The sequence below is a fragment of the Desmodus rotundus genome, chromosome 10, assembly GCF_022682495.2.
Source record: "Desmodus rotundus isolate HL8 chromosome 10, HLdesRot8A.1, whole genome shotgun sequence".
Taxonomy (NCBI): Eukaryota; Metazoa; Chordata; class Mammalia; order Chiroptera; family Phyllostomidae; genus Desmodus; species Desmodus rotundus.
In genome coordinates, this window is record NC_071396.1 from 39907667 (window position 1) to 39977047 (window position 69381).

The 69381-nt window shown below is 57.3% G+C and overlaps 1 protein-coding gene across 9 annotated transcripts; it reads right to left on the reverse strand.

Moving 5' to 3' along the window:
* Window positions 1-1132: 1132 nt before the first annotated feature.
* On the reverse strand, window positions 1133-39731 carry FLT4 (fms related receptor tyrosine kinase 4). Of its 9 annotated transcripts, none has more exons than XM_053913007.1 (30): window positions 39623-39731; window positions 26221-26317; window positions 25359-25612; window positions 25058-25170; window positions 24795-24957; window positions 24472-24611; window positions 24013-24181; window positions 23586-23703; window positions 21134-21288; window positions 20889-21051; window positions 19626-19749; window positions 18482-18590; window positions 17221-17583; window positions 16926-17072; window positions 16697-16828; window positions 16436-16542; window positions 16031-16166; window positions 15479-15583; window positions 15022-15135; window positions 14770-14858; window positions 14496-14646; window positions 14006-14100; window positions 13505-13627; window positions 13222-13333; window positions 12109-12208; window positions 11700-11805; window positions 11074-11228; window positions 10065-10185; window positions 7123-7208; window positions 1133-2946 (listed from the first exon to the last, which is right to left on the reverse strand). In XM_053913007.1, the coding sequence occupies exons 1-30, from the start codon at window positions 39687-39689 to the stop codon at window positions 2745-2747; spliced, it is 4116 nt and encodes a 1371-aa protein (XP_053768982.1). In that variant the 5' UTR covers window positions 39690-39731; the 3' UTR covers window positions 1133-2744. The 9 variants fall into 9 exon arrangements, with proteins under 9 accessions (XP_053768982.1, XP_053768980.1, XP_053768979.1 ...); XM_053913005.1 differs by having other exon boundaries at window positions 1133-2943; window positions 19626-19752; XM_053913004.1 differs by having other exon boundaries at window positions 1133-2943; window positions 14965-15135; window positions 19626-19752.
* Window positions 39732-69381: the final 29650 nt, after the last annotated feature.

Genomic DNA, 69381 nt, shown 5'->3' on the forward strand with positions numbered 1-69381 from the left:
TCAGGGGATGCTCAAATGTGCCTTTGGCCCCTCTGAAGGACTGGAATCTTGTGTCTCCAGCAGAAGAGGGGTGTGGGTGGGCACCCCCTGGAGAGCTTGGGCTGTCATGCCAACGCCCACGCCACGGGAAGGCAGCTAAAGTCAGCCCGTGTCAGTGCAGACTTCAGTTGCCCAAACCCAACGGGAGGGCGGTGTTTTCCGTGCTCACGCTTTCATTTGTTACAGAAGTAGAGACAACAGACCCGCCACCTCTTCTCACTAGAGTTGAAAATGGGGCTTGAGCAGCGGGCGTCACACCAGGGGTGGGGAGGTGGGGAGGTGCAGGCTCCTAGCAGGCCCTAGGCCCCAGAGCAATGGGAGAGGCCTGGGTGGGGCAGGCACAGGGCCGGGCCGCAGGGTGGCCTCTGGCTCCTGACCTTGGCTGGGCTTCTTTTGCCCGTGGGACTGTGCTGACAGCCCTGCCGGTGCCCCGTGCACCTGGCTCCAGCAGGGGCCCTGTCCATGGGTCATTGCCGGCTTTCCCTCCTGAGCCCCTGGGACTGCAGCTGGGTCAGCCCTTCCCAGGAAGCATTCATTCAAAGGCCGCACGCAGGTGGCCAGTGTCAGGCGCCAGCCCTCACCAGTGAGGGGAGGAAACGCAGAGATGACACCCCCGCCACACTCTGCTGCCTGGAGCTCAGCTCCCTGGGTGGGGATGGAGCCTGGGGTCCCAGCTCAGCCCTGGCCTTGGGGCCCCGGGAGGTGACCCTGGGCTTGCACGGTACTCCTCTGGGCATCCCGAGTGATCACAGACACCCGCTTCGCGTGGGGAGAGTGGGGAGCTGGTCGCAGTGACCCCGCCTGGGCTGTGCTCCCAGACCCATTGCCTACAAAGTGCCCTGTCCCTTTAGACGGAAAGCAGATAGGGGAGCACCGTTGTAAGCGCTTCAAATGCAGGATAGGTGCTCCCTGGTGTCCTGGCGCCCTCTGCTGGTGGCTTTGGGGAGAGGGGTGTCCTGGCTCTGCGGCTTCGGAGGCCCTTTCCTTTGGTGGCCTGTCCGGTGGTCTCGTGGGGCCGACATGCTGAAATCGAAGCTTCAAAGAGAGCTGGGACTTAACTGAGAACCCACTCACTGTAACTCAAAGACTGGCATCACATTTATTATTATCTTTTGTTAAATATTTCGGAGCTTTCCGGAGCACGTGGCGTCCGTACAAGGGCGTGGGAGGTTTTCTTCCCCAAGCACGTGTCTGTGCGTGCGGCAGGTGCACAGGGAGGGGCCTGGCTGGCCACGCCCTGCGCCCAGTCCCGCGTGTGGCTCCTCTACCTGAGACCCAAGTCTGGCAGTCCGGTGACATCAAGGAGCAGGCCCAGTGGGGAAGTGAGGGTCAGTCCCATGGGCGGTGTGCGTGTCCTAGGAAACAATACACAACTGGGGGGGGTCTGTGGGTGGGCCCCTGCTCGCTGCACGGTGCTTGTCCTGCAAGCGACTCGCGTGCTGGGGTCGGTGCCAGCCTCTGTGGAGCTAACTGGGAGGCCAGTCTTTCTCCTTCGGAGGGTGCAGGGGGCTGGACAGTGTGAGCTGGGGTGGGGGGTTGAGCAGAATGGCTCCAGCCTCCAGAGGATCCTTGGCTGCTCCTTCGGGATGACAGAGGCTTGACCGGCGGGCCAACGATGTCAGGCAGAGACCGGGGGCAGAAGACAGGGTCCCCTGGAGGCCATATGAACACCGCTGATTGCCTGGTGGCGTGGAGCAGCGCTGGGGGTCCTCGGGGCCAGCCTGGAAGCCTCCTCGGTGGGACCCTGGTGCTCACCTCTCAGAAGGACCTTCACAGCATGGGGGGTGCTGGGTGGCAGGCCCAGGACCCAGAGGGAAGAACTGAGTGATTTTTCAAATGGGGCTGCTTTAGACCATCTCTATCTGCTCCTGCTTCGGGCCCTGGGCCAGGTGGGCAGGCCCTTCTCCAGAGGCGGCCGTGGCTGCGGCTGCTGTGACAGCACCAGCTGGGGACCAGGAGTGAGAATCATCTAGATTCAGAATGAACTGCCCTGGGTTTCCTCCAGATGGAAGTTTTGAAAAGCACATTCTTCACAGCAGCCCAGTTTCTCAAGTTCTGATGAAAATAACCCATAGAATTGTCTTCACCCGCAGGGAGGGTGCATTGTGACTGAGCTGCTTGCGGGCTCAGCACAGGACCCCCCAATATACACACAGTTCTTCACTGGTGCTTTGAGATGGGACCTGGCATCCTCGCTTCAGCCCTGCAGGGGCAAGCGAAGAAGGGCCTTGCCCAGGGCACAGAAGGGCTGCTGGGAGACGTGGCCTTTGGGGAGGGGCTGGGAGGCCACAGCTCAAGACTAGCTTCACCCTCATAGTCTGTGACTGTCAGACCCTCCAGTTCCCCATCAGAAATGGGGATCACGCAACCCCTCCCCCCCAGTGAGGGCGAGGCAATCAAAGGGGCATTCTCTTGGGTGTGCCTGGCCCAGGGCTGGGCCCCATGGACGTCCAGGTAAAGGGACTCTGATAGGAAGGGGAGAAGGGTCTGGGGGGTCCATGCGGAAGACCTGGGCAGGTGTGGCCGTGGGGTTCTGGGAGCCCTGGAGCCTGGGCTTTGCTCTCGATAGCTAGGAAAGGGTAGGCAGGGACGTGGAGACGCCACCCAGCAAAACCAAAGGAGAAGCGCGCTCAGCCCGGGCCTCCAGCCCTCTGCTGCCCCACTGGGCCTGCGCTGTGGGCACCTAGGGCCTTGCCAGAGCCTTCTTAGTCGCTGCTGTCTGCGGAGAAGGGCGCGGGGGCCAATGGGCTGCAGTCGCCCTCCCGGGGCGGCCCCGCCAGCTCCCCGCACTCGCTGTCATAGAACACCTGGCCTCCCTGTGCCCCCCGGTCGGGCCGCCGCCGCCGCCCCTGGGGGTCAGGGTGTGCCCTGGTCACGTCCACATTCCAGCCGGCTCCTTTACAGCTGCTGAGACAGGGAAGATGGTGTCAGCAGGAAATGGGGGAATTAGGGACTGAACCTGGGCAGGTCCAATCGGAATCACCAGAGACACACCTGAGTTTTAGTGAGTGCGAAGCCTACGGAAATACACACAGGTGTCACACAGCCGGCGGGGCTGGTGTGACTGTTGGCAAACACCGGGGCTTTCTCCATCCTGGGCCTGGGGCTGGGACAACGGAGGATGCCCAAGCTCAACCCCCCAAACCTGCTTCTCACCCTGCCTTGCCATCTCCATGAGGAGCATCAGCGCTGGCTCCATGGCTCAGGCATCCCGGCATCCTTGCTTCCTCCCGCCACCGCCACTCCCACCCACGCCATCCAGCAGTCCTGCCCACTCTGACCTCCAAGTGCATCCCCGCCCCTCGCTCCAGGCCTGGCCCGTTGCTGTGCGGTGTGTGCCAGCCTCCAGCCCACCCTCCCCTCTCGCTCTTCTCAGCCTCTACTCCATGCCTCAGAGATCCTTGCCACTGCAAGACCTCCTTCTCCTCACAGCAGACCTGTGAGAGCTTCCCGTGGCTCACAGGATGAAACCCAAGCTTCCCACGCTGGCCCAGGGCCCGCAGGGTGCCTCTCCGATGCCCTATGACCCTCGCTCCTTAGCTCTGCTTTCTTTGAATTCTTGGGAAGCGTCGGTTTTGTTTTTGTTTTTGCTTTGCATGGTACTGTTGGAAAACTTGAAGCCGACCTGACTCTTTTTCTTCGTGGGTCAGTCTTTTTGCCCGAATTCCCAGAGTGTTTAAGTCCTGTAGTTCAACTCGGATATGCCTCGGCGTTTACCGCCGGGCCGGCTTCCCAGATGCAGGTCTAGGTCTTCTTTTACTTAGAAGACTTACTTCGAATTACGAGTTTCAAACATTTCAGTCTATTCCACCCTTCGCATGTTCTTCTTCAGAGACTCCAATTGTGTACATGCTGGATCTTTTTCTACTGAATTTCGATATCACTTTCTTTTTAGTTCTTTTTACCTCTTCATTAAACATTTGCATTTCATTTTCTTGACCCTTCTCACGTCCGTGTCTGTGTCCTCCACGGGAAGTCTCACCCCATCCGCGGTCCCCTAGTCGCCCTGGTCGCCACGCGGCAGCCCCCGCGCCGGGCTCGCTCAGCCCGCGTTGGGTGTCTCCCCGCTGCGCGCGCACGCGCCTGCACTTCCCATTCCCGGCGCAGCGCGTGTCTGTCTGCGAGTTTGAGTTTGTTGGAGCCTTTGTCACCGTTTTTTTTTTTTTTTTCCCTCTGCTTCGTGTTTTTGAGTGTTTACATCTACCGGAAGGCTTGTATTCTGTTTGTCTTTTTAGTGCCCACACTACCTCTGCGCGGGCGACGCTTACTGCTCCCTGCGAGGACTGTGCGTGCTGGGGCAGCTCGATCCCTGAGCAGAGGGCTCGGCTCGGGGTGTCCTCAGTCAGGAGTGCCGCGTCAGCCCCGCATCCCATGTGTCCCTGTGAACTCCTTCAACTGGGTCCTACTTTCCAAAGGCTCTGCTCACGTCCCTCATCCTGTCATATTGCCACCAGGGGCGAGCAGGCCGCCTTGCTGGGAGTGCGGGGCCCCTCCTGGCTGCTGCCTTGCTGACCGAACCCAAGCCCAGGGTTTCCAGCCCTTCCTGCCACCTACAGACTCGGGTGACGGGCCCCACTGTGGGCAGGGGAGCTGGCGTCCTGAGTGGCCAGAGGCAGTGGAAATGCGGATGCGTTCCCTCCCCGGGGGTGAGTGCTGACCCGAGAACAGGAAAGGACTGGGAGACAAACGCCCCTCTGAGGCTCACTCTCTGCGTGCCCATCTGCACCCTCCACGGGCCCAGTGCGCGCCCCTGACAAAGACCTGCCGCCCCTCTCTGTGCACCAGTGTGCCGCGTGTCCCTGCCGCCAGGGAAGGAACGGCTCCCTCGGGTGTGTGTCTGTCCTCTGGATTCTTGATGTGATTTTACTTCCACAGGACTCTCATTGTTTGTGATTCTCTCCTTCCTCTACCACCAAGCATCGGAGGCGCACCCTCCCTGGGAAGCTCACTGCCCGTCTGAAGCGGTGCCTGCCCCAGAGAGCGGCTCTTCCTGCTGGGGCTCAGCCCCTCCTGAGCTCCCTGGCCTGGGGCTGCCGTCCTGGGGCTCCATCTCCCCGGGGGGTCCTGCCTGCCTCTTCCTCCCAGTGGTGCAGCGGAGCAATGCTGGCTCTAGCCAGTCTCTCTCTCTCCTTGATTACGTCACAGGCTCTGAGGGCCTTACTCCACGTGTGAGCGTTTAAGTAGCTACCATCCCCTCACCCTCGCACTGAATTACTTTTTTTGAGAGATAAAATAACTGTTTGGCAAAGAAGTATTAGGTAGAAACTATTTCTGTCCATGCAATTGGCAATAACTTCCCCAAACCAGGTCGCTAAGAGAGGTCCCTCAATAGAACCAATGAACACAAAACCAGAAGCCAACACGCCCCATTCAGTTCCCGGGTGTTTGGCCCCACAAGTGCCAGTGTTCACAGTCCTGCAGGCCCTCCCTTCACAGGCTGCTGGGAACATAACCAATGGTTGGTGTTGACCCCAGGAACGGATGCACCTGTTGACAATGGCTCCTGGTGGCTAATTAGGCTCCGATTTGCAGACAGAGCCCAGCAGCTGTTGGTGCACAGGGGCCTCTCAGGCAAACACACCCCAGGGAGAAGCCGGCACTAAGCTGCCTGCCTCTGTGCTGGACCACCCGCCAGCGCTGCGCCCCTGCCGTCTGAGCCAGCCCTTATACAGGAGTTCCTGGAAGTGTTTCACCAGTGGGGCTGAGACTTTGCTCGTCTAACCAGAGCTGTGCAGCGACGCCCCCATCAGCACCTTCAGGGGCCACTCCCAGGCTCCATCCCAACCAAATAGGACTGTGTTTCTTTGGACCAATTAAACCGTGAGGATTTAAAAGTCCTCATTTGCATGAGCATGAACCAATCAGGGACCGGAGCGGGGACTTCTCTCTAGATAAGTCAGCTCCCCTCTGGCTCACAGAACGCTTTGCCTTTCCCCAGAAGGCTGTGGGCTGCTGCTTCCCCCGCTGGGGCTGAAATACTGAAGCCAGCTCAGAAACACTGAAACCAGCTCCCAGGACCAGAGCTGAGCAGCGCAGAGTGGGACAGAGTGGAGCTGTCTAGCCAGAAAGGGGCCTTGTGCCCAGGGCCTCCGCACAGCCCTGCTGTTCCAGGAGGGATGTGCGGCTTCATAACTGAGCTGTAACATCATTGCGCTCTCTCTCAGCCGTGCTGTTTCATAGTTGAGCTGTTTGCACCAAACAGACCCCAAGCTGGGGGTTCCTGTGGGTACTGAATTGGTACCCACGACCATCGGTAGACCTCGGTTAAGTTGTAGAGGTCATCGATCACCTACCAGAAAGGTGGAAAAGGACATCAACTATGCTAATGGCACAAATGAATACCTGTGGTGACAACATATAAACTGACTCAGGAACAGCATAGGTGGAAGCTGAGATGGCTTTGGGCAGCTGGGTCGGGGGCCCAGAGCGGTGTGCGCCCAGCGGGAGGGAGCCCTGTTCTCAACAGCGTCGCAGATGGTGCCAGCGACTCAGCCACGGGCGCGCGCACCGATGAAGTGAACCAGCAGACACTCAACTATTTTATCTGCAGCATTAAAAGTTTAAATATTCAGTATTGGGGGGGCTATCTTGTTGGGCAAGTGGTGGTCACCTTCTAAGCAGGTCACCCTCGGTACAGGATTGCTCTGTAACTGTATTCTTATCAAAACAGAATGCCAGCCGTGTCCAGGTTACATGATCTGCCAGGCTCCAGAGGCCACCGGGCGACGTTCCGGGGGCCCCGGGTGGCGGTGGCCCACCCTGGTTGGGGAGGGCGGTGCACACACACGGGGCACAGATGGAGGGTCACACTCGGTTTTACAAAGAGGTGGTGTCCAAGCATCTGCCAAACGGAAGAGAGGTGTGGGACCAGGCCCAGGTGTGCTGGGTCTGGACGGGGAGGGGCGGGTGCTCCTCTGGGGAGGCTGGGGGCCCAAGGCCTGGTGTCCCAGAGTGCATTGCCTTGAACACACAGAAAGGCAATAGGGAGCCACGAAAAGTCTCGGGTAAGAGAGTGACGAGAACACGCAGCCCCTGGCCAGCTCCTGGACCCCCTGGCAGGGGAGGGGGCGCAGGAAGCCCTACCTGAGCCCGGCTTCTGCTGTGTGCCTGCTCTCCAGCTGCTCAAGCTCCTCAGAAGCCAACACCATGCCGCTGTCTGTCTGGTTGTCCTACGTGGAGAGAGCAAGCCAAGGTTCTGGGTCCCACCAAGGCTGGGCTGCAGGCACTGTTGCCAACCTCACACCTCTTGTGAGCAGGGAACAGGCATCCATTCGCTCCTTGGAGCACACGGCGGAGGGCCGTCACCCTCCACACAGAGAGAAACTGAGGCCTAGGGGCCACGCCTGCTGGCGCTGGGGAGGCAGCAAAAGCTAGACCACCCCATGTGGGGGGGACCTACAAAGCAGCCATGCGTGTAGCAGGCTGTCAGACAGGACAGGGGCCTCAAGGTCTGAACAGCCCTTACTAAATACTACTCTTGCTAAATGTTACAATGTAGCATTGTATTTTTGCAGACCAGCTGTAAACAGGGTGGACTTGAGAGGCACTCAAACCAGATAAATGTAGCCAACTGCAAAGAAGGAATCAAGGTGTAATTGACCAAACAGTGTATAAAAGCTGGAGCTAAGCCTCCCTGAGGGAGGGTTTGGATTTGCCTACTATCTCCATTACTCGTTGCCAAGTAAACTACCTGTGAATACACCTGCGACTACCATGTGTAGTTTCTTGAACAGAGCACCCCAAGAAGCGAACCCGTGAGTTCGGAAGCAGATCTGGTGACTCAGATGGAGCCCTCCTAAAAGGACGCCCTCTCAGCCTGGTGGGGCAGTGGGCAGCGGGCAGCAGCTGTCCGGGGCCCACCTGCCTGCGTCTCTGCGTGATGAGGACCTGCTTGCTCTAGGGGAGACTCCTGCTCAGCGCTGACCACCAGGACGTCCGCCCGGCCACCTCGAGACGAAGCAAAGGGGCACCTGAACCTGCTTATTGCTTCAGAAGGGAGTTGGGAGGACAGCCTCTGGGGCCACTGTAATTAGCGTTCCTATTCCTGTTTTGGGTGCAGGGTGGTGGGAAAGGTAGTTTTAGTTCTGGCGAGGGCTTGGTTTCTGGTTGGTGAGGCGGGCACTGTCTGCAGGACGCAGGACTCCGGGCCGGCCTCAGTCTAACTGTGGAAGGCTGAGGGTCGCCTGCGGGGCAGTCCAGGACATCCCTGGGGGACCATCTCCGGTCCAGCATCTGTTCTGCGGGAGCTGGGTTGTGTTCTTTGTGCCTCGTCTGGCTTACGTGTCCATGTGTCGGCTATGGGAGACTCACACCCAATCCCCAGTGCGGCCCCTGGGTGCGTTCCTTCTTCAGAATTGGGCTGAAAGAGCTCTGTTAATTGGACTTAACGAAATCAAGCACTGACATAAATTAAGAACTATACCCAACGGGTCAACGGTAGGAAACCGCTCCAGGCTGGGAGTCTGCTGTGCATTTGGGAGGCACCGCTTTCTAGTGCAGCTTCTTGGCTTCCTCGGGTTTCAGCCTTTACTGCCCACAGGTAAGCCTCTCCCCTGCACCCGCTCCCCGCCCTGCTTCCACCCAGGCAGGGCACAGTCCGCCGCACCACGCCAGGGCGGGGCTCCTGATGGGAAATGGGAATGGCGCCCGCACGGGTCCTGAACACAGCGAGGCCCCCGTTGGGTGGGCTGTGCCACCATCACGGAGGAGCCTGGTGGTTTCCAGGGGAGGTGACCTGGGACCGGCAGGACAGAGCGGCAAAGGTTTGGCTGTGGGACGCGGGGGCCAGTCTCTGGCTATTGTGTAAAGTCGTGTGCTTGCGCTACACGGAAGAGCTACTGGTTTATCTGTGAACTCTCTGCATGAGACGCCCATTGCTTCTCTTCCTCCGAAGGATAAGGAAGAAAACGACATGCCACATCTCTTCGGAGAGTCTCATTGGCATAGGAGGTGTTCTATTGGCAGGTGTGGTTCCAGAAATTTTACCAAAGGTGTGGTGGCAGAGGCCAAACCTCCTAGGCGTAGGGAAAACGAAATGAAACTAAGATGACCTGATTGGATTGGTGCCGGGAAAAGAGAGAAGAGCCTGCTGTGGTTTAAAAGTGCGTTTGAGTCAGCTCTACTGGGCTTGCAGAACGAAGCAGGCAGGACCAGCTGCGTGTGTGTGCTGGGTACGTGGGGCAAAAGGGTGGGCTTCCCAGCCACACGGTGTGGGAGGAAGATAGAAAAATACAGGAAATTGAATTGCGTTAGGTAAGGTCTTAAAGTGGTGAAACCAAGTGAGTTGTGGGGTCCCTGTCCCTTCACCTGCAGCATGGTTTCGAGGCCACTGACACACTCCCTGGTGCCAGAAAACCCCTCAGACCTCAGCTTCTGCTCTGAGCAGCTGCCCATTAGTGCCCCCCTCTCCCCTCCGCAGCTGTGAGGCGGGTGGGGTGGGGAGAGGGAGCTGAGAGAGCTCGCTCTCTGCACCCATAGGCAGGATAAGGTGCTTCTAAGCTGCGCCCCCCTTGGGGAGTGGTCCCTGCTCAGCCTGGACATGGGCCCTTGTGGCTGCGGGGGTCTGCTGACCGGCAGAGGAATGGGCTGGTGGGGCACCGGCCCTGCCGGGATGCACAGGGGGCAGCCCCGTGCTTCGTCCCAGCAGAGGCAGCCGTGGAGGTTTAGAGACAGAACACTATGCTGCCGAGTGTGGGCCGGGCCAGAGACGGCGGCGGGGAGGCCAGGCCACCCAGAGCCTTCCTCTCAGAGCCTGAGCCAGCCTGTCCAGGCAGCCCGGGCCTGCCCTCTGCCTCCCACATGTCCCGGATGTGGGGGACTGTCTCAGCCCATGGTCTCTTGGACTCCCGAAGCCAGGGGCTGAGAGGCACTGGCACCTGTCACTCTGGGAGAGAGGGCTGGGGCTGTGCAAGGGGAGAGGGTGTGGGCAAGAGCCGCTGAGGGCCACGGCCCTGTGGGAGCACCCAGGCCCCAGGCGTCCCTGCCGTCTGCTTCCCTGAGCTGGGGCACGCACCCCCTCCATTTACCGCGGATGCCTTGTAGGTCGTCGGGGTCATGGGAAATTCTTCGAACGTTTTCATCCTGGAGGGGCCCAGGGTCTGCGGTCCTCTGGCCAGGCTCCCGGGGAAAGCCACACAGTTGTAGTATCTGTGGGGAGCAAACAGAAGGTGCTGCAGAGACTCACCCCGGCCAGCGCCCCTCCTGAAAGCTCGGGCCACCTCTCCCACCCTGTCGCCTCCTGGGCAGGACCCCAGCCGGGGGCTGGAGTGCTGTTCTGGCTCCTCCCTTTCCCACTTCTCTGCAGAGGATGGAACCCGAGGCCACTGTGGGGAGGGTGCAGAGGGGAGTGGAGCCACCAGCCGGGCGAGGTGAGAGACCGGGGAGGCCTCCACCTGGTCGGCACATGCGCACATGTGTGTGGACATCTGTGTGTGTGCTGGTGGAAGGGGCCTGGCAAGAACCAGCGGGCCTTTCCTGTCCCCAGGCCTGGCCCTGTTCCACACAGGGGCAGGTGGGCAGGAGTCTCAGGACCCTCCTCAGCAAGGCCAGCGGGAACATGGAGTACAAACAGCCGCCAAGAGGGACCTCTGGGACGTCTCAGTCCCGGGCTCCGGTTAGTGGGGGCCTGCCCTGATCCCAGGGTCTCTGCCAGTGGCCCTGGGGACTCATCACCCCTTCCTTTTCTCTTCAGGCAAAGTGGAGCTGGGGTGAGCTGGTCCACCCCAGAGGGACACTCCCTCTAAACTGGAGAGTGGGGGCAGAGGCTGGGAGTGCAGGGAAGACAGAGGGCAGAGAGAAGGGCGGAGGGGCCACAGCCAGGGGAAAAGTAGAAGCCAAGGGCCTGCAGGGCCCCGAGGCTGACTGGGGCGGGGGCACTACCATCAAAATCACTCTGCAGTTGGACTTGGCCTATACCGGTCTCTCACGTCCTTGTAGTTCGCTTTTCCCCTGACGACTAATGAGGATAAAAGACACCATGTACAAACCATCCTCTTCCTACCAGGGGAGCCCCTGGGCCCAGGGAGGGCGGCTGACCTGGCGGCCACGCTGTGTCGGAGCGGGCTCGGCCAGCTGCCCTCCTCAGCGGCCTCGGCCCTCACAGCGTGCTGGGCGGTGCCGGATGCCTGCCAGAAGCTGCCTTCCTCCAGGCTCAAGCTGCAGGGCACCGCGTGGTCCTCCTCTTCCTCTTCCTGGGGGCAGGAACGGGAGAGGTGGCAGGGTCAGGGCCACCACGGCCCCCAGCTGCCCGGGCCCTTGGGACTGCTGGCATCCTGGCCCGAGAAGGGCTGCACTCTGAGGGCCCGGAGGCCTCCAGGCTGGAGTGCCTTCCCCAGCGCGCCCAGCCCTGCCACCCAGGAACTAGCACCAGCACCTCCCACCCTCTTCTTGAGGTGCAACTGGGCGCCAATTGCCCGCGGGGCAGGAGGTCTCCCTGCCTTGCTCCAGGTTCCAGAGTGCTGTGGCCCCAGCGCCCCTGGGGAGGGACGCATGGGGCAAGGGCAGGTGCAAAGGAACAGGAGGTGGAGCCATTGGGGGGTGCAGGGGGAGGAACCTATCACTTCTGCCCAGAGCGGGGAACTCCTTGAGGGCCGGGATGGGCTCCGACCACCCCGAGGGCTGGCCAGAGACCTCTGCAGCAGGACGTGGCCGGAGGGGCTCACCTGTGGGCCCCCACCCAGGAGCAGGTCCCCCAGCATTTCCACCAGCTCTGAGAATGCAGGCCGCTCTCTGGGGTCTCCAGACCAGCAGCTCAGCATGATGCGGCGTCTGCAGGGAAAGTGCGGCTGGACTGGGTATGAGGGACCGCACCCGGCACTGGCAGACCCAGCCCCCTCCCCAGCCTCACACCCACTGCGCCTGCCCCCAGGACTCAGGCACCCACTGTCCCTCCTGCCTTGGGGGAGGAGAGGAGGAGAGTGGGAGCCTGTCTGCCAGCCTCCATTCCCATGCCCGCCTGCAGCAACTCTCTGCCGCTGCCCTCTGCCCCCTGCCCCCTACCCGCTGCCTGCACGCCCCCTTCCGCCCCACCTCTCCTGACTCCCAAAGTCTGCTCGGCCAGCAGAGACTCACATGGCAGGAGAGGCCAGTTCTGGGGCCTTCATCCGGGTGCCCTCTTTCAGCTGCTGGCAAAACTCCTCGTTGATCTGCACCCCAGGGTACGGGGAGGCTCCTGGCAGCAGGAAAGGGGGGTGGGGTGGGTGGGTAAGTGGGAAGCAGGTAGCTGCTGCTCCGCCCAGTTTCCCAAATCACTCTGCCCTGGCCGTCACGGTGGGTGCGCATCCTGCAGCTCCTGGCGGGGCCCGTTCTTCGTTTGCTTCCGGCAGGAGCGTGGCACTGCCCTGCCCGCGAGGCTCGCAGTGGGCACTGGTGCTTTACAGCCCTTTCAGCACCAACAGGGCTCCTGGATCACCAGGGTCCGCGGGGCCTCTTGGTCTCCCTCTGCCTGCCCGCAGCAGGCCACGCAGCCAGCCACGCAGCCGGCCACGCAGCAGTGCAAGTCGGGCTGCTCCCACCCTTGTGCGAAGCCCCGCACAGCTCCCCTTACACCGAAACTCCAGGTCCTCGCCCAGCCCCGAATGGCCCAGAGGACCACCTCTCCTCCCTCTCACTGCATCTATTGACTCTGGCCCTGCCCACCTCCTACACTCAGGGACCGTCGTCCTGGCCACTGTCCCCCCAGGTCTCGCCACACCCCTTCACCAGCCCAGCCTCCCGGGCCCCTGGCTCACAGTATGCACCCTCCCTGGGCACCCCGCGCTCTCCCTTCAGTAAGAGCACTCATCCCAGGGTTCGCTGCCTGGTCCCCTCCCTCCAGTGTAGGGGCTTCTTTGTCCTGGTCCCAGTGGGGCCCAGGCTCCCATGCATAAGCAGGTGAGCCCCCAGAGTGAGACCCCGGAGTGAGCCCCCGGAAGCCTGCAGTCCCTTCCCGGCCCCGGAAGCAGCAGTTGTGTCCACAGCAGGGGAGGAAGGGCTCCACGGGGGAAGGGGACTATGGAGGACCTGCTGGGCCTTGCCCGGCTCCCTTCAATGGTGCTAGTGTGGCCCACGTTGGGGGTCGGAGGGGGTCTCAGAATGACCGGGGCTGTGCGCTCCAGGCTGCCCAGCCCCCTGCACCACAGGGCTGGTGGGGCCTGGAGCCTGTGATCCCGCCGGTCCCCACCCTGAGCCCTGCTCTGCACTCACCCAGGGAGAAGATCTCCCAGAGCAGCACCCCAAAGGACCACACGTCGCTCTGTGTGGTGTACACCTTGTCGAAGATGCTCTCGGGCGCCATCCACTTCAGGGGCAGGCGGGCCTGCAGGGGGCAGAGGAAGTGTGGGTCCTGATCCTCGGCTTCTGTCCCCACCGCCCTGCCTCAGATGCTCCGCGGGTCACTTGGGTTTCTGCAGGCCCTCAGACCTTCCCTGTGGACAGCAGGGAGTCCCCCGCACCGCCCCTGGCCAGGAGGCCCGCAGCCTGCACTCACGCTGCCTTTGCGCACGTAGTCGGGGTCCTTGTAGATGTCCCGGGCCAGGCCGAAGTCACAGATCTTTACCACATCGCTTTCTGACAGCAAGATGTTCCGGGCAGCCAGGTCTCTGTGGATGCACTAGGGGCACGAGCCCGTGGAAGGGGCGGTCAGCAAAGGCCCCTGGGGCAGGGTCATGGCCATGGCCATGCCGAGGCCCTGCTCCTTCCGCCCCGGATCTCTGGGCACCCCCAGGACTCGCCGTGTGGGGGCTCGTGGAGGATTTGGGACAGCCGAGGAGGCTGTGCGGTGGGACAGACTCCGACTCCACATCCAGCTCTGACACTGACCGGCTGGAAGTCCTGGGGAGTCATGTCCACCACGTGGGCTGTTTTCTCCCCCAAGCGGGAGAAACACACCTCGACCTCAGGGTCATTGTGGGGGGAGCTGGGACCGCTCACATCATGGCGAGCCGGTGGGTCCCCTTCTCCCCTCTGAAGGGCGGGCCGGGGCAGTCACCTTGCGGGAGGCCAGGAACTCCATGCCCCGGGCCACCTGGAAACTGTAGCAGACTAGGTCCTCCATGGTCAGCGGGCTCAGCCATAGGTCCTCGGCTGCACAAAGGAGCAAGGCGGGCTCAGGGGGGACCCCTCCACGACCCCCAAACTCCATACCACCCAGCCCTCGCTGCATCTCTTCTGGCGCTAGCTAAAAAGCCGCGGGCCCTCTCGCGGCCCCCAGCCTGCACTCTGCCACTTCTCCCAGGGCAGCGAGCACTGCCGCATCACCAGACCCTTGCACCTGCTGTACCTGCTCGTCTGCTCCGCCTCCCCGTCTACAGGGCAAACTCCTGCCCCCGAGGGGTCCTGCTTTCCTAAGGCGAACCCGTTACCCCTCTCCCATGCAAGTCCCGCCAGGAGGGCCCCAGGCCAGCTTATGCCACTGTCCCCCAACCAGGAGGTATCGTGGTGCCTGCTACATCTTGGGCAAGAGGAAGCCAGGCTCTTACCTTCTGGGGCCGGAGGGGCCTGCTCCGCCCTGCCCTTGCCCATCAGCAGCCTCGTAAAGAGCGCCCTTTCACTGCTCCCTGGTTGCCGCCTGTCAGCTCGGGCGCCCGCCACCATGGCGCGGAAGCGCCTCCGCTGCTCGGAGGATTTCTCCTGCGGATACCCAAAGCGGGTCCGAGGGGGGCCTGCCACCTGCAGCAAAGGCATCACCCCAGCCCACCTTGGCACCCCGCCGGCTCACCACAGAGCTCTGGCCCTTGGAGGGTGCCCACTTACCGCATAGGGGCTGAAGGCCTCCCGCTTGGCGCGCAAAAAGTTGGAGAGGTTGCCGTATTTGCAGAACTCCACGATCACCATGAGGGGCCCTGGGGCGGGGCAGGGCAGGAGCTGGCTGTTTGCGGAGCCAGGGCGCGGGGAAGGGCTAGCACAGCAGCAACATCCTGCCCCCCAGCCCTCCTCCGCCCCACGCACCCACAGACGCAGTGCTCCGAGGGCCTTGCCTGCCACGCTGGGCGCCCGCCCCCGTACCGTTTGGCTTGGTGCACGCCCCCAGGAGGTTGACTACATTGAGGTGGTTGCCGATGTGAATTAGGATCTTGAGCTCCGACATCAGCGCGCGGTGCTCGCTAGCTGTGGCGCCCTCTGGAGGGGACACAGGGGCATCGCGTGGTGCCAGGTCCGCCCGCCTCGCCCCAGTCCCAGCGCTCAGCCAAGGCACCTTCAGCGCCCTTGCCAGCGGGGGCGCAGGGTGCCCAGCACTGCCCAACCGCCCCTCCCTGGGGCAGGGTTCAGGTAGGACTGGGAAAGATGACTCAGCCCCGAGCCCCAGGCCGGGCTCTGACTCCCACGGGCTCGCCTGTAGAGCCGTGTGTGAGACCCTGGCTCTGAGCCTCAGTTTCTCTTCCCGCACCACACCGCACCAGCCACCCAGAGCCGCTGCTCCTCACCAGCTCCGCCACCCCTCCCTCCGCTGGCCGACCCACACCTTTCAGCATTTTCACAGCCACAGTGTCACAGCTGCTGCCTTTGTTGATTCCGAAAGCAGAGGCTTCTACCACCTTCCCGAAGGCCCCGTGGCCCAGGACTCTCCCTGTGGGGCAGGGAGCCGAGTCCAGGTGAGCTGCGTGGAGGTGACGGTGGAGAGGGATGGGGAGCAGGGGGCAACCCGTGTGGGGGCCAGGAAGGAAGGCTCAGGAGGGGGAGGAAGGTCAGGAGCCCCTGTGCCAAACAGGAAGAGCCTGGGGAGCAGAGCAGGCAGAGGAGAGGACGGGCAGACAGGAAGCCCTGCATCCTCTCCCGGCAGGTGTGGTGGGTCCGCCCTGCTCCCAGCAGCAGGACATGACCCCGGGGGGCCTGGGAACTGGGAGCCCTGGCTGTGGTTCTGGGGGTGCACTCCCAGATGGACAGGTCAGAACAGAAGGGGGCCAGGCGGGACTTCCTGGCATGAGTTCTGAGCATGGATGGATCTCAGGGCTGCAGCCTGCGGCCTCTGCCAGGTATGACAGGGTGGGTGGGGCACGCTGGGTGCTGGCCTCACCGAGGTGCAGCCGGTCCCGGGGAAACTCCCACTGGCTGGCGTCATAGGACAAGTATTCACACTGCTCCTCCAGGGGCACCTCCCCGGGGTCCATGATGATGGACAGGTAGCCGGTCTTGATGTCCGCGGGGGCTGGCTGGGGGCGGGGGCGGGGACAGCTCGTGGGTCAGGCCGCACCTCCACGGCTTGGGTACAACTCAGCCCAGGGCAGATGGGGCCCTCAGTCAAGGAGAAGACAGCGGGGCAAACCGCCTCTGGTCCCACAAGAGCCCAACACGGAGGGGTCAGGGCGATTCCGGGGAGGTGAGGGTGGGGGTGGGCCAGGCCGGGGACCTCACTCCGTATCTTACGGGCTGGCCCAGGTGGAGAGTGACCCTATGAGGAGCTGGGGAGGGGGGGGCTCACCCTCCTCATGTTACAGAAAATGACGAGGAGGAGGACCCAGAAGAAGACGGCGATGACCCCGGTGCCCACGAGGATCACTATCTCCATGCTGCCTCTATCCTCGGAGCCTGCGTGAGCAGACACGACCGTTGTGTGTAGAGGGGGCAGCAGCCCCTCCGCGCGAGCGCCCCCTTCTGGTGGGCACAACTTCAGGGAGATGGCCACAGGAAGACACCAAGCGAGGGCGGGAGGTGGGAGGAGGGGCGCGAGGGCAGGCCGGACCTTCCACGGCCACGCTGGCAGACGAGTTGACGCAGCCCTTGGCGTTACACACGCTGCACAGGTAGCGACCCGCATCCTCCTCGCGCACGCGCTGGATGCTCAGCTTCTGGTTCGAGTCCGCCAGATCGATTCCTGCAGCAGGCGGGTTACACGTTAGAGTTCAGAGGGGTCTGGGGCCCTGACCTCCGCAGCCTCCACACCCCGCTCTTCGGCGGGCTGCGCCCCCTACCGGACTCTTCCTCCAGCAGCCTCTCGTCTTTGTACCACAAGATGCTGGGCACGTGCGTCCCGGCTACCCGGCATCGCATCTCCAAGGAGTCACTCACGTTCACCAGGAGGTCGGTCAAGTTCTGTGTGAGCCTCGGGGCTTCCAGGGCTGGGGGCAGGAGTCAAAACGGAACTAAGTGGTGTGCAGAAAGCCAGAGGGCCCTGGGAAGGCGCCTCCCGAGAGCAGAAAGCGGGGAGGGGAGGGGTGGGGAGGCTGGTGCAGGTGGGAGCCCCCGCTCCGGCCCCGCCCGCCTCACCCTGCACAGACAGGTACTTCTTGTGGCAGTGCTTGTCCTGGCTGTGCCGGTCCCGCGCCTCGCACACGTAGTCGCCCTCGTGCTCTGGCGCCACGCGGGGGATGGTCAGACTGAGCGTGGTGTGGCGCGCTCCGGGCGCTGCCTCCTCCAGGCTGGCGGCCAGTGGCGTGGCAAACAGGTGCACGTTCTTGCAGTCGAGCATCAGTGGGTTCCCGTGTGCGTCGTGCAGCGTGGACAGGTTGAGGCGGTACCAGCGCAGATGCTCGTAAGTGTAGTTGTCTGCCTGGCAGCTCAGGCGCACCGCCTGGCCCTCCAGGGGCTCTTCCGATGGCTCCGATTCGATGCTGAAGCCGTCGGGGATGGCTGGAGTGGAAGGGAGAACCGCTGCGACTCTGCACCAGCGATAGTGACTCACCTGCCACGGCTTGCTCGTCCTTTCCCATTGGCCTTTACACTCACTCAGCTCTCCACCCAGGGACACCACCCAGGGCCTGCTTCACTCCCTTCGGCGCCCCTCACTGACCACTGGCCGTCACAGAAGTCAGCCCCACCGGCTGCCCTCCCGCCTGCCTCCCCCGGGGCTCTCTTGGACACGCCCCACCCACCCCAGCTGCCGTCCCCACTTCTCCCAGTGAGTGCCTGGTTGCCTGGCTCAGTGGGGGCCCGAGTCCCCATCCTGCCTCGCTGTTGACCACAACCCACCACTGTCTCTCCTTGAAACGTTCTCACCGTTTCCTTAGCTTTCGAGCTCTGATTTCCTGTGGCCTCTCCTTGTCAGGCTCCTGTGGGCTCCTCTCACCACCCCCCCCCCGAGAGTGTTCTCTCTGGCTCCATCTTTCTTCTGGGTCCCCCGCTACAGCCCTAGGCCCAGTCACTTCCCTTCCATCCAGTTCTTAGCTTTCCTGAGGTCACTAACACATTAGAAAATCTGAGGAAAGTATGGACCTTCTCCCAGGGCAGAACACACCAGTGAGCCACCTCTGCAGACCCAGGGCTTGGGAGGGGGCGGGGGGAAGCAGGACAGCGCCCCTGGGGGAGGCCCCTCCGGGGCTGAAGGCAGAGGGGCTACTCCACCCGAGTGGACTCCAGTCCGTATGCCATGGTCTCAAAGTCTACCCCTCTTGCCCAGATCTCTCTCCTGGGTGCCCCACAGTCACCAGACCTAAGTGGGCCCCACCCTGGTCTCCTCCCCTCCCAGGCCTGCTCTCCTCTCGTGCCTGCCCGCTCCCTGACCTCCACCAGGCCCGCCTGAGCCACTCACTGGTCACGTAGAAGTAGATGAGCCGCTCGTCCTGGCCCACCTTGTTGAAGACCACACATTTGTACATGGCGGACACATTGGCGAACTGGATCACCAGCTTGCTCACCGTCTGGGCAGAGCACAGGTTGAGAGTGTGTTTCCTGCCCCAACCCTCCCCTTCGGCAAGGAGGCTGCTGTGCCCACCAGGCGTGGGGGAAACTGAGGCTCTGAACTGGAGGTGACAGAGCTCAGAGGCAGGGCCAGGAATGTAAGGTATAGACGAGGAAGTGAGGCTTCGGGCAGCAGAGGTGGGGGGGGGGGGCAGACAGTGCTCCTTGGAAAACCCAGGGGACAGTATTGTGGACAGCTGGCATCACAGAGGACGGGGTCAGAGGGTGGCAACAGGCAGGGCCAGAGAGAATTCTGGCTGTGGATGGGCTTAGGTTGTGGCCATTTGAGGGGGGACAGGGGCCTGGTGGTGCTGGGTCAGTCCAAGCCAGGGTCAGGAATCGGTCTGTGGCCTAAGACGAGCAGCAGGTCACTGCTCGGGGCCTGTGTGATGAGCCCACCGCCTGTTGTCCCAGAGCCCTGGGAAGTGACAGGGGAAGCTGGGCCCTAGACTTCCAGAAGGACTCTGGCCTGGGGGGTAGGAAGCTTGGAAACAGGGGAGGAGAGAGGGCCCTAAGCCCTGCCTACCACCCCGAGATGCACCCCCCACCCAGCCCACTCTAAGCTGGGCACTTCCTGGCCAGGCCTGGAACAGGAAGAGGCTCTGGAGGTGTGCAGGAAAACAGGAAGTGACTGTAGGAAGTGGGTGCCTTTGTTCAGTCCCCTCCCCCGCCTGGCGTCTTCTAAGCATTGCCCCCAAGGCTGGCCAGGGGCTCAGCAGCCTTTGGTAGAGACCAGGCCAACCCCTGGCCTGGAGCCTGTGGGCTGCTGGAGCCCATGGCCTGGCCAGGCAGCCTTGAACCTTATCTTCCTTGTTTGGGAAGCAGCCGGCCCTCCCCGAACACGCTGTGGAAAGGTGTGTAGGGAGCGCGGCCCACTCATCTGCTCCCTGCAGAGTCCTGCTTGCCTGGTGGGACCCACGCACAGAGGCCTGGACTGGACCCTCCCCTCCCACTCTCCTCCTCTCCCGCCAGGCGGTGGCGTGGCTGGTCCCTACCTTGTTCTTCCCCTCCACAAACTCTGTCCAGGAGTCCAGGCTCTCGATGGGGTTCACAGCGTCCTGTGTGGTCACCTCCCTCCAGTCCCGGCACTGCAGCATGCGGTCCCGCTGCTGCCGCCGGCTGCTGGGGACAAGAATGGACAAGGGCCCGTCAGCCGTGTGGCAGGGAGGGGTCGTGTTGTCAGGCTCAGGGTCCCCACCTCGCGTGTGCCCCTCCTGCAAGGTCCACCCAGACCTCCAGGGGCAACAGTTAACACCCCTGCCCCACTTAGCTCTCTCGCTTCCTCCACTCCCCCCTAGACTTCAGCCCCTGCCTGGGCCAGGTGGGGTCTGGGTCTCCCACTAGAGTCTGGGCCCCCAAGAGCGGTTCTTCTCTGCCCCGAGCAGAGCACAGTGGCCAGGGTGCTGTTGGCTGGTTAAGCATCAGAAGCAAGCAAATTGGGAGGTGCCAGCCGTGACTCACAGCCTTGTGATCTAGAAGAATCTCTTGTGAGCCTTGGACATTGAGGGCTGGCCCAGACCCAAGGCCACCCCTGCTGAGCCCCCCTCACTGACCACATTGGGACCACAGCCCCTCCTTGGTGTCGCTGCCCTGTTTCTTCCCTTGGCTCCCAGCTAACGTCCCTCCCCACCCGTGACCCTCCAACCTGCTCACGATAATCTCTTGCTAAATGACACTCCTGCTCAGCACCCTTCCCTGGCTCCCTAGCGCCTTCCCAAGCACGGCCCACCTCTGCACCTTCCTCTCCTGCGCCCTGCTGCTCCCTGCCTGTCTGTCCTGTTGGTGCCCCCTTCGGCGTAAGGGAGTGGGGCCCAGCAGTCAGGCAGGCTCTGCTGCTTAGAGTGGTGACCTTGGGGAAGTCACGCCCCTCCTCTGTAAGGGTGGCAGTGAGCGCTACCCAGAGGAGCTCATGAGCTTGGTGTGCCGCGCCCACGCTCAGTCCAAGTGTCTGGCCCGTGGCCAGCTCTGCCTGCTTGGCAGGAGACAGGAGGCGTCCTCCTGGACAAGAGGCACCGCCCCAGGGTTCTCTCCGATGACACCAGCATGTGCCGTCCAGGTGGGAGGGCGGGTGTGACTGGCACAGGGAGGGCCTGGGCCTTGCTCGGGTGGATGGTGCCGGGGGGCCGGTGGCAGTGCGGTGGAAACAGGGTTTGGGTTTAGAGCAGAACCCAGGGAGAAGTGAGAGTGGTGAGCGGAGGCCGCGGCCGTGGCTGCGGACGGGCTGGGAAGCAGGGCAAACGGGCTGGGGCCCCACTCACAGGCTGCGCTGGGCGAAGGTCTTGCAGGGCGTCCACGGCCGCCAGTGCCACTGCACGCCGAGAGGAGGGGGCACCCCGTGGGCAGTGCAGGTGAGGGCCTGGCGACTGTGGTGGGAGTAGATGCTCGGGGAAGAGGCCTCCTTCTCGTGGATGCTGGGGGGCACTGGGGGGACGGGCAGGCAGTGGTCAGCCATCCACCTGACCATGCCCACACGCCCACCGCCCGCCCGCCAGCCCGCCCCTACCATTCACCACCAGCTCCAGGCTGATGTTGCGCTTCAGGCCAGCCACGGAGTTCCGCAGGGCGAGAGTGTAGATGCCGGCACTGGCCTCGGTCACCTCCTTGAGCACTAGGGCGTGTGGACTGTGGCGCCCCGGCACAGCCTTCCTGTCCTTGTACCTGGCCCGGGAAGGGAGTTCAGGTGCTTGGCGACCCGCCCAGCCCACCCCGGCACTGGCTCCCTGCCATGCCCCGGCCCCCACAACTGGGAGGTGCTGTGGGGAGGCAGCCCCCCCCCCCGGAGGCTGCGGGGTGCAGGGCAGGGCGCTGACTCTGCTCGGGGGCACAGATCGCCCACAGACTTTGGGGGTGTCTCCTGGCACCAGCGCGACCACGGCAGGCTCAGGAACACGGAGGGTCTGCGACAGCTCTGACAGCCCCACAGGGCGTCCACAGGGAGTGAGTCACCGCACAGTGAGGCCGCCTTCTCTGCGGCCTGCCCGTGGCCAGGGCCAGCCTTCAGCAGCCAGGCTCCGAGGCCCAGGCCGGGAGGGTCCTGCCTGCCTTCTGGACGGGCTCTGCTCTTTCTCACAGGCTGCAGTGGTGAGCGCAGTGAAGGAGGGGAGGTACGCTCCCCGGGGAGCACAGCCTGGACCCTTACCTCGTGGGGAGGACGCTGGCCCTCTCCTGGCTCTGTGCCCCCCTCCCTCCTACATGCGGTCAAGTACCTGCTCAGCAGACAGGCCCGTCCTGGGGCCCAGGGGGGCCCTCGGCCCCGTCTCTGCTGCCTGCTCACTGCACTCAGGTTTCCATATTGACTGTCTGTCTCCCCCATGGAGCGGTCCCCACTCGGGCAGCACCGTCCTGGGTGTGCGAGGCCAGAGAGACACAGGAGAGGCACAGGCCTCAGGCAGAGACCAACAGGGAGCGGGACGCAGGGGCCCCGCTCTCACCTGGGAGGGGCGTGACTCACTAGGGTCACAGGGCAGGGAAGCACCAAAGCCACGCGGCCCCTGGGCTCTGGTGCAGAGTTCTGAGTCTGCCGCCCACGGCACCTGTGACCCTGGCAAAGCCCCTCACTGCCTCATCTGAAAACGGGATGGGAGTACACCTTCCAGCCGGGGTCGTGCGGTCTGACCCAGGCCCGGCACTTGGCGTGAGCCTCCTTCACTTGGGGTCTGCGCACCCGGAGGCACTTTGGGGCCTGTCTGTTCACTAGGGTTCCCTCCATTCGTTACTCATAACCATCACACACTCAGATGAGGGGCCGCTGTGGTCACTAGTGCCCCGGGCAATGTCTCCGTGAGCAGTGGGGCGGGCTGAGCACTTCTGGGAGGAAGATGTTGATCACGTGAGAACAGAAAGGCCAGACGTGCTGGGAATGGTGGCGTGCAGCCAGCTGTCCAAGGACTAGGCCTGGGCCAGCCCCGGGTGCAGCAGAGCCAGCCACCCAGAGCGGGTCGGCCTGATGGCCTTGGAGGGCAGGGGAGAGGGCCCCAGGAGTCTCCAGGAGGCTACACCTGTGAGGGAAGTTTTATACCAGGGGTCGCCAGTGGACCCCGAAGTCTGTGGCCTCAGAAGCCAGGTCACACCCAGCCCCGGGCCCTCCCAGGAGAAGCCTGTGTCCAGCCTCCAGCTAGCAGACTGGGCTGCTGGCTGAGAGCACCTGGAGCCTCTGCTTGCCCAAACCAGGGCTTTAGGAAGAGACTGTTCTGCCTGAAGGGGGCGCCCCAGGCTGGGAAAGGTGAGGCTCCCTGCTGGGAAGGGACTGGGCAGGGCCTCCCAGCAGGCTGCAGGCTCAGGCAGCAATGCTTGCCCCTTTCCTGGCCTCTGCTTCCTCCTCTGTATGGTGGGATTGGGGAGATGTGACGTTCCAGGGGGGAACCACGGGGACCACTCAGGCGACTAGAGGGTGCAGGGGTGCTATGCCTTCCCAAGGTCTGGGGGAGTTCCCCTGGGGGGGCCCCCGCTGGCGCTTGGCATCCCCTCTGTCTCAGGCCACAGACCGGAGCCCGTGGGCCTCCTCGTAGCTCTCGCAGTCCACGTGCCAGGGCCTGGCTCCACAGCAGTCTGTGGAACCCCTGCGGTGTCTCCGAATTTCTAGACAGGAGGGCCCTGGGGTGGCAGCTTGTTCAGAGTGAGGCCGAGGAAGCCTGGAGCCATTGCTCTGGGTGGCAGGACCCTCAGAGGCACTGAGCGGGTGCGGGAAGCAGTTAGGTAGAGCCCCATGCTGCGCCCACTGCCCCCGCACGGAACGCCCACCGACCGGCGCTCCCAGGTCAGCAGCCTCCGGGGCCAACCTTCCCTCTGGCTGAGTTATCGCATTATATAGGCATGTTCCTTCGAGTGTCTGCACGGCAGTCCCCGCAGGCTCTCAGGGCACAGGCCCTGCCCGGGAGGATGCTGCCCTTCCCACCCGAAGGTCAGCTCTGCAGCTAGGCCCCGCAGGCCGTGAGGGGCGGGAGCCAGGACTGTACCATTGGAACTCCGGCGGGGGGTACGCTGCCAGCTTCACGGGCAGTTTCACCAGTGTGTCTCCCGCCGTGGCTTCCAGGATGGGACCCTTGAGCCACTCGACGCTGATGAAGGGCTTTTCTGAGGGATGGAAGGCATCAGAGTGAATCCAGGGCTGGCGTCGCTCCCTGACAACTGCCTGGGGACTCCCTGTACCCAGAGGACAGACACTGCGGACTGGGGCCCCTCCTGTGCGCACCAGGTGTGGCAACCGAGCAGGCGGACTGCTCAGCCCTCCCTTCCCCGGGGCTGGACTCCACATTGCTTGGTGCACTCGGACTTCTGACCCTGGGCCCAAGCTGCACACAGGACCCTTGTTCCCCAGGCTTGAAGACTGACTGCCGGTCCCTCCAGGCCCTGCTGGGCACGTCGAGCCCGCCCAGGACGTACCATGCACAATGACCTCGGTGCTGTCCTGGAACAGGTGGATGCCGTTGTTGGCCTTGCACGTGTACGTGCCTAGGTCTTGCTGGCTGACGTTGCGGATGGTCAGGATGCTGGAGAGCTCGGTGTGAGTCTGCTGGGTGCGCCGCTCTGGCACCCACTTCCCCCGCTCGGCCTGCCCAGGGGAGGTCCAGGGTCAGAACAGGCAGGCTCTGGCAAAACTGACCACCGAAGGCACACACCAGCCCAGCCAGCACTGCCTCCGGGAGCCTGGGACCCAGGCCCAGAAAAGTTGTCCTCGGGGCAGAAAAATTTCCCCCTCAGACCAGGGTGCCTGGGGCAGAGCTCAGTCTGCACCTCCTCTCGGCAAAGGCTGGCGTGTGCCAAGCCAGGGCGGTGTGGGCAGTGATGGGGACTCCTGGGGGGTGGCTCAGGCACAGCCCCTGGTGGAGCTGCTGGCCTCACCTGCTTCCCTGGGTAGTCCCAGTCGAAGATGACACCGGAGTTGAACTCAGCCCACACGGTGCAGTTCAGGACCAGCTTCTCCCCAACCAGCAGCTCCGTCGACTTTTTGGGGAACAGCTGGATGTCATAGAGCTCGTTGCCTGGCGACACATAAAGCCCCTCACAGGACAGGGCACAGAGTGCAGGGCACCCAACAAGACCAGCCGTGGCACCTACAGCCCCATGACTGGGGATGGGGGCCCCCACCTTCCTCCTGCAGTCCCCCTCCCAGGACGTGGGAGCGGCCGTTTGGATATGACCCTGCGGCCCTGGGCAACCCCCACCTGTGATGTGCACGATGAAGGGGTTGGAGAAGAAGGCCTGGCCGCCCCAGGTGGTCTTGCACTGCACGTACAGGGCGTCGCGCAGCAGCGAGGTGGGCACCCGCATGCCCCGGCGGTCGTCCCACACCACGTCCTGCCCGTCCGGCTGCAGCACCGAGTTTTGCTGCAGAGACACGGCCATCAGCACCCGCTGCCCCTTCCTCCTGGCTGGGCTGATGGCTGCATTTCCCAGGGACAGGGCTGGGGTGGGCACGGGGCTGTACCGAGCGCAGCGTGACGTTGAGGCCGGGGGTGGACACCAGGCAGGGCACCCACACGGAGTCCTTCCTGTTGACCAGGAGTGTGGCCGGCTTGTTGATGAACAGCTGCTTCAAGTCTGCAGAGGGAGCAGTTTGTGGGAAGGGCAGGCGGGGTTCAAGGGGCCTCTGCTCGGACGGGGTAGGGGATCAGCAGGGCAGTACCATGAGGTCGCAGGGCGGGGTGGGGGTGCCAGCTGCTGTCTGGGCCTTAGGACCTCGCCCGCTGCCTCGTTGGGTGCAGGAGCGCACGGGCTGGGCCCCTCACCTCTCACGAACACGTAGATGCTGGCCGCCGTGGTGCCCTCGATGCGGGCCTTGATGTACTTGTAGTAGCAGCTGTAGCTGCCCGTGTCGTTGGCGTGGGCCTCGGGAAGCAGCAGCACCTTACAGTAGGGCTTGGCATCTGTGCCTTCGCAGTCTTGGACCAACCCTGTGTCTTCGCTGTCCTTCCCTGTGGCCGGCACTTCCTCAGCCCCTTTCCCAGGGGCTGGCCAGGCCCACTGGAGGGGGTGCTGCCCCCTGGCAGAGGATGTGGAGGTGAAGAAGGCCCCTCTGCAGCCCTGGGGCCCAGGCTCGCCCACGACTTGTCTCACCCAGAGGGCAGGACAGCCCAGTGTCAGGGCACTCAGCACTGGTCCAGCACCTGGCAGGCACTGAGCACCCTGGGTGCCCGGGCCGCCGTGTGGCAGGCCGGCTTGCAGAGCAGCCTGGGCCCTGGTCAGAGCTGGGCTGCAGGGGGACTGGGCCATTGGGTACCTGGCTGGGCTGACGGTGGCTGCTGAAATGGGTGCAGGGTGACCTGGTGGTGGGCAGGCAGGGGTGGCTGGGGCCCAGTGTGGGGTGACCCAAGGGTGGGTGCAGGGTGACTGGTCTGTGGTGCGTGGGAAATGACTAGGGTGGCCGTGGGGAGGTGGGTGCCTGGGGCTGCAGGGGATGTGGCTCCCACACCCAGGCTCCCCGGGAGACCCAGGAGCTGGAGACCAGGCCTCCAGGCCTGTCCACCCCAGGGAGGGGCCGCCTTCGGGGCTCCCACCACCACCGCCTGCCTCAGGTCGGCAGCCTCCTTGGCCTGACGACTGGAGGGACCCGGGCCCCTCTGCTCCTCCGGCAGGGAGAGGGCTGAGTACCTGCAGGAGATGGACAGGCTGTCCCTGGAGTCAATGATGTGTGTCTCCTCCGTGATGTTCAGGGTCGGGGGGGTCATGGAGTAGCCACGCACCAGGCCTGGGGTGGGAGACGGGGAGCGTGGCCATGCGTCATGAGCTTACATGACAATGCCAATCAGGCGCAGACCCCCCCCAGGGCAGGGGCCCTGAGCCACGTGACGAGGCTGGGCCCACCCGAGTGAGCCCTGGCGGAGCCCTGGGCTGGGCTCGAACCTCCAGCCCCACGTGAGCTGAGCTGCCAGCACAATGCTGACTGAGGACAGTGCAAACTGGGGAAGGCTTCGGTCTGTCGCCGTGGCCTGGTGACCCCCATGTATCTGCCCAAAGGCTCCTCCCTTCTGAACTTCAGACACACAGCCCCTGCTTGTGAGGGGTTCTTGCACGGTGCAGACTGTCCCCAAGCATGCTCAGAACTGACGGCCTCGCCAACACCCCTCACCCCCTCATGCTCTGCCGGGTCTCACAGAGTCCACTCGGTCTTTCCCTGGTTCCTGCAACTGCTGTCCCCCCTCCAGGCCCCTGCTGGCTGCCCCAGCTCTTTCCGACTCCACCTGCCTTGGCCCCCCATTCTTCCTACAGGCTTGTCCCCCAAAACGCAAATGACCCCACTCAGCTAGTTGAAAACCCTCCCACAGCCCTCTGGGACGCTGGCTGCCGCCCCACATCTCACCCACCACCTTCCGGCGTGACGGTGTGACGGCGTGATGGTGTGCGTGAGTGTGCATCTCTGTGTGTGTGTCTCTATCTGTGGACGTGGACCTGTGTGTCTGTGGAGGTTGGTGTGTATGTGACATGTCTCTGACATGTGTGTGTGTGTGTGTGTGTGTGTGCGCGTGTGAGAGAGAGAGAGAGGTCCTGCCAGGCCCAGGGGGTCTGGATCTGGAACTCTGGCAGGTGCATCCTGCCAGGGCCATCCTGAGACAACAGGAAGACAGGACTGGGTGGCTGGAGGCCCTGGGCTGTGTCCTGTCCCTCCCCGCAAGTCCCTATCCTCCTGGGGGGCAGTGCCCACTCTTCTGCCCCAGCCCCTTTCATCCTCATTTGTCCAGCTCCTCTGCACTCCCCAACACCGCTCTACCCCCACACCCCAAACTGCCCTAGAAGAGGCACCTGGGCGGCACCCTCATACACCAGGTCTGGTTTTGGCACCCCAAAGATGGTGCCAGGGCTGGGAAGTCCTCACCAAGCATCTGGTCCCACTGTGCAGACAGAGAAACTGAGGCACCGCCACCCTCAGATGGTAGCCCCTTACCGGGCTGGCACTGTACCTGCCACAAAGCCTGAACCCAGGGCCCCTCCCAGCGTGTAGGCCAGCAGCACAGCGCTCCCTGGGGCCCTGCAGCGGGAAAGCAGCCCTGGGCTCTGCTCCCAGGCGGCTCCTCCGTGTGGGTTCTGTGGCCAGACCCACACATCGCCTGGTGGGCGCCTGACCTCCCACGCACACCAGCCCCCACCATGCACTCCCTGGGACGCTGGAGATGGGGCACTCCGTAGTGGGGAGGCCCTTCTGGGGTTGTGAGGGGCTGGAGAGGAAGCCCGAAGCAGTGGACAGCTGGCCTCTGAGCTATGCGGAAGGGGATGTGATGGGCTTGGGGTGGGACCTGTGGGGGTGGAGAAGCTGGCCCTCCCAATGGCGGGCATGTGGCCACCGGAAGGCAGCCTCGGCAGCCAGTGCCCACCTGCCCTGGAACCGTGCATTCCCCACGGCGACACTGGTGGTGTTGCCCTGAGATGGGGGGTGAGGGTCTCCCCTTTGGGGTGCACATCCAGGCACACACCTGGTACCCCTAGTTCTGAAGCTGTGGCAGAGGGCACAGATGTCGCAGGCTCCTCTTTGCTTCCAAGATGAGGTGAGGCAAGCCAGGCCTCTCCTTTCTGCCCACCCCGCTTCTCTCCAGCTTCATCTCCTGGCACATCTCCGAGAGGCATGGGCCTCTCACCATCGTCCCATAGGGCCTGGAAGTCTCGCCCAGAACATTTGTGCTCCTTCCCCTTGAGACGCTATCTGGTCCGAGTCCACCTCACGCTTCTCTGCCTCACAGGAGCAGTCACCGTTGCTCAGACAGTGTGCGCCTCCTCAGGGCTCTGCTGGGCGGGTGGGTGATGAGTGGGGGCGTGGGGGAGTGGATGGGTGGGGGAGTGGGGCCTATGGGAGCTCCCTCCCTACACCCCGTTGTGCCCCAGGGGAGCACCCGGCCTGCACTGAGGCTGTACTAAAGGAGAACCATCCATCCTACTTGCCAGCTGTCACCTGTGCCTGTGAGTCTCTTCCTTGTTGCCATGCGCCCTGACCTGCCCAGTGCCCAGTGCTCCCTCCCATTGGAACCTGCATGAGCAGCAGACTTGGTGGGAGGCGTCACTGTCTCCCTCGTCCCCCGGCCTTAACTGAGACTGGGCTTTCTGAGGACACCACCGCCCCTGTGGGTCACTGCTCTCCACTGCATGGCCTGACACCGGAGAACTCCTCGCAGCCACCTCCCCTCTCAGAGGGCACCGCCCACGCCCCACTAAAGCTGTCATCGGCTGTTGTCTTGGTCACTTCCCTTCATCCTGTGCTCCCGGCTCTCAGCCCCTCCACCTCGGCTTAGGCTCTTCTCCATGCCTTCAACACCCACACAGTGACTCGCCTTTTCGGTCCCCATCTCCACTGTCCTCCCCCACTCCCCGGGCACACCCAAACCCGGCGTTCTCATGCTGCTGTCACCACATGCTCCTCTTCCTGTGCGCCGCTCCAGCCTCCTGCGCTATGCCCCACCGCTGGGGAGTCCTCCCGCAGCCCCCAAACTCCGGGGCCAGGGACCCCTGCCCATCACCACCCCCTCCTGGCCTCACCCTTCTCTCGGCCCAGCATCCCCCACAGCCCTGTGATGCCTGCGCTGTGCCTGCAGCGGCTCAGCACTGCGGACAAAGCCGGAGCCCTGCACCGCAGCCACCCCTTTCTTTGCCTGTCGGCAAACCTAACCAGGCCCTGGGACTGCAGTTCAGGGGGGCTCTCCCGCCCTCCCCGCACTGACCAGGGAAGCCGTCATATGGAGATACCTCCCCTTCCCCACATGCAACACCCCCCTCAACCCAAACCCTCTGACCCTCCCTCCTCCAAGGCCTGGCCTCCCATCAGGTCACTGACCCCAGCCCCTGGGACGGACTCCTACCGGTAATTTCTCTCCCTTATAACCACCAGTATTTCTTGATGGGATCACCTCCTGTCTTACAAAAGCACAACACCTCGACCCAGTACTCCCTTCCAGCCATGGCCCCCATTCCCGTTTGCCTTTGTAGCAAAAGCTCTGCTCCCTGTTCCCCTCTGCTCACATTTGCTCACCCTCCCACTGGGAGGCAGCTGCACCCCTGCTCCAAGGTCTCCCATGACTCCCAGGCTGCAGGGCGAGGGGCACACCTGGGCAGGGGGCGGAGCTGTGAGCCACCCTGCAATCGCCTCCCGCGCCTCCTCTGCCCAGCACCAAACTCCGTGCCCCTCACTTTCTAGTCTCCAGGCTCTCTCCGAAGTGTCTGGGTACCTCCAAATTCTCCCTTTCCCGCCCAGTCCCCTTTTCTCAACGGCAGCTTAAAGAGTCCGGCCGCCACTGCGCTTGGCCACTCCGTAAACACCGGAGTCTCCCATTTCTGATGCTAATTCCAGACTCACACTCTCACCATCCCTGCCACAGGCTCCTCTTTATAGCTCCCATCTCCCCAGATGGGACAGGAGGCCCACCTCCCCCACCCCAGCCCTTGTGCCCGTCACCAAAGCATCTCAGAGCCAGAACACTGGCCTCCTGGGGGCTGGGGCCCCCCCACCCCGGCCCCCTGCTTGTCCCCAACGTGGCTCCTCACGTAATCGTCAGTGGGAGTTTAAAGCGTGTTGTGCTTTCCTACCAGTGGCTTCCCACTGACCTGCCAGGGAAATCCAAACCCCTGACCTGGGGCTGGCCCAACCCCTCTCCATGACCTCCAAGTCCACCCTCACCCGTGTTCACACCCTCTGGCCACCAAAGCCTGCCGGCCCGCCGTGCTCCTTCCCCGGCCCCACCCTCTGCACGCACTTCTCCTTGCCCGAGCCCCCCGCCGAGAGCTGCTTCTTGCCTTCAGCTGAGACAGGGCCTCCTCACTCGTCCCCCAACCTAAGTGCCCGTCTCAGCCTCCTGGTTACTCACTTCATCCTTCTTGTCACAATTAGTAATGACCCCATTTACTTGTTTGTTTCACGTATGTCTTTCCACTTCCTCCACTAGACAGTGCGTTTCAACGGAGTCAGGACGAAGATGAACCCCTTTTCTCCCCCGCCGCCCCGCCCCGGGCCTAGCACAGCACCTGGCGCAGAGTGAAGGCTCCATAAACACCTGTTTAATGAGTGAATGGATGGGTGGATGGATGGATGAAAGGACAGACGGATAGAAGGATGGATGGATGGGTGGACAGACGGATGGATGGGAAGGCTGACGGAAAGGTGGCTAGATGGAAGGGCACACGGACAGACAGATGGATAGAAGGATGGACAGACTGATGCACAGGATGAGTGGGTGGATGGGCAGATGGGTGGGTGAAGGGACAGGTGGGCGGCTGACGGGCTGGCTAAAGAAACTTCATGGGTCTTTCTTTGGGTCAGACCTTGCTGTTCCTTTGGAAAAGATGTTCCAGGTTTAAGGTCAGGGCCCCAGGCAACCTGTGCACCCAGGCTGCTCAGCAGCTGGGGCAGGTTTGGGCCTGAGGGCTGCGGTGCCCAGAGGCTCCCCGTTGCCCAGCCCCCGCCTGCACGGGGAGAAGGCGCATCCTTCCTGCCTGGCTGTCGTCTGTCCCTTCCCGCAGCAGGAAGCGCTCTCATCCTGGCCTCTGCCGCGCTCCCCCTGCCTTCCTCTTCCTGGCCCAGGAACTGGCTCCTTCCTTCCCCTGGCCAGCAGCCCTGGCCCCCCAGCCCGCAGCAGAGCAGTTGGGGCTGAGCCGAGGTCAGGGAGGCCAGAGTGCATGCCTCTTCTCTGTACCGTCAGCAGCCTTGGGCAGCGGGGACCCTGGCGTCAGCCACAGGCGGCCGGCTGGCTGTGGGAGCAGCCGCTGGGGTCCTGGGTGAGGGGCAGACAGGAGGGGCAGGAAGGCTTGTGGGTTAGGCACTGCCTCATTTGAGCCTCACCCAGCCTGGGAGGGAGCACGGGGTCCTCGGTCCAGACCACAGCAAGGAAACCCGGGCCCCAAGCCCCACGGCAGTGATGGCCTGCAGCTGCGCAGGAGCCTGGGGCTGTGGAGCCCAGGCCTCTCCCGCCTGGGGCCCTCTCTCCATCCCCTTCTCTCCCACAGCCACCCTGAGGGCCAGCCTGCCTCCATGACCCCCAGCAGCCTCCTTCCCCGCCTCCAATCTGTCCCTTAGCCCAGAGGGGAGACCCTCAGATGCCTTCTCTGGCTCTTCCTGGCCCTCTGGAGCTGTACTTGACCTTGGCCTGGCCTCCGGCATGTAGCCCATCCCCAGAGCACCTGCCCTCCTGGACAGTTTCGCCTCCCAACGCACCAACCACACCCACTGTCCATCTGCAGAGTCCGCCGGGCCCTGGCCCACCTCCTGGCCAGGCTCATGCTGTGTCCCCTGCCCTTCCCCGCTCCCTGAGCCCTGAGAACTGCTGTTCCTGCCCCAGGGCCCGTGCAGTGTGCCGGAGACTGGAGGCTATGAGCATCGCCCCCCCACCCCCCAGGGCCTTCACCCACCACAGGGTGGGGCTGTGCATGTCACTGGACTGCTCCCGGAGGTCAGGACGTCAGTAGCCTATGGCTCTGTCCCCAGGTCCAGGAGGACTGAGCAGCGATGACATCAGGATGGTCTGTGACCTCAGAGGGCCCCTCCTTGCTCTGGTCACCCGTGGGGGAGAGGGCAGTCCTGCCAGCCTGGCCCACACTCTCCTTAGCATCTGTGCCCAGGAGGTCAGAGGTTGCCGGGGTCAGGCAGGGACTGCAGACTGGAGGAGAGCTGAGGGAGTGGCACTGGGGGCAGCTGGCCATGTGGGGTCGGGCTTGAGGTCTCCGTGCATCAGCTTAGGGTGGGGCAGCGTGGGGCGACCCGCTCCAGAGCCCTCGCCTTCCACTCTCAGGTCCTGTCTGTGTACAGGCCCAGGGGTGGGAGGGGTCGGGGTGCTCTGTCCTGGAGATCTGCTACCTGGCTGGCAGCCCCCATACCTGCAGAGATGAAGGGTGAGGGTCAAGAGGCCATCAGTCCACCCACCCCCAGCACTGCAGGATGGAGACGGCTGGGCGGGAGGGGCCCCGAACCTGGCTGCTGGACCACAGCACTACTCTCTGACTGTGTGGACTTGGGCAAGTCACTTCCTCCCAGCCCGCGTTTTCCCACTTGGGAAAGGTGAATTGTCCGTCAAATTGTCGAATTGCTGGGAACCACAGACCACAGACACCGTAACACCACACTGAGACCCACTGTGAGAACACACTGTCCCTGGCTGTGCACGCTGAGCCCTTCTTTGTCACTGCCTGCTGAACGTCTTGCCTGTCACAGCTGCTGCATCTCACTGTGACCCTGTGTTGTGGTCACACGATGGAGGTGGGGGGTCACAGAAAGCCTTCCTAGTGGGAGGGGCGCTCACACGGGCTTCACAGATGGAGTAGGAGTTTGCTGGCCCAGGAGGAGGGAACACAGAACAGAGGGACCGTGCAAAGGCCAGAGAGCAGAAGACCTTGGGCTGTAAGGCAGACAGAAGAGGTGGAACACGGTGTGGGGCCCTGAGGCCACAGAAGAGGGCCCTAGCTCGCAGGCCCAGCCTCAGGCCCTTGGCCAGCTCCTCGCATTCAGGCTCCTGCTCTGCTTACCCATGTGCTTCCTCCTCCTGGGACTGGTCCAGCCCCCAGGGCTTCAAGCCCACCTCTGAAGTCCCCACTGTCCCTGGCAGCTCTGCTGAGCTCTAGTCCTGAGAGGCCCTGGGCCCCACATGTCTCCTGCTGGGTGCCCCCCAGGCCTCGGTCCTTGGCTGGACCAGACCCCCTCCTGGAGAAGACAGCCAATGCTGTGGGGAGCACACTGCTGTGTGCCCCGGCCCCGGATGAGCACGTGTGAAGAGGATGGAGAATCCCCAGTGTTGGCGAGGATGTGGGCAAACAGACCTCACAGGAATAAAAAAACGCTCATACACTTTGATCCCCAATTCTGCTCACTCCGATACATCCTGTTACGGCAGGAACAGTGAACGCGTGTTTAGCAATTTCTGCGGACTGGCCTGCCGAGCGCGCGGCACTCCTGGAACCTGTAATGCCCTCCCCCCACCCCCAGGGCATATTATTCGTGTCATTGTGCAGATGAGACAACCAAGATACAGAGGTTAGCTTCCTAGTCAGAGATGACCGCTGGGGGCAGGACTCTGGAAAGCTACCGCGTACTCCACACGGCTGCATAGTTGCATTTCTGCAGTTTACGGGACATGAGAGCCTTGCACCACGGGCTCGTCTGTCTTCCACAAACCTGGAAGCACTACTCTCCCACCTGTGACAGTCGCATTCTTAGTGGCAGACACACGCCAGGCACCCCAACTCCACTCATCCCTCATAGCCAGCTGGTCGCCACGTCACGCCCACTCTCAGGCCCAGCGTCAAAGACGAGGGTGTCCGGGAGGGCCAGGCCTGCCCTCTCCTCCCCCTGCCACTCTGGCCACGCGCTCTGCACTCCCAGCGCTTGGAAGCCCTGCAGCAGACGCCCTCCGGACACTGGAGACTGCAGCCACCCCTCTGCCGCCCCCCGCCCACCCTCCCCACTGTCTGGCCAGCCTCAATGTCCCTTTTCTGACTCAACACCCCAGTGTCTCCCCACTGGTTGAAACCTTATCCAGTGGTCAGAGGGTCTTTCTAGAATTCAAGTCCTTCTCCTGCTGAAAACCATTCCTGTTTCCCGAACTTTTAGGGGCAGATTCTGAGCTTCTCCCCTGACCCTCCAGACAGCTTTGTTACCTGCCACCTGCTTGGTGCCTATTCCAGCCCTAGAACCGCAAGCTGAGGTCGCCTCCCGAGGGCCCCCCTGCACATTCCCACAGCCCACAGCTCCAGGCAGGGACTGGCTCCCTGCCCACCCCAGTTCCTTAACACGAACACGGGGAGGGCCCTGCAGGGCCCAGCACAGGACTCCCCTGCGACTGCCCCCGATGGGCTCTGAGGATCTGGGGCACAGAGACAGCACAGAGCTGTGGGCAGGTATGGAGGTGAGGGATGGAGGGGTGGGTGTCCAGGGTCGGCCAAGGGAAGACCTGGGGGAAGGCGATGCACCTGTGGGGCGTGACCTTGGGGAAGACCTCTGGGACATCAAGGTGAGCATGTCCCCCAGGTTGTCAGAAATTTAGGATCCCACATGGCCACCTCTCTAGAGCTTCCCCAGGGAATGCGGACAACTGCTGGCGTGCCTGCCCCCTCTCACCCCCTTGGCCCCCATGCCACCTGGGACCAGTCACATGTCACGGCCCTGGAAGCTGCTGTAGCACCGAGTGAGCCGCTTCACCCCTCTGGCCTTAACTTCTCACTCTCCAGGTGGGCACAAGGAGCCTATGCTGCGAGGCCGACACCTTCACACGCCATCGTGTACAGAAACCTGATGGGCCGCTGTGAACAGGGGCGGTTCCATCCCCGACAGTGTGTGTGTGCGCGCGCGCATGCGCCTGAGCGCCAGCGTTGCTCAACGCACAAGAACTTCCCTCGGGTGAAGTTTAAGGTCGCTCGGAGCAGAGTGCTTTCGGTTGAGTGAAGACAAGAGCTTCCCCCGCGCCCACCTGAACACCTGGAATCCACGCTCTCAGGGAGCACAGCAGGGGGAATGAGGCTCCCCACCTCCCCTCCTGTCCCCAGCAGGCCCCTGCCTGGAGTTCGCCACAGCCTCGGGAAGGTGGGGTGAAGGCCGCGCAGATCCGGAGTGTGCGGGGGCTGGGGTGTGTGGTGGGTGCTGGTAGGTGGACGTGGGGGCTAGGGATGCCCTGGGGACTCCAGCATGAGGACCTCCAGCACCGGTCCAGGAAGCTGGTGCTGATCCCCGGGGCCACTCAGGTCTCTGCTCTAGAGAGGCCGCCCCGGGGCAGCACCCAGGCAGTTGCGGGAAGTAGGGAGTGGTGTTGAGGCTTCATGGCAGTGGGGGCTGCCTGAGTACCCCGGGAAGGGTGGGGAGGTAGGGAGGAGGGAACCCTGGCGAACGCTCAGTTCCCCACGCAACACAGCCCGGGGTGCAGCCAGCTGTGCCGCGCAGTTGCCCCGCCTGCCTGGGGTCAGGACTGGCGGTGTTATCGGACAGCCCAGCTGGCTCAGAGGTGGCCCCCTAGCGCTGCTAAATCGGGGCCGTGGGCTCCTGCCGCAGGAAGAGGGAAATACAGGCAGGATGTCCTCTTCTGTGGCCGACAAGTCCTTTCCCATGAACCCCTGCTGACCTCGCTGGCCACGTGGCGGGGCTGCCCCACTCACCACCCTGGCCTGAGCCTGCTCGCCTGTCCGGAGGGGCCACCCACACCCAGCCTGGCCTGGGGCAGGGAGTGCCTGGTGTCTGCCTGCCCAACCTCAGCCGCCCCGGGTTGCAGGCCTGCACCTTCCTCCCCCAGACTTGTGCCTTCGGCGTGACCGGAAAACCAAGATCCCAGAGGAAGCCAGTGTCTGAAAAGGATCGAAACTCAGGAACCCCTGGCTGCCACCGGACATGTCCGCAGGGTCTCGCTCAGAGGTCAATGCAGGGAGTGTGAATGGCTCCCTGGACCCTTCTCCCTGCCTGCTCTCCTCTCCAAGGGGCATCCCAGAGGGCACACACTAGGCCTGGGTGGAAAGCAGGCTGCCACCGGGAGGGTAACACCCAGGCGACAGCAGGAGAGGTGTAAGGCAGACCTGGAGAAGAACTTCCCCTCATGGCTAAGACCCCACTTAATTTCCCTGGGTTCCCTGACTCACCTCAGTCCCATCCTATTCAAGTGCTCGCAACCTTCCTCTTTCCTCCTCTGGCCGATTGCACCTGCCGGGCTCTCCCGGCAAGTCCTGCTGGACACCTCCACCCAGAGGACCTGCTTTCCCCAGGGAGTACCTTGCCTTTCCCCAGGTTGGATCCTGCTCCCGGGGCCCCCATGTGGTAAACAACCTCATGGCCCATCCTGTTGCTGAAGCCAGAGACGGGCCCTTGTCCCGCTCTGCCCGACATCGCTGCTGCTGCCCCCGGGGTGCATCTCCTGGTCCACTCACAGTCTCCTTGCTACTGGCTCACTGCTCCGTGTGCCTGGCCGCGTATTCATCGACGCTGGCCAGCTGGCTCCCTGCTCAGCACCTCCCCTTTCCAGATGTGCTGCTGGCTCCTGCCGCCTCCACCTGCTTTGTCCCCCCTCCCTCACCCCAGACTCTAGCCGCATCTGGCCACCCACATATCCCCATACACCGTCTAAGTTTCCTGCCTCTGGGTCTTTGAGGGTTTCTTGGCTCTGCCTGGAATTCACTGCCCTGGAGTCTGCCGGCCCCTCCAGGAAGCCCCAGCTGGAAGTGCTGCTGCCTTCCTGTGCAGCCACAGCCACCAGCTGGGCCACTGGGGTCACTGAGCACTTGTGTCCCTGTGCTAGACATCCAGTGCCACATCTGTGTCCCTGCTAGCCCGTCACTCAGGAAATCCCTGCAGGACAGACCCAGGTCCACCCCCCGGACCACCCTGAGCACTGTGGCCTGTGACTTGCACAGACAGGGCTGCGGCTGGGGGCAGGTTGGGGAAGGCACGGCCAGGAGCTGGCCAGACAGCCCCCTGTGACACCTCTCGACCACTGTGCTCTGGGGAGGCAGGGCCCCTCAGCCACACTGACCCCAGAGGCCTGGTGGGCACGTGAGTGGCACCTGCACTAGCTTCCCCGGAGCCCTGAGCTGGGGCCAGCGGTCGACGGGCACCAAGTAATGTGGGCCCAGGCCCCGCATTCCGCCTGCACCAACCAGCCTCCCTGCCCCAGCCCCACCCCGTCCCACACACCTGGTCCTGGCTCAGGGCTGGGGAGCTGGGACAGGGCATCATGTGCAACTCAGCTCGAAGCAGGGACCATTGTCCTCAGGCCAGTGCAGCTAGCTGCCCAGCTGTCACCCGCCTCCCTGGCGTGTCCCTGAGCTGACTGCCCACTGTCCAGAGGTGCAAACAGCCTCTCTGAGCCCAAGAGACAAAGCCCCTTGGGGCTGACCTCTGCCACCTGCCCTGTCTACAGGGACACTGCTGGAGTGAGGCTTTTTGAAAGTGGACTGAGACACCAGGTCATGAAGTCTAGCCCAAGCGCGGCCCTTCAGTGCTTGCCAGCCTGTCTCTCTGCCACCCCTGAGGAAACTGAGGTGCAGGGAGAGGAAGAGAGGGGCACAGGCCAGACAGCAAAAACTTAGGGGGAGAGCTGGGACATAATGGTCTGATTCTCCAACCAACAGCACACCTCTGAGGGGTCGGCTTCAGAGACCGGCTCCTCTCCTGCCAGCGCCTCCCCTCCCACACTGGCTGCGCCGGCGCTCAGCTGAAGCAGTCTGCTTCTGCCCAATCGCCCCCCATCAGGCCAGGTCCTCCTCACCCAGCAGTGGGGGAGGCAAGTGCAGGGCTGGGGCGGGGGGCAGCAGTGGTTTCCTCCTCTCCCCGTGGGCATCTTCCCACCAGCTGAACCCTGATCCAGCCTGGGCCACCCCTCCAGGGGCGCCTCAGCTAACATCCTCTCTCCTCCCCTTCGCCAGCCAACTTCGGTAAGAATCACGCGTCTTCACAGCAGGGCTGGCCTCAGCGCCGCCCCCCCCCTCGGCTCCCCCGAGCACCAGGACAGCGGCCTCTGCAGTGTCCCCATCTCCCTCTCCGGCCCCTCCGTGAGAGGGCGCCCCATCCCGGGCCCTTCACTAGGCTCCCTCTTGGCACCCCAGCCCAGCCCCTCTCTCAAACACTGCACTCAGCTGCCTGCCAGATGTCTCCTCATGGCAGGGTCTCCCCCAGTGCAGCCAGGGACCCATTCACTTCCCCGCCCACACTCATTCAGTCACTCAACAAACACCAAGTGCTTGTGAGAGCCTGGGCCTGAGCTGGGTGCAGGGCCTTGGGAAGGACCCAGGGGTCGCAGGGTCAGTTCAGACTGGTCCAACCTGAGGTCCGACAGATGCCTTCCCCCTGCCTCCCTGGAGGTTCTCCCGCACCTCCTCCAGCCCCTGAAGGTTGTTAGCCCACAGACCTGGGCTCACTACTTCCTTTACTTCTGGCCTCCTGGGGGTCTTGGAGATGTTATGTAGGCCCTGGGTCTACGCTATCCATCTGAAAAACGGGTCTAACACTCCTTGTGAGGTTTAAAAGAGATGAAGCATGGAAAGCCACTATTTAAGGCCCACGGTTTTCCAAAACGCTGAGACCCCATCTTTCCCTTCAGACCTCCCGGCACTCCTCCTCCAACCTTGGGAACCCATGACCACCCCTCTTACCGTCTACTTTCCAGGGTCCCCAGGCCTTGCATGGAGCCCCAGCTCATCCCTCCTCCACTGGGGATGCTTTATCTCTGCCATCTCCCTCCAGCCATACCCTCCTGCCCCTCCTCACCCCCACGCTCTCCAGCCCCTAAAAGGCAACCTTTGGTCACGCTCCCGTCACACCGGACCCAGCCTCTCCATAACGCCCTTCTGTGGTGGCCTCTGCCTTGTGGCCAGGATCCTTAGCTCAGCCTTGAAGATCCCTGTACCCCCAGACACTGGGAGGGCCGGCCTCCTGCCTCTTCTGCCATGCTGATAGCTCTCAAGTTGCCGACTCAAGATTCGCCTCAAATTCCAACACGTACCTGCGCGCAATCCTCCCGAGGGCGCGCCTGTCTGCAGTGGTCCCCCAGCCGCTGCCCCCGCGGGCCCTGGCCTGGGCAAGGTAGGCGCCTGCCCCGAGCGCCCTCTGGGGGGCCGACCTCAAGCGCAGACGGGAGGCGTCGGGAAGTGCGCACCCAGGTCTGCGGCCGGGCGGGGATTGCTGCTCCTCGCCCTGGGACGATCGTGGACGCTCCGAGACGCTCCGAGGGCCCGCACTCCTCGGGGGAGCGAGTGAGGAAGCGAAGGACCCAGAGTGAGAACGCAGAGCGCCCGGGCCGGGCCGGCGCGGAGGTAGCTGGTGCACGGGCGGTGGAGCGAGAACCCGGGCGCTATTCCCGCGCGGCGGTACAGCCGGAGCCCCGTCGCTGACCCGGCTGCAGTCCCCGCCCGCCCTTTCCTCATCCCGGCCGGCCCCGGCCCGGCCCGGCGTTCTCCGTGTGGTGCCCGCACCCCTGGTCCCCGGCCTCGTCTGTCCGGGTGCCCCAGGCTTGCGGGTGCCCTGTCCCCGCCCGCACCCCGTCGGCGCAGTCCCACCAGTCGCCCCGGGAGAGAGGACCCCGCACGGCTAGCGGCGCGCTCGGGCGGGCGGAGAGCTCACCGCGCTCGCCGTCGAGCAGTCCGAGGCAGAGCCACAGGCGCAGGCACAGCGCGGCGCCCCGCTGCATCTCCGGCCGCTGCGGCGCGGGTCCGAGCTGCGCGGCCTCCGCGGCAGGATCACAGTGTGAGCACAGCCCGGGCGGGCCGGGGCGGGGCCGGGGCGGGGCCGGGAGGCGGGACCTGGGGCCTAGGCCCGCCCCTCGCACCTCTCGGCTCCGCCCTGGCCCAGGGGGCGTCCAGCCAGAGTCGGAGGTGCCTGCGTCGCCCCCCGGCGGGGCGCTGGTGAGAACTCAGTCCCGGGGAACCGTCGCTCCTGAGACCCAGGGCCGCTCCGCGCAGGGCGAGCAGGTGACGCACAGCCCCCTGGTTGTGCGCTCCAACCCCGACGGACGCCACCGGGTGGTCCAGGTTGAACGCAAGGTGGCCCCGCGCATTTTTCTGTATTTTCTTCAATCAGTGGATACTACATTTAAAGTAAGAAAAAATAAAAAGCACTAACTATGACAAAAATAGTTATATGTCAAATCTTTGGGAACATTCCGCAGACTTTATCTTGCGCCCGACGTGGGGTGGACGGAGGTCCAGGCACCCCGTGCACCCCACCTCCCCCTGCAGGCTCGGGCTCCTCTCTGGAGCTCCCTCAAATACTTCTGCTCTGAGCTCATTCATAAGTCCTTTTATCAGGTGACACTTTACTCTCTGCTTTGGCAACCCTCCCGCAGACTTCCTTTCTCTTTTCAGCCCTAGAATTTTCCTATTTACAATAAATCCCATGACGCTGACCACGTCCCTCCCTCGCCTTTATTCTGCTTCATTCACACTTTGTCCACGCTCTCCCGTCAATCCGCTCGTCCTTGCCAAAAACCAGGACGAGGCTGTTGACAACAACCACGACCAACCCTCAAGTCCAAGCAGGAATTGAGTATGTTGTTAAGTTGGAATCACAGATCGGTGGGGACAGTGTTGATGATTTAATAAGGTGGTGGCAGCCCTGGCTGGTGTGGCTCAGTGGACTGCGCGCCGGCCTGCGAACCGAAAGGTCGCAGGTTAGATCCCTGGTCAGGGCCTGGGTTTCCGGGCAGGTCCCGGGTTGCGGGTTTGGGCGGTGGGGACGTGCGGGAGGCAACCGATGGATGTTTCTCTCACGCATCCTCCCTCTCTCCCCCTCCCTTCCCCTCTCTGAAAACAAAATAAATAAATAAATGGAGGAAACTAGGAAACCGAAAGGTAGATTTTTTTCCTCACCCATATATTGATCGTCTTTCAATTTTTTGTTTTAAAATTTTAAAAAATCTTGTGAGGTGTAACACATATAGAACGTATATATGAATGTGTTATAAATGTAAATGTAAAGCAAACACCTGTATGTTCCCCCCCAGACCAAGGGGTGCAGATGGGCACCAGAACATCAGAGGCCCCCCTTTCTCATCACAAACCCCTCCCCAGGCTCCAAAGCTTGGCTTTATCACCCCCTGCTTTTCTTTGTCATTCGATTACCCAAAATACACATTTTGTTTTTTAAACCTTATTTCTTTAATTTTTTAAATATATTTTATTGATTACGCTGTTACAGCGGTTCCATTTTTCTCCCCTTTATCCATCTAGGATTTTGCCTGGGCTGTTGCGTGAGATCCCCGCAGACCGCCGTGCCCACCCCCACTTTGCTCCCTCTCCTCGCTGCAGTTCCCCGCTGGGTCTGTGCTCTGCGACCCACGGGGGTCTGGGCGGGGCCAGTTTCTGACCTTCACTGTTAGGAACACGCCTGCACGGGGTTCTCAGGGTGCGTGTGCCCTGTTCCCCTAGGGCGTGTCTAGGAGTGCCATTGGCAGGTCACAGAACGTGCGTCTTCAGCCTGGTGGACAGTGACAAGTCTTTGCACCATTTTGCACTCCGGGGGGACTAGTGCCCTGGGCCCCACATCTTTGCCAACACAGTACTGTCCGTTTGATTTTTAAAATGTAGCCGTTCTCATTGGTTTGTAGCAGTATCTGTCTCATTACCGTTTTCAGTGGCTTTTCCGTGATTACTGTTGGGGTTCAGCACGCTTTTGAATCGGCCATTTGGATTTCAGGTCTTTTGCTCCTTGCCTTTTCTTTTTGATGGGCAGGAGTTCTTTTACATATTCTGGATATGAGTCCTCGCCAGCTCTGATTATTTTTGCTGTGCAACAAATGACTCCAAAGCACGGCGGTGCAGAACAGCAGCGTTTGCTTCTGCTCGTGCTTTAGAGCCGGGAATTTGGGAAGAGTTTGGCTGGGCACTGCTCTCCAAGGGTCTCTCCCACAGTTGTCGCCAGCCGTCTGGGGGCTTGACGGGACGGACAGCCGGCAGCTGATGCAGGTTCACCTGGGGCCGGGCTGGGCTGTCAGCTGGCGAACCCATTCACCTCTTTACCAGCAGTGGCGGTTTTCCCCAGGGTGAGCCTCCCGCAGACCATGGTTTCCGCGTCGTCACAGCCCGCCCAGGGAACTCGCTGTCCAATTCTTGGAGGGGGAGCGGCAAGGTCACCTGCAGAGAGCATGTGAGGCTTCTTCGGAAAACACACTGGACCACCATGTGCTACAGGTCCCCTCTCCCACTCAGAGTCTTTTCATTCTCTTAATGGCATCCTTTTTATGGGGGGATCTTAATTTTAATACAGAACCCTTATGAGTTATTTTCCTTGTGGATGGGGCTATTTGCATCCTTTAAAAGAAATCTTTATCTTGATGTCATGGAGATTTTTTTTGTCATTCACAAATGTTGGCTATTTTGTCTGACATTTACATCCTCAGGCACCTGTAATTGCTTTCTGTGTCCTGGGAAGGAGCAAGTCGAGTGTCTTTTTTCCCCTGGAAGGATATCTAATCATCTCAGGACTGTTTATGAAAAGGCCTTTGCACACTGTTCTCTCGCCCCATGTTGGTCATAAATTACGGTCCTGAATCTACACTGGTTGGGTCATTTTCTGGGTTCGGTGTAGTTGTCTGTTTTCATGCTGTTATCATGTCTTAATTGCTTTAGCTCTATAAAAATCTGCATATGTTTTTTTAAAATCCTCATCCAAGAATATGTTCATTGACTTAGAGAGAAAGAGTGAGAAAGAGAGAGAGAGAAACATTGATCAGCAGGTTTTCTTTTGCTAATCTGTTATGAAGCCCTTCCGATGCAATGTTCATTTCTGGCGTTATGATTTTTAGCTCCAGGATCCCATTCGATCTTTTTATATGTCCTCCATTTCTATGCTTATTTCATTAATTTGTTTTCTTTTTGAATTCTTCAACATATTTATAACTTTTAAAGTAATTGTCTGCTAAGTCCGTCATCTCTCTTGTTCATGGGTTTATGTTGACTGGTTTTTCTCTTGGTTTTGTGTCAAATTTTCCTGCTTCTTTGTATATTCAGTAATTTTTGTGGGCGTTGGACATTTTCAGTCTCGCACTGGTGAACGTCTGGGCTCGTTATGCTCCTTCAAAGGACACTAGCACTTATTCCGGCCGAGCATTAACTTACTTGTACACCAGCTTTCTTTTGACATTTATTTTAAAATGTTTTTGTGGAAATGTGGTAGCCGCCTTCTAAGGCTTTATTAGTTTTGGGTTTCTCCTGAACGCACAGGGATGCAACAAGGCCTCTCTGGTTTGACTGTTGTTTCCAGCCCTTTCTGAATTCTTGGGATTGCTCAGCCCGTAGACCTTTGCTCAGCCTCTTGGAATTTTGCCTCACGCACGCAGAGGAAAATTCAGCCTCACCCTGCAGCAGATCAGGTGACTCACTTTCAGGTCCTGCAGGGCCTTTTCTGCGTAAGTGGAACTTGTCCTACACCCTGTAACAGAGTCCAGCTGCTTTGGCCGTCCCACTTCTGAGATGGTGACCTCACCTCTGCAGGTCTGCCATGCCTCGTTTGATCTGGAAAGTTGAAACATGTGTAGGACACACGCAGTCAGAAAGCTGAAACATACGTAGGAATCACCTGGAAAGCATGGTTTCCTATGATTTGTCCAATTTTCTAGCTGTTTATGGAAGGAGGGAGAATCTGTCACGGTGAAAGCGGTCACTTCGATTGAACTTGCATCTACATGTCTATTGGCTACCTGGCCCGTTTTCTAATGGGCTGCCCTTCGTGTGGCTAAGCTGCGGAACCCTTTACCTGTTCTGCTCGTAAATGCTTCGATGGGCACACGCGTTGCAAAACCATCGGCTCAGTGTCTCGTCTTTGTATTATTTTAACGCTGTCTTTGATAAATGGAAATTACTATTTGTAGCGTAGTCCATTTTACCACCTTTTCTGTTTTTGCACAGACTTTTTGTGTTCTGTTCTAAAACGTTTCTGTTTCCCCCAAAGTCCTGATGGTATCTTCCTACACTCTCTTCTCAGCCTGTTAGTTTTCCATTTGCGCAGTTCGACTGACAATTTATCTAGAATTGATTTCTGTGTATGATGTAAGATATGTATCAATATTCAGTTGCTTATCGTGCTGTTTAATCGACTTGGTGTAATTTATTGGGATAACCACTGCTTGCCCACTGCTTCTCCGAGGTACATTTGTCTTAAACCTCGTCTTGTTAGATGGGTGGGTCTGTTTCTGGACTGTTATGTCTCATTTGTCTACCTGCCTACCCTTGACTCAGTGCCACGCAGGTGTAACTACAGTAGTTTTATAATAACTTAATGCTTGGGAATGTTAGTCCTTGAAATTCAGGCATCTTTGCCCAGAGTATCTTACTTTTTGTTGGTCCTTTGCATTTTATACTAATTGTAGAATAAGCTTGGTAATTTTCAGAAATGAAAAATCTGCTAGAACTTTGATTGGAATTACATTGAATGTATTTGGTGGAATTACCATCTTAACTATTTTCAATCATGAACATGTTGTGGCATCCATTTATCTAGTTTCCCTTTCATTTCTCTGTATAATATTTTGTAGTTTTCTTGAAGTCCTCATGCTAGGATAAGTTCATTGATTTTAGAGAGAGAGGAAGGGGGAAGAAATAGGGAGAGAGAGAGAGGTAAAGAGGGGGAGAAACATCGATGTGAGAGAGAAACATGGATCGGTTGCCTCCCTTACATACCCCAACCTGGGACCGAACCCAGATGCTGTATGGGGTGATGCTCCAACCCACTGAACCACCCGGCCAGGACATGTTTTATAGTTCAGATTTGCTATTTTTATTACAATTCAGATCACTGCATTTTCTAATTTTGAGTATAATTTCTTTTTTTGAACTACGGGTTATTTAGAAATATGTTGTTTAACTCACAAATATTTGGGGATTTTTTAGTTTTCTTTGATTTCTGGTTTAATTTGCTTGTGATTAGAGAGTATATCCTCACTGAGTTCACGTCTATGAAATTCACTGAAATTGACTTGGGGCTCAGCATGTGGTCTATCTTTGTAAATGCCGCATGTTACTTGGAAACAATATACTTGAAAAAGTCGCTGAGAGTGGCACAGGCCTATGCACGCCGCCAGCTCGAGCTGGTGGGTCCTATTGTCCACATCTCCTACATCTCCACCTTTCGTTTCTTTGTTTTCTTGTTCTGTCAGTTACTGAAAGAGGTGTGTTAGAATTCTAATTCTGGTTTGGTTTTGTCAGTTTTCTTTTTTAGTTTTTAAATTTTTGCTTCATGTAATTTCAGTATATAATATTATGTATTTGTGTATTTTTTTCAACAGGTCAATCAAGTATTTTTTGTTGTTACACATTTTTTCTTCTATTAACGTGGTAGATCGCAAAGATAACCACCATCCTTTCCTTCTATCTGTGACTTGGAAGTTCCCGTCATCAATTTTATGTGTTTTGATCAACTATTATTAGTGGCATGCCTATTTAAGATTGACGCATCTTCCTGTTGGATCGGCCCTTTTAGCTGTGTGTGATATTTGTGACTTTCGTCTCTTGTAATACATTGTAACCTAAAGCCTACTTGGTCGGCCGTTATTCTAGACACAGCGGCTTTCTGTAGGTTATTGTACGTGTGGTCCATCTCTTACCACCTTTTTACTTGCAAACCATAGTCAACTCTGCTCTGGTTCAGTGTTTGCATTTCTGAAAGTTACTGTACCACTGAAAACCTCACAATAGCAACCCCAGAGCACATGGAGGAAATGAGGCCAGGGGTACAACACTCAAAACTTCATCAGCAACCCATTACAAAAGGGACCAGAACTTAGTAAAAGTGCCAGCGCAGAGTCCATTTCTGGCACAAGGGACGGCACAAAGAGCAATGTGGATACTGGTGAAAAATTATTTAGAAACAACCATTTAAAGCTTCCGAAAATGGGCCTTAGGGCACACAGAAGATGAAGAAACATTTATTCAGAAAAACCTACCAAAACTCAGTAAGAACAGCGAGAGTCTGTGGCAACTAAACCACAACCTGCTTCCTCCTGCCCCTCCTTGAGCTCAGTGGCACTGTAGGGACGACTCCACTCCAGTCAGTGTAGCCAAGAACGCAGGTGCCCTCGCCACCAGCCCTCAGTCGGACGCCCACCCAGCAGATGCAGGGTATCAGCACTTCTGTCTTCCCCTTGCTGCCCGTCGCAGAGGCTAAGTTCTGGCTGAGTGTGGCCAGGAGAGGCTACTGTCTTCTGTCCAGGCCCCCCCTCACAGGGCAGAGGCTCTACTGTGGGGGTGGCATGCTGAGAGAGCAGGGGTCCTGAGTACCCTCGCCCAGCCCGTTTGCAAGGCAGAGGTCCCACGCGGGGAGATGCAAGCGAGGAAGAACAGGTTCTGCTCTGTTTTCCGAGCGCAGAGATCCTGAAGCAGGTGCTTCTCCGTGAGGCTTGCATGCCAGTGTTGCTTCTCCGCCCTGGAGGCAAGGCTCAGAGACTCCCCCCCCCCAGCCCCCCGCCAGGGAGGGAGAGGCTACTTTGAAGATCTTCCAAAGAGCACTGAGTTTATTTTCAACAGAAAGTAAGAATGTTCAAGCCTAAGGGTATGTTGAAAAACAATGGATGTCGTGATGAAAAATAATAAAAGGAGATAGTGGTAGATTTATTAGAAATATAAGCTAAACCATAGGGTCCCTAGTTTACCAGAAGGAACCAGGAAATGAAACAGCTGAGAGGCCTCCCTGGGCCAGAACAAATCTCCAACCCGGACTTCAAAATCTGTCCCTGAAAAGGAGCCCACATTTAATTTAATCAATCTGTGCAGCAATTTAAGCCCCAGGGCATCATTAGAAGCGATAGAACAATCAGTCAGCAATTAACGGAGCTTAACATCTGGGTGTGGGCAGGGAAGGAGACCAGGGAAGGAGCCAAAGTCCCTGTCACCCCAGGGTGACCGCAAGTGCTCAGGGCTGTACCTACGGAGCAGATGCGCGGCCTTCAGAGTGCGGGAAGAAGTTGGAGTCACTAAAATGACCCTCATCACAGACAAACAACAACTAACGACAGTCTGAAGGGTGGAGACTGGTGCCCAGAGTCGCTACAATATGTCGGCTAAAATGTCTAATTTCCAACAAAAAAATCACAAGATATGAAAACGCAAACAAACAAGCAGGGAAGTTTGACCTGCACACGGAGGGAAAAAAATCAGGCAACAGAAACTTCCCGTGAGCAGGACCACGTGTCTGATTAACAGACTTTAGCGTCATAAATATCTGCAAAGAACTGAACTAACTCATACTTCAAGGAGAGAGATGACACTGTTTAATTAAATAGAGAATATCAATAAGAAATATAAATGTTAAAAAGAATCTAATGGAATGTGTAGAATCTAATGGACAAAGACAATGGAGGGAGCGAAGGATTGAATATGGGAGGTGCGGGGTGGGGAGGGCCGGGGAGGGTTATGTGGGAAAAATGGGGACAACTGTAATTGAACAATAAAAAAAAAAATAAAGTGAAAAAAGTTAAAAAAGAGTCAAATGGAAATTCTAGAGCAGAAAAGTATAATAACTAAAATTAAATATTCATTATGGTAGGCTTAACAGTATATTTGAACTAGCACAAAAAAGAATTAGTGAATTTGAAGATCGACCAATAAAGATGATATAATCTGAAGAAAAAAAACTTTAATCTACACATTAGAGAAGCTGAATAAATTGCAAGTAGGAAAAACACAAAGAGACTGACAAACAGACATATCCTAGTAAAAATGCTGGAAGAATGCCCTGACTGACGTGGTTCAGAGGGCTGGGCGTGGTCTCACAAGGCAAAAAGTCCCCAGGTGAATTCCCGTCTGCGCACACGCCTGGGCTGTGAGTTCAGTTCCCCGTGCGGGTACAGTCAAGAGGCAACTGATTGATGTTTCTCTCACACATAAATATTGCCCTCCCTCTCTTTCTCCCTCCCTTCCCCTCTTTCTAAAAATAAATACATAGAATCTTTTTTTTTAATGCTGAAAGGCAAAGACAAAATCTTTAAAGCAGCTGAAAGAAAGTGAATCATCCCCTAAAGGGTAACCTCATTAAATTAAAAGCTATCTTCTCAACAGAAAAAACGTATGCCCTTGAATGGCATAGTCAATGTGTTCAAAGAAAAATATTGTCAACTAAGAATCTTATATTCAATAACACTTTTCTTTAAAAAATAAAGGCACAACAGACATTCCCTCAAACAGAGAATTTGTTGCTAGAAAGTCCACTTCACAAAAAATGCTAAAGGAAGTTCTCCAAGCTGGAAGCGAGTGACCCCAGACAGTAATTCAATTCCACATGAAAAAGCAAAGAACGCCAGTAAAGGTAGCTATAAAAGACAGTGTAAATGCATATTTCTTTTCCTTTGTACTTCTAGCAGATATAAAAGACAATTGTATAAAACAATATTTATATAATTGTGTTATTGGAGCTTTACCATAGAAATGCATATTTTGCAATGATAGAACAAAAGAGAGGGTGGGGTCAAAGCTGTTTCGGGCTAAGGAAATGACTCCAGATGGTACCTTGAAGCCACAGGAACAAATGAAAAGAACCAGAAATGATAACTAAGAAGGCAATATGACAAAAACTGTAACTATATATTTCTTCTTCTTTCTGTGCTAAGCTTCTTTAAAATACATAAAATTATGTAAAGTTATAACAATGTATTGTTTTGTAGCATAAGTGAAAAATGTATAAAATAATACCACAGAAAGAGGAAAATGGAGTAGAGCTATAGAGTAGTAATGTTTCTACATTTACTGGAATTAAATTAGTATAAATATGAGTAGATTCTGATTGGTTAAGATGTACGTATAAGCTCAAGAAATAACAAAAAATAGTTCAAAAATAATTAAAGAAATGAAATAGTTACAAAAGAAAATATTCACTGGCTGAAAAATAAAATAAAGAAGCAATAGAAGACATATAGAAAATAAAAATACAAGGTAGCAGATGTAAACTCATCTGTATCGATAATAACAGTATATTTAAATGGATTTAATGATCCCAACAGAAGGTAGAGACCGTCAGATTGTATGAAAACAGGATCTACTAGATGATGTCCACAGACGGCACATTTTAGATTCAAAAACACAAACAGATTGGAAGTAAAAAGATAGAAAAAATGTAGCATGCAAATAGCAACCAAAGGAAAGTTAGAATGGCTATGCTGATATTAAACAAAATAGACCTTAAAACAAATGATGTACCAGAGATAAAGACAATTTATAATGATACAAGGATCAATCCATCAGGAAGGTATGACAATTGTAGACACACGTGCACCTAACAACAGAACATTAAATACATAAATAAAAACATACAGCAACAAAGGGAGAAATAGGCCGTTCACTACAAAGTCGAAGACTTCAATACCCTACTTTCAGCAACACATGATGCAACTCAGCACAAGATCAGCAAGGGAGTAGAAGACCTGAACAGCATTATAAACCAACCAGCCCACAGAACTTATAGAACACTCCACCCACCACCAACAAAAACATTCATTTTTGTCAAGTGCACGTGTGATATTCTCTAGAAGAGACCATATACTAGATGGTAAAACAAATAAAACCTCTCTAACTTTAAGGATTGAAAGTATAGAAAGTATTTTCTCTGATCACAATAGAAATAAGTTAACATTTCCATGTTTGGGGAACTCACCAACATGAAATTAAACACATTTGTAAATACCCAATGGGTCAAAGAACAAATCAAAGGAAAATTAGAAAATACTTCGAGGTGAACGCAATGAAGGCATAACATAGCAAAACTTACTGGATAAGCTAAGGTAATGCTCAGAGGGGAATTTAGAGCCTGCATTAGAAAAGAAAAAGAGATCTCATCAGTAAACTAACATTTCCCTTAAGACACCAGAAAAAGAAGAGCACACCAAGCCTACAGAAAAAAGATGAAAAAAATTAAATTTAGGATAGAAATTACTAAAATCGAGAGGAGAAAAACAATAGGAAAATTAGTGAAAAAATTTGGTCCTTTGAAAAGATCAACAATATTGCAAATCTTTAGCTAGATTCACCAAAAAAAACAGAGAGAGAATGCAAATTAGTAGCATTACTAATAAAAAAAAGGGGGGGGTCATACCACTAACCTTGCAAGAATAAAAAGAATTATAAAGGGACTGCCGGCCAAGATGGAGGCATAAGTACATACACTCTGCCTCCTTGCACAACCAGAAGGACAATAACAAATTTAAAAACAAAAAATAACCAGAACTGCCAGAAAATAGAACTGTATGGAAGTCTGACAACCAAGGAGTTAAAGAGGCAACATTTATTCAGAACAGTAGGAGGGGCGGAGAGGGGCACCCGGGGTGGAGAGAAGGTGGCAAGGCAGTGGCTGATGGACCAGGTGGTCCCACCTTTGTGTGCAGATAAACTGAGAGGAACAACGGGAGCGAGACAGGCCATGCAACCTAGGGTTCCAGCACAGGGAAATTACACCTCAAAACCTTTGACTGTAAAAACCTGTGGGAATTGTGCTGGCAGGAGAATTGTTGGAGAGACCCACAGGGTCCTACAATGTACACAAATCCATCCACCCTGGGAATCAGCACCAGAAAGGCCCAATTTGCTTGTGGGTAGCAGGGGAAGTGACTGAAAGCCAGCTGAGAGAGCAATAAGCGGCACTGTTCCCTAGCAGGCCCCTCCCCCACATACAGCACCACAATGCAGCAATGTGGGTTGCCCTGCCCTGGCAAATGCCTGAGGCTCTGCCCCTTACAGTGTAAAAGGCGTGGAGACTATATATATATATCGCCCAAATAAAAGAACAGAACAAAGCTCCAAAACCAGAACTAAGTGATGAAGAGCTAGCCAATCTATCAGATGCAGAGTTCAAAACACTGGTAATCAGGATGCTCACAGAAATGGTTGAGTGTGGTCACAAAATAGAGGAAGAAGTGGAGGCTATGAAAAGTGAAATAAAAGAAAATGTACAGGAAACCAACAGTGACAGGAAGGAAACTGGGACTCAAATCAATGGTTTGGAGCAGAAGGAAGAAAGAAACATTCACCCAGAACAGAATGAAGAAACAAGAATTTAAAAAAATGAGGAGAGGCTGAGGAACCTCAGGACAACTTTAAACGTTCCAACATCCAAATCATAGGGGTGCCAGAAGGAGAAGAGAAAGAGCAAGAAATTAAAAACTTATTTGAACAAATAATGAAAAAGAACTTCCCCAATCAGACAAAGGAAATAGACTTCCAGGAAGTCCAGGGAGCTCAGAGTCCCAAAGAGGTTGAACCCAAGGAAGCACACACCAAGGCACATCATAATCACATTACCCAAGATTAAAGATAAGGAGAGAATCTTAGAAGCAGCAAGAGAAAAGGAGACAGTTACCTACAAAGAATTCCCATAAGACTGTCAGCTGATTCCTCAAAACAAACCTTAGAGGCAAGAAGGGAATGGAAAGAAGTATTCCAAGTCATGAAAGGCAAGGACCTACATCCAAGATGACTCTATCCAGCAAAGCTTTCATTTAGAATGGGAGGGCAGATCAAGTGCTTCCCAGATAAGGTCAAGTTAAAGGAGTTCATCATCACCATGCCCTTATCATGTGAAATGTTAAAGGGACTTATCTAAAAAAAAGAAGATCAAAACTGTGAACAGTAAAATGACAATGAACTCAAACTATTAACAACTGCACCTAAAAAACCACAAAAACAACTAAGCAAACAGCTAGAACAGGAACAGAATCACAGAAATGGAGATCACAGGGAGGGTTATCAGCAGGGAGGGGGAGGGAGGAGGGGCTCGGGATCCCATCCCTGTGCCTGCTCCCCACCTGTCCAGGCAAGGGACTGCTGGAAAGCGGAGTGCCCTGTGGAGGCGCTTTCACAGAAGGACCACAGGAGGGAAGAGGGCCTCCGGAGACTGAAACACCCTTTCCATGATCTCTCACAGCAAGCCCGTGATTTTAAGATCACAGAGGAAGCTGGAGAACTTCTGGGGAAGAAAACGGAGAGAACACAATAAAAGGAGGGACGCAGCAGGAACAGGGCAAGAGAGAAATAAAGGTGTTAGGATAGACAGCAAACCAAGGCAGAGAGGGGCAGGGGGACATGTCTCAACTCATTAACTCAGCGGTCCTGAGCCCGGTCAGGTAAGGTTGCCAGGTGTTCCAAACATCACAAGTAAAACCACAGCGCAGGAGGCTGAAATTCTGTGTGTATCATTTCCACTGTCTGGGAAAATCCTTTGAAACTCTGTATCAATCCCAAGGTCTGGAGAGGGAAGGGGGGGGCACCTAGAAGCTGGCTGCAAGCATAAAACCCCTAAAGCCCCAATAGTGGCACAGCCAGGCTAGCTGGGTGCCCACTTGCCACTCCCTCTCAAGTGTACATTGTGAACCAACTTGCAATCTCATTTCCACTACCCGTGTTGTCTCTTGCCTGACTTCTTCTCCCGTGAACAAGACAAGAGCCTAGGAGGGGGAGCCCTCTAACTCGGGTCTCCCCCCGTAACAAAGGGGGCAAGGAGAGGGAGAGTCAAGGACAGGAAGGAATGTGGGTCTGGGGTAGAGGTGGCTGTCAAGTTCCTACAGCCTCCAGGAGGGTCCTAGGGGGTGGGGCTTAGCCCTGAAGGCAGAAAGGGGTGGGAAACAGAGCAGTGGAAGCTCCCGGAGTGGCAGGTAGACTGAGGGGACTCTTGTCCAGTCCTGCTTGGTCCAGAATGAAAGCACTCGCCTCAAGGGAGGCCCTGTCCCTGGTCTTCCACTTCAGCTTTTCCCTCTGGAAGGACAGATACTGCTAGTCCTGTTGGTCTGTCCTGTGCCATGGGACAGAGACTCCAAGGCCTACTTCTAAGGCTTTGAAGATGAAACTCTCTTGGTTGTCTTCAAATGGGAATCTTCACCCCGGGATCCTGGTTTCATCGCAGCTTGTAGATGGGCGGCCTCCTCCAGCATGTCCAGTCCAGCAGGACCTCGCTCCTTGCTTGGCAAGACCAGCAGGCAGGGCCTGGCCAGCTTGCTGAGGCCCAGGGCTCTGCTGGTCTGGGTGCAGAGAGGCAGGGAGCTGGCGCTGCTCCTCCTGGGGGTCACACAGGAGCCTGGTCAACAGAGAGCTTCAGGGGCAGGTCAGAGGTGTGGCTCGCCAGGCACTTTGAGAAGAAGGATAGAGCTGCCTGCCTGTGGCTTCATTCTCCAGCTTCCAGTGGCACCTGAGTTCCCGGGCTTCTGACCCCTTCTTCCAACTTCAAATCACACCGCTCCATCCCTGCTTCCCTAAGGTCACATCCCCTCAGTTCTGGCGGATTCCTCCTGCCTCCTGCTACTAGGTCTCGCAGCCCACCCAGATTATGCAGGGTGATGTGCCCGTCTCAAAATCCTTAACTGACCACATCTGCAAAGTCCCCTGTTGCTGCCCAAGGTAACAGCTTCCCAGGTTCTGGGGTTTAAGATAAGGACATATCTGCTGGCCCATCACTCAGCCTACCAGGGAGGACTTGCCAGCTCCTTCACCCCAGGACCCTGGAGACCACGTAGGAGCGCGTCGCTGGGAGGGGCCGGGGGCGCCTGCCCGAGGCCAGTGGCTGGGCAAAACGCGGAGTGGCCCGCCAGAGGCGCTCTCAGGAGGGGCCACTGAGGACCGCGCCGGGACCGCCCGCCCTAAACACTACCGCTCGCTCCAGGACACTGGAGACGCCGAGCAGGTGGCGGGGCTCCTCTCTAAGCCGTGGTTCCCCAGCTTTCTCTGCGCGATCTCTTCTCCCTGTGAACCCCAGAAGCCTGTGGGAGCCGCCTTGCCACCGGGCGCTCGCCAGAGGTGCCTCGCAGGGGCACAGGTAACAACAGAACTGCTGTGGGCAGACCCGGGGGCCGGCGCCGGGCTCATGGGCTCCCTTCTCCCCGGGCGGAAGGGAGCCAGCCGAGGCGCCTGGTGCCCGAGCCTCCCACCGGAGTTTTCCTACCGCCGGCCAGGGAGAGCACAGGAACCCGGCTCGCCGCGCTTCCCTCCTTTCCCATCCCCTCCTCTTCCACTTAACTCTCCTCTCCTCTTCGTCCTCGGCCCCCTCCTAGACGTTCCCACCTGGACCACCCGTGCCTTCCCTCCCCCGAGGCCCTGGTCCCGCTCCGGCTTCTCTCCAAGGCCCCCACGTAGCCGCTCCCCCAGGAGCCGAACCCGCGTGAAGCGAGTCCTGGGGGGCGGCCTGGCGGCGCTGGGGCTCAGGGTCTCCGGATCACGGGGCGCAGCCACCCTCCACGCCCTACCACGGGCGCCTCCCCGCAAGCTCTGCACAGCGGCACCCAGGAATCGGGGCTCCCCCAGACCCCCGAGCTCGGGTCTCGCGCGGGCCGGCCGTGCGGCCCGGTTCCCCCCACCCCGCGACCTGCCGGCTGGAAACGGCGCATCCCCTCTCTGACCGCTTTTCCCGCGGCGCCACCAGCAAGCTAACGCTTAGGCCGGTCGCACTGCCTGGACCGGCCTGAGGTCACTGAGGACACAGGCTCCGTGTCACTTGTGTTCGTACCCGCAGCGTCCAGGGAGCCCCGGTGTAGGCGCGAGGGAGCTGCGGCGGGGAGCGGGAATCTCTGGGCTGCTGGCGGTGGGGACAGGCCGCCTGGGCCTGAATGCCGGCTCCGCAGACAGCCTTTCCAGGGGCGTCCGGGGGTCCCCTTGTTAGACGCATTCAAGGGGCCGGGGGCTGGGGGGCTGGGGGAACTCAGGCCTTGCCCAGAGGCAGTGCGGCCTGGGGGCGGGCGGGGTGGGGATGGGGCAGGGACTCCAGGACCCGCCCTGGAGGGCCGGCGCTCACGGCTGGGGGCCAGGGGCTGCCCCTCCGAAGTCCTGCGGGAGCTCTCCGCAGAGGGACAGCCAGGCCTGGAACGGAGGCTCGGTTTCAGAACTCTGGCTGGGGGTGGAGGACGCCTGCTGCCCCCAGGTCTCCTTCGCCTTCGGCCTTCTTACTGGATTTACCCTCCCAGGGGCAAAACACTGCATCCAGCACCTTCCAGGGGTCTCGCTAACGGACGGGCATTAGTTTCTGCTCCGTGGACTCCCGCCCAGCCGACGACTCCTGCGTTGCCAGCAGCAGGGGAGCCACCGCACAGCCAAGAGAAACGCCGGGCTTCTGCCATCCCTTGCCCCTCCTCACCTGCAAACCGCAACTGGGAGCTACAGCGCCGCCGTCCACGCAGCCCCCGCCCCATCTCCGCGGGTGGGCAGCTCGCATAGCTCGGGGGAGGGGAGACCAAGAGCGGGGGTCCAGAGGCCCCTGGGGCCACCCGTGTCAGGCAGCCCCTGTGCAGGGGCCAGGGCCCTGGGAGGCGGGGTCACACCAGCCTCCAGCCTCCTCCCCGCTCCTCACCCCTGCGAACACCCGCTGCTAATGCCCTGCTACAGGGCTGCAGTCCCCTCCCTAGATGCGGGGACTGCAGCCCACGGCGTTCTCTGGCGTCTTGGGTTTGATTTGCTAATATTTTGCTGAATGTTTCTGCATCTATATTTACGAAGGATATTGGCCTGGAGCTTTCCTTTCTCACAATGTCCTTGTCCGGTGCTGGTGGTAGAGTCACGATGTTAGCATGGACCGAGTTGGGAAGTATTCCTTTTGCTTCTATTTCTTTTTTGTACAGAGTGTAGAGAATTTCTCTTTTTTTGTAAATATTAGATAGGATTCACCTAGAAGCCCATTTTGGCTATTTTTAGAGAGAGGGGAAAGGAGGGAGAAAGAGGAAGAGAAATGTCAATGTGTGGTTGCGTCTTGCATGCCGGAAACCTGGGACCCGGCCTGTAACCCAGGCACGTGCCCTGACTGGGACTGGAACCAGCGACCCTGTGGTTCGCAGTCGGGGTCTCCATCCACTGAGACACACCAGCCAGGGCAGGAAGTTATTAGTTATCGATTCAATTTCTTTAATAGATATAAGCCTATTCACATTTTTTATTTCTTCCTATATGAATTTAGGTAGATTGTGTCTTTCAAGGAGTTGGGCCACTTTATACTTTATTATCCTTTTTATTAAATCCTCCCTTGAAGACATGTTTGTTGGTGTTAGAGAGAAAGAAACTTCGATCAGTTGCCTCCTGTATGCACTGGACCAGGGACTGAACCGGCAACCGAGGTATGTGTCCTGACCAGGAATCGAACTCACAACCTCTTTGGTGTATGGGATGTTGCTCCCACCAACTGAGAGAACTGGCCAGGGCTTTTTATTATCGATGGGATCAACATCGAGATTAGTCGATGTTCACTTCTGATATCTCATTTCTGATATTTCATTTCTGATATTAGTACTTACATCTTCTTTTCTCTTTCTTAGCCCGGCTAGAGTTTTATTAAGTTTATTAATCTTTTCCATACATCAGTTTGGTTGTTGGTTTTGTTGATTTTCTCTGTATGTTTCCTGTTTTCAATTTTATTGATTTCTGCTCTAATTTTCATCCTTTCTTTTTCTTCTGCTTAATTTAGCTTTTATTTACTCTTCTTTTTCTAGGTTCCTAAGGTGGAGGCTTAGATGGTAGATTTTAGATCTTTTTTTTTTCTTTTCTAATGTACGCATTCAATACTGTAAGTTTCTCTCTCAGCTCCGTTTTCACTGCGCCCACGAGTTTAACACAGGTGTTTTCGTTTTCATTGAGCTCAAAATCCTTGTGAGTTTCCCTCGAGACTTCTTTGACTGGTGTGTGATTTAGGTGTGTGTTGCTTAGTCTCTGAGTATTTTAGGATTTTCCAGCTCCCCTTCTGTTGTTCATTTCTAGTTTAATTCCACTGGTTGTCCGTGAGCATACTCTGTGTGACTTCTGTGTTTTAAACTTTGTTGAGCTGTGTTTCATGGCCCAGAACGTGGCCTGTCTTGGTGAACGAGCTATGTGAGCTTGAGAAGAACGTGCATTCTGCTGTTGCTGGGTGCAGTGTTTCACACTGTCGGTTCGGCCCAGCTGACGGATGGTGCTTTCAGCTGAGCTCTGTCCTTACTGATTGGCTGCCTGCTGGATTCCAGTGGGAGGGTATTGAAGTTGCCGACTGTCATACTGTATTCATTTCTTTCTCCTTGCAGTTCTATCAGTTCATGCCTCATGCATTTTGAGACTCTCTTGTTCGACACGTATACATTAAAGATTGTTATGTCTTCTTGGAAAATTGACTCATTTCTCATTACATAACGAACCTCTTGATTCCCGATAGTTTTCCGTGCTCTGACGTTGGCTTTGTCTGACATTAATGTATCTATTTGGGCTTCCCTTGATGTTAGCACGGCTTATCTTTCTCCATCTGTACTTTTAACCTATCTGTGTCTTTATATTTCGAGTGCATTTCTTGTAGATGCCATACAGTGGTCTTTTTTATTCACTCTGACAGTTTCTTTTAATTGTTGTATTTAGACCACTGGCATTTAAATTACTTATTGATATAATTTGATCAATATCAACCATATTTGTTACTGTTTTCAATTTGTTGCCTCATAGACAGAGGGGAAGGGAGGGAAAAAGAGAGGGAGAGAAACATCAATGTGTGGTTGCCTTTCATGCGCCCCCAATTGGGGACCTGGCCCGCAACCCAGGCATGTGCCCTGACTGGGGTCGAACTGGTGACCCTTCAGTTCGCAGGCCAGCGCTCAATCCACTGAGCCGCACCAGCCAGGGCTATTGGTTGATTCTTGAATGTGCCCTGACCAAGAAGCAAACTCGCAACCTTCACGTGTGGGGACAGCACTCTGGCCCACTGAGCTACCCAGCCAGGGCCAGGCTCTGCATTTAAATTGGAACCCAGCTGGCCGTCAGGAGGGGGTCCACAGCTGGAAGCCAATATGGCCAGTTCGGTTTACCTTTTCTGGGGGGGAGGGTGGGGCAATGGGTCTTAGCTGGCTGCTGTCAGGGTTAGGACCGTGGGGTGGGGGCAGGTGCCTGGGGGAGGTAAGATGCAGGCTGCTGGGTCCAGGCCTCTTTGTCAAAGAGGTGGCTGTTAGCGAACACCTGATTCACTAACTCAGGCATCTCTGGGTGGTGCCCAGGCATTGGGACTTCTATTTTTAACTTGGTATTATGAAAAAATTCAAATAGTCCCTAAAGCAGAGGAAATAGTACAAGATACCCTTACAAACCCATCTCCCAGATCTTACACGTATCAATTTACGGCCAATCTTGTTGCATCCAAACCCCCATGTCGTCTGAGGAAACCCTCTGAGCATCATTATTCCCCTTACGGCCAGGCCAACTGGGTGAGCGCCCGGCCTTCTACATCCAGAGTTCCAAGCCCAGCTAAGCCACTTTCTAGCTGAGCCACTGTGAGCAACATACGTAATCTTACAGCGCCTGGTTTCTCCATTTGTGGAAAGAGGAGGACAAATGGGGCTGTGTGAGGTCTGGACGAGGCCAAACTTGCACGGTCACTGAACAGGCTGAGTACTGGGCGAGCAGTAACCCTTGTCATTCACAGTCAGCCTGAAGGCGCTGGAGTCACAAAGAGAACACTCGACTTGGTAGCACATCCGGCTGTGCTCCCGTCCAGTCCCAACTCTCTCCTAGAAGCTGTGGAGGGCTCTTTCCTTCTGTTGTAGGTCTTCTGACACCTTTGACCTTTCACCTCCCTACCGCACCTCCACCCCCAAGGTGGGACCTGGAGATTTCCCACCTGGAGTCTGGAAACCCAGATACAGTCCCGTGGCTCACATCCCTTCTCCTCCCCAGGCCAGCCTTCTCAGGCCCCTGCCGCCCCCCCCCCCCCGCCCCCCGACAGACAGCTGGTTGGGCAGAGCATCCCCAAGCACACTCTCAGCTGTGTGCCATTTATCGTCTGTGGTCCTGCGGTGTCTGCATGGCAGGTGGATTGCCTTTGATAGTCCTTGGCTTCCTGTGCCCTGCAGTGCCCCATCCCAGGCTTGGAGGCCTAGCGGATCCTCAGGAAACCAGCTGGTTCCCAGGGCCATCACAGGAGACGATGCCCCAGTCACTCTCACACTCTGTCCCAGCAGCAGCAGCCCCAGGTCCCAGCACAGTGGGCTCGCAGTTGCTGCCACCTCAGTGACTTCTCCAGAGGACAAAGTGACTCATTAGCAAGATAAAGAAACTTTCGCTGTATAACACAACACGGATAGGATGGGGTTGGGGGGGGCAGGGTTTGGAGCTAGCTGTCTTTTTCCCCTCCAAAGTGTTAATATAATTTTTTAAAATGAGCTATATTTTTCAAGTTGCCTTGCATATTTGATGCCAACAAAAATAAGTGGCTTTTTCTGGTCCTCGTCTCAGCTTCTTTGTGCTATGGACTTGTACAGACCTCAGCAGGAGGTCTGCACCAGGCCACCTACTGTTTCAAATTTTCCCTCCTTAAAACCTGGCAATGAAACATTTTTCTCATTTTACTTTCTCTCATTGGGGGGAGGAGCAAAGTTACTCAATCACTTAAAGACGATATATTATGGCAAGATGGAGGCGTGGGTAAGTGTGGCTCACCTCTCCCATAACCACAGCAAAACTACGACTAAAATATGCAAGAGCCACTATTCAGAAGCAGTAGAATATTGAGCTGAATTGAAGTCCAACAACGAAGAAATTAAGGAAACCACATTCATCCCGACGGGTAGGAGGGACAGAGGGACGAAGACACGGAGACGTGGATCTGGCTGGTCCCAAACCCATGGGTGTCGGTTATGAAACAGAGGGGTGTCTGGGGAGTGAGAGATCCCACCCCCATGCCAGACCAATCAGCCCAGGGTTCCAGTGCCAGGGAGACAAGTCCCCAAAACTTCCAGCTGTAAAAACCAGTGGGGGTTGGGTTGGTGGAAGGAACTATGGGATTCTCAGGCCTCTCCTCTTAAAGGGCCTCACACTGCACATGCACTTACTCAGACTCACTCCCTCTGGGCTCCAGCACCAGGGCAGCAGCTTGGAGGGCACCAGTGGCATACAAGGTGGGAGTGAAGTGTCTGGCATCAGAGTGAGAGCTGGGGGAGAGCTTTCTCCCAGACAGAACTGCAGATGGCGGCCATTGTACCTTCTCTGAGCCCTTCCCTACACAGAGCCAAAATGCAGTGGCACATACCTGAGTGTCCATCAACCTTGGTCACACAGTCAGCCCTCCCACCCATGATTACCTAAGGGTCTGCGCCATCCAAATTACAGCCCCCCCCCCCCAGCAACTCTCCCACCCTGGTTACAGTGACTTTTCCACATGAAGAGCTGGGCTAAGCACAGGCTTCAGACCCTCCTAGATCTGCTCAAATAAGCAACAGCTGAGCCCAGCCCCTGTCCCTCCCACTGACTGGCCCTGGGCCCGGCACTAGCAGCAGCCATCTGCAGACCACTTTATAGCTCAGCCAAGGGTTCCAGACAGAACGCAGGTGGTGGCTGACCTTGGCCTGCACCATTCAGGAAACCCCAGAGCCTGCACACCCAGTGAATGGTGACAGACCCGTTGGAGCCCCACCCAGCCACCTCCACAAACCACAGAGAAAGGCGGTGGCTGGCCAGAGGTCACAGTCAGTCCTACCAGCTGTCTGGACTGGGCAAACCCCTCCCATTGACCTGAGGACAGACTCATCTACAAGAGGAGGGAGTAGTCAGCCCGCATGGAGGGTGACCCTCAAGTACACAGCTTGGGAGAGACAGAAGAGGCTGTGCCATAGGACCCTACAGGACACCTGCTACACTAGGCCACACCACCAAGACATGGAGTCAAAGCAGCTCTACCTCGTACATGGAAACAAACACAGGGAGGCTGCCAAAACGGGAGACAAAGAAATACGGCCCAAATGAAAGAACAGATCAAAACTCCAGAAAAAGCTAAACAAAATGGAGGTAAGCAATCTATCAGATGCAGAGTCCAAAACACTGGTTATCAGGATGCTCAAGGAACTCAGTGGGTACTTCAACAGCATAAAAAAGACACAGGCAGAAATGAAGGAGACACTAAGTGAAATAAAGAATAATTTACAGGGAATCAAAAGCACAGTAGATGAAGCCAAGAATCAAATCAATGACTTGGAACATAAGGAGCAAAAGGACATCCAATCAGTACAACAAGAAGAAAAAAGAATCCAAAAAACTGAGGATAGTGTAAGGAGGCTGTGGGACAACTTCAAACGTTCCAACATTCGCATCAGAGGGGTGCCAGAAGGAGAAGAGAAAGAGCGAGAAATTGGAAGCTTATTTGAAAAAATAATAAAACTTCCCTAACTTGGTGAAGGAAATAGACATATAAGACCAGGAAGCACAGAGAGTCCCAAACAAGTTGGACCCAAAGAGGACCACACCAAGACACATTATAATTAAACCATCAAAGGTTAAAGATAAAGAGAGAATCTTAAAAGCAGCAAGAGAAAAGTAGATAATTACCTACAGAGGAGTTCACGTAAGCCTGTCAGCTGATTTCTCAAAAGAAAGCTTGCAGGCAAGAAGGGACTGGCAAGAAGTATTCAAAGTGATGAAAAGCAAAGACCTACAACCTAGATTACTCGGTCCAGCAAAGCTACCATTTAGAAGCAAAGGGCAGATAAAGTGCTTCCCAGACAAGGTAAAGCCAGCTGAAGTTCACCATCACCAAGCCATTATTGTATGAAATGTTAAAGGGACTTACCTAAGAAAAAGAAGATCAAAACCATGAACATTAAAGTGGCAATAAGTGCGTGACTTTCAACAACTGAATCAAAAACACAGGCGAGGCACACCAGCAGAACAGAAACAGAATCGCTGATGTGGAGAAGGAGAACATTGGGATGGTGGCCAGTGGGGAGGGGGCCTGGGGGAGTGGGGAAAGAGGTGCAGGCCTGAAGAAGTACAAATTGGTGGTTACAGAACAGGCGGGAGGATGTTAAGAGCAAGTATAGGGAATGGAGAAGCCAAAGAATTTACATGCATGACCCATGGACATGAGCTAAGGTGGGGGGCGGGGTATCCTGGACAGAGTGGAAGGTACTGGTTGGAGGGGGACAAAGAGGGAAAACTGGGACAACTGTAATAGCATAACCAAAAAAAAAAGTAAAAATAAAGTAGAAACAATGTTAAACTATCCATGAACACGGCAGGAATAGTGTCTGAGCCCTTGTGACCCTCCTGCCCGGGCCCGCAGCACGCTGCTCTGGCAGCTGCCAGCTTCAAACTCTTCGTCCCCCGCAGGTGTTTTTGAACCAGCTCCCAGGCATCGTACCATTTGATTTGTAGTCACACATCTTCAATAGGTAAGGTTTTTAAAAGAAAATGTAACTGTAATGCTATGGTCACATCCGACATAAGTGGTTACGAGCTCCTTAATATTTTCTGTATTCCCTTGCCCCCAGCTTTACCAGAATAGTAACAGCGTGACTCCGGCAGCTGGCCAGGACGGGCGGTGGTGCGGGGGGCCCAGCTGGCCAGGGACAGGCGGAGGTACAGGGTGTTGGCGCAGAGGAGGCGCCCAAGGAGTGCCGTTGGCTTCAGCGGCCTGGCTTCCCCAGTGCGGAGCTTTCAGGAATCTTCTGTGCAGAATCAGTTTGTTTCCTTTGATGCCAAGAGCGCTCTATTGATGAAAACCCTGGGTCGGGAGGCTTCCCTGTGAGGGCTGGGGACCCTGACCCTGTCTGGCTCCCCTTGGGTGCACGACACTGGGCCTGGTGGGGCCTGGGTGGACTGGTGGGCGACAGCTCTAGCTCTAGCAGCCATCCTGGGAGAACAGGAAGTGTATGTGGGAGGTGATGAACCCCCACTGGAAAGGGGGCTTGGGCCATTGTCAGGGGGCTGGGACTACAGGCTCTCATGGGGGCTATGGGGCACCACAAAGCTTTTCTGAGCAGAGAGGGTATGCGATTTCCCCCTCCAGTGAGTGCTTCGTTGCCCGGTTCCCTTTTAGAGCAAAACTCCATGCAGGAGTTGGCTGCGTGTGCTGCCTCCAGGTCCTGTCACTGTCTTTGGACCCCGTGACAGTTGATCTTCTGCAGCCTTCCTGCCTTGCTCCCAGGACTGTTCTTGTCGAAGTCCCAGGGCTTCCCCTGCTGCTACTTCCAGTGCTTATGGTTGGTGTCTCACTGGCTGTCTCAGCAGCACCTAGCGCCGTGACCCCAGCATCCTCCTAAAGCGCACTTTCACTTGGTTCCTGGGACCCCACGCTCTTCCTCATTTCCCTCCTCACTCACGAGCTTCTTTTCTGGTTCCTGGCTCACTCTCTTCCAGAACTAACGGTGGAACACACAAGGCACCAGCCCTAGAACCTCTTCTCTCTCTACTCCCTCCTACGGTGACCCCGCCCACTCTCAGGGCTTTGCGTGGCATCAGGTTAGACCATGTTCTTGAACTCCAGGCACGTACACCTAGCAGCAGGTGTCTTTGGATGTTGAGTAGGTAACCACACCTGCGTGGCCAGAACCAACCTTCTGATTCTACCCCGGATTTGCTCTACACCCAGCGCCCCATCCCAGGAAACACTCACTCCACCCTCCCAGTTGCTCGGGACCAAGCGTATCCTTCAGCTTTGACTCTGTTGCCCTCGCATTACACACCCACAAAGGAAGTCCAGAATCCAGCCACGTTTCGCCACCTCCAGCGTTTGCAGCACGGCCCAGGCCACCACCGAGTGCTACCTGGGTTATTGCAATCGCTGCAGTGTCCTGGTGCCTCATTCTTCAGGGTTCTGTTGCCGGGACAGCGGCCGCGTGGGTTAGGTGGATACAACAAACTCCCCAGCGGCACAGGCTACGGGAGTGAACATTGCGTATTTGGAAGGCAAGTGCATGAATGAAGAAAATGCATGAACAAGATGCCGAAAAGCACTAGCAGACACTCCCGGGGGTGGAACAGAAGTAAAGCAGGGTCCCGCAGGGGAACTCGACTTTCAGCTTGGTCTACGTCTGTACCTTCAGGATTCTTTCTGATGCTATTTGTGTGATTGAAATAAGACAATTTAATAAACAAATTCTTTAAGAATGTCTCTGGCTTTGTACAGAAAACAACAGAGCAAGCCTGGCTGCTCTGTTTTGAAAGGTCTGCTCCCACACGTGGCCTTTGGCTGGGTCTGGGAATCTGGATTTTGGGAGGTCCCCCCACTCCCCGGTAGGAGTGGCTCACTATGCCAGAGCTGTTTGTACGTATCAGGCGCTTTAAGCTGGACACTGTCTTTCTGGGAGTCTGACGTTCTGGTACACACTGGGCAGCAGGTGCCTTCGACTGTCCCCAACCGCAACCCTGGGCACTGAGGTTCCAGGACGCTTCCCCCCTTGGCAACATATCACACATGTCATCGCGACCCATTGCTGGGGACATTAAGCATGTCCTGTGTGACTCCTGGGAAAGGACTCTTTGGCAGCCTGAGGCTGGTGTCCCCAGGCTTCACCCCAGTTGCCCTTTCTGCTGCTGGCTTTGCTCCACACCCTCTTGCCAATGTAACAAATCGCAGCCTTGAGGACCATACGCCGCCGCCGCATCCTGGGGACCCGGCGGAGTCGGGGAGCAGTGCTGGTCTGAGGACCTGACTCCACACTTTTTTTCTGGAACATTTGTCATTTTATTCCTCTCTCTGACCCTTTTCCGCAGTTACTCCTCAGTTTTACCTTACCTAATACAACCTCAGTACTGCAAATTAACGGCAGGTTTCGCCTTCTAGTGTAAAGATCATAGCCCCATGAACACGTCATGCTCATTGTCTTCACAGGTTCTTGTTACTCGAATGTTCTCCTTGTCCCATTTGCCCATTAAAAATGTGCACTTTTGTTGGGCTTGGTGGAGAGATGACGTCATAAAGCATGGAGATGTTGAGTCGCTACATTGTATCCCCAAAACTACACAAGCCACATAAGATTGTATACGTATACCAACTATCCTTAAATTTAAAAATAAATAAATAATAAATAATGTTACCTTGAAACTCTAAAAAAAAAAAGGTGTCCTTTGTTTTGTAATGACGATTTTTCGAATGCACAGCAAAGTAGAAAGGACAGTGTGAACACGTGACTCCAGAAGGAAAACTCAGCACTTCCGGGACTTTGTCCATACCAAACCAGTTTTTAATTCTCAGTCTGCACTGACTGGGCGCCCTGCAATTTAACTAAACCCTTCCTCTTCCAGGAGATAGTGCCACTTCTCACAGGCTAAGGGCTCAGGCACACGAGGACATCCTCCTCACTTCGAGTGACAGCTGCCCGTGCCCGGGAGTGCAGGTGCGGTGCCCGTACTTCTGACGGACGGGCTGCAGGTCTGACCTCCTCAGGTTTGATCATTTGCTGGAATGGCTCACGGAATTTAGGGAAGCACTTCCGTACGTTAGGGACTTACTATAAAAGGATACAACAAGTTAGGAACGACCCAGTGGGAGAGGTGCCCGGGGTCAGGTGTGACAGGCCAGGGGGCAGGGATCCCCTCGCTCCCCTTGCCGCCCTGCCAGCACCTTGTCTGTCTGTACCCAAGACCCAGGTCCGGCTGCCCGCCGCCCACGGCAAGTGCCAGGACTCGAAGGCAGGTGCTCCTGAGGAGGAAAGTGGTTTCCTCAAGTGCCGGCCACCTGAGAAGGTGGGGGGCTCTCACCCCAAGGCCCATCTGCACATCCCAGAGCAGGCAGAGGTGTCTGTAAGGAGGGAGAGGGGAAGCAGAACAAAGAGATCAGTGGGACAGGGGTTGGAAACGTCTCTGCCTGCAGACTGGCACAGTCTCTTTGATAAGGACCTTTAAACAGGTCAAGCGATGGCCTGGGGTGCGTCAGTCACCCTGGCTTTACCTTGAAGGTCAGCAAATTCCCCAGAGCCGAGATGACTGAAGGTTGGAGTCTGTATCTTTTGAAGTTAATTCCTGGAATTCTTATACAAACTTGCTGTTTATCCACCAGCTACATGTTAGTCGGAGTCGGCACTCACAGCAACAACATTGAAAGCACGGTGAGTGGCTTGCAAGTCCCCACTGTTACTTGTTCACTAAAGCAGAAGCTCATCAAAGTTTGTTGTTCAAGAGCCCTTGTAGAAATGAACCTCCAGCCCCACACTGAGGCTGTCTGGTGCCCCAGCCTAGGCCAGCTCCCGAGCACAAACGGAGGCGGTCTCTAAAGGGACCCGTGTGAAAAACAAGACACTCCTGCCACCCAGGCTACCTCCAGGGTCTTAGGGGCTCTGCGTCTGAACTGGGGCAAAGACCAAACGCATTTCTTATTTTACCACAACTCTTGCCTTTGTCAAAGTAAGAAGTATCCACAGCTGTAGAGAATTGTTATGAGTTTTTTGTTTTGTTTTTTTTAGCCAAACTGACGACAGTGGCTGGGGAGAAAAACCTCCGTGGACAGAAAATGCTCCAGGGAACAGCAGGTCTGCCGCTTGTTTTACACATTGGAACCGAGGCAGGGGAAAGCAAAGTGGGTACAAAGTGAACCGGGAGGCCCATGCTTCTTTGACATTGGGTACGGGGTGGTTAATTAGCATCTGCAGCTGCTAGCGACTGTGGGCTCCTGCCCCGAAGGGTCTGGAGAGGATATGACTGACATTTCTAAGGAATGTCACCTTAGATGCAAAAAGACAATAGGCGGGCTCACTTCAGGTAAAGACTGACCTTTGTCAAGGAAACTACAGGCCTATGACGTGACCATCCACCACAGCCCACTCTTACTGAGGAATTTTACGTGCAGACCGTCCGATGCGGTCACCCTGGTCTCTGAGTCTGTAAAGCCACCACGCGGGCCTCCCCTGAGCTTGCCAGGTTTAGTACGTGGCCCCTTTTCATCTACACGTTGATTTAACAATTATTATTTTCCCTTGTTTGTTTTATTTCATTTTGCTTGTCGCAGAGAGCATTGGAATAATGAAAGCTATGCTCACATCACCCAACTTTGAAAATGTATCAACACTGCTGACCAGTACTGATTCCTTCTTAGTTCACCTGTTTTTCCCTGGGGTGTGTGAAAGCGTGTCTTGGGCGTCGTTGCACCTTGCTGGGGCATCTCCTAGACCCCAGTCGGGGCCAGCGACTCGCTGGGACAGCTCGGAGTGCAGCCTGGCTCTCCTGGTTGCCGCGTCCGGCAAGGGCAGGACGCAGGTTAAAATCAGCCGAGGCAAGGGGCGCGCCGGGCAGGCAACCAGGGACGTCAGGCACGAGGCTGCCAGCTGTCCTCTCCCAGTGGGGTTAGGCCGGCAGCGCCTGTTTCTCCCCCGGCAACCGGCGGCACCACGCAAGCAGTGATGCCAGCGTGGAAGCCATTCAAGCCTTAAAGACCAGAGCACTTATTGGGGGTCGGTCCTGCAGGCAGAGCTGATAGCTCATGGGCCTGAATTTTGTTTTCTCTTTTGTAAAGAGCGATATAGCTTTAGGTTGGACAGGCTATGAAGGAAATCATTCAGTTTTATCTTTTCAAGTCTTATTTTCTTACTTCATGAGGAGGGTAGGTCAAGAGTAACGCTGACTTAGGCGTAATTTAGTCCCCCTGCTTGGTTTCTGTACTGAATGCCCACATTTAAAAAAATTGTGGTGAAGTATGTAAGACCTAAAATCTGCCATTTTTACGATTCACAGCGCACAGTTCAGCCGTGTTAGGCACATTCACACGGTTGCACAGCCGTCTCCACCATCACCTCCAGAGCTTCCTCATCTCCCCCGCCGTCCCCCTGAAACAGAAACTCGCAGCCCCCCTGCACCCCCAGCCCCTGGTAACTGTTATTCTACTTCCTGCCTCAATGAACTTCACTATTCTAGTTACCTGGGTGTTTGTCTGTTTGGGTCTGGCTTACTCCACTTAGCATAGTGTGTCCAAGTGTCTCCCCTGCCGCGGCGTGTGTCAGAGCTTTGTTTCTCTTCAGATTTAATCAGCCGCTGTGCACAGCACCGCGTGTGTGTCTGCTCGTTTGGTGATGGACATCCCGGTTGTCTCCATCCTTCGGCTGCTGAGGTCCACGCTGCTGTAAACCTACGCGTGCGAGCAGCCGCCGGAGGCCCTGCTTTCACGTCCGGGTGCAGCCCCGGAACCCGATCTGCTGGATTTCTTGCGGAACCACAGCACTGTTCTGCACAGTGAAGCGCCCAGATTTTTAAAGGGGTCTTTCCCACCCCCGCGTCCGACCTGGCAGGAGGGAGCTGAGTGGCGGGGGCCTGCTGGGGGTTGTCGTCCCAGAACTGGCCTCGGGGCGGATCTGGGCCGCAGGCGACAGCGCAGATCCCTGGAGCCCGCTTTCTCTGTAGCTGTCCCGTCTTCGGTGCTCTCCGCGTGGACAGAAATTATATTTTGGGAAAAAAACCAAAAAACCCCCTTTGATCAGAACACCACCTTGCTCAGATGGTGCGGTCTTCCCCTACGACCCCCGCGGCCTTCTGCGTGGCCTCCTCCGCTCTCCCACTGCGCGGCCAGCCCTGCGGGTTTCGCCGAACTCGAACTCGGGTGGAAGGCCTCCAGCAGCTGCCAGGCTTTCACAGCGGGAGAGCGGCCCTCGGCCCCTGCCCGACCAGCCTCTCCCCGTTTCCAAACGCCTTTCTCCACCGCGGCAGGACGCTTTCCTTCACACAGTAGGCGCTTCATCCCGCCGGGGGGGGGGGGGGAGTGTCCCCGGGCGCCCTTTCCGTGGAAGCGCGTCTTCTTCGAGGGGCGGTGGCCCAGACACAGGCCTTCGGCAGCATTTACGGAACAAACAGCTGCGCTCCCGAGCTCAGGGGAGACGCGGCTGGGTGGGGGGGACGGAGGAAAAGACCGAACACGCAAAATCCAAGTGCGGAAAACCGGCCCTAATTTCACGGCTCCCGGGCCCTCAGCACACGTGTGAGTCCTGATTGGAAATGGGACTCGGTCCCGCTGTCGCTTCCCCAGGGCGGACTCGCGCGGCGGGCGGGGCGCGGCGCGGGCAGCGGCGCGGGGGTCCCCGCCGACCCTCCGCGCTGCCCAAGGCCGGGCGCCGTCGCAGCGCGTCCCCAACGGCCTGCTGGAGGCCGAAGGACGTTGGAAAGCGTTTTTAACGGAAAGAGAACAGAACTAACAGTCGGGGAAGGCATCGCAGGGAGCTTAAAAAGTGTAGCCGTAAACGTTAACATTTCAGTGGAAATAAAGCTGAAAAAGTTGAGTGAAACATCCCAAATTAAGAGTGAAATAATGAAGACACTAGCATCACCTAATAAAATACAAGGCATAGAGTAGATGGAAGAATAAATAGCTAAAGAGTCATTTTCTTTGGAAAGCTTATTAAAATTGACAAGTAATTGTTTATTGAGAAAAAGTAAGAGAGAAGGGGGAAATAGCTAATGTTGGAAATAAAAAGAGCTATCAAAACAAATACTAAGACATTAAAAGGACAAAAATAACTTTCTGTCACGATATTTGGAAATTTGGATGAAATGCAAATATTCCAGAAAAATATAACTTAGTTTCTCTTTTAAAAAATCTAGTGTGCAAACTTCTTTTTTTATTAAATCATTTTTTATTGTTATCCTATTACAGTTGTCTCAGTTTTTCTCCCTTTGCCCTCCTCCGCCCAGGCCCCTCCCCCCCCCCGCCCCTCCCCCCACAGTCAGTCCCCACCCCCTTGTCCA

Bases quoted from the DNA above. Each gene is read 5' to 3' on its own strand.
- FLT4 (XM_053912999.1), bottom strand. From the start codon at position 39,689: ATGCAGCGGGGCGCCGCGCTGTGCCTGCGCCTGTGGCTCTGCCTCGGA. The intron at 25,613-26,220 runs GTACTCAGCCCT...ATCCTCTGCCAG, and splicing joins AGCCTGTCCATCTCCTGCAG to GGGGCAGCACCCCCTCCAGT. The intron at 18,591-19,625 runs GTAGGGACCAGC...TGCTCTGCCCAG, and splicing joins TTGTGGAGGGGAAGAACAAG to ACGGTGAGCAAGCTGGTGAT.